Source organism: Cetorhinus maximus, chromosome 33, assembly GCF_964194155.1.
Source record: "Cetorhinus maximus chromosome 33, sCetMax3.hap1.1, whole genome shotgun sequence".
NCBI lineage: Eukaryota > Metazoa > Chordata > Chondrichthyes > Lamniformes > Cetorhinidae > Cetorhinus > Cetorhinus maximus.
In genome coordinates this window covers 8,846,529-8,917,893 of record NC_135911.1, presented here as the reverse complement: position 1 = coordinate 8,917,893, position 71,365 = coordinate 8,846,529, and the positions used below count along the sequence as shown (strand labels likewise).

General features: G+C 48.4%; 1 protein-coding gene and 1 pseudogene across 3 annotated transcripts; one reads left to right on the top strand and one right to left on the bottom strand.

Moving 5' to 3' along the window:
- The first annotated feature begins 31,170 nt into the window (after window positions 1–31,170).
- LOC144671532 (fish-egg lectin pseudogene) lies at window positions 31,171–33,504 on the top strand (annotated as a pseudogene).
- A 12,027-nt stretch (window positions 33,505–45,531) lies between these two features.
- On the bottom strand, window positions 45,532–66,773 carry LOC144671521 (cell adhesion molecule CEACAM3-like). 3 transcript variants are annotated; one of them, XM_078533477.1, is made up of 6 exons: window positions 66,627–66,773; window positions 61,505–61,852; window positions 57,545–57,814; window positions 49,417–49,458; window positions 48,026–48,067; window positions 45,532–45,933 (listed from the first exon to the last, which is right to left on the bottom strand). In XM_078533477.1, exons 1-4 carry the CDS (start codon window positions 66,727–66,729, stop codon window positions 49,454–49,456), a joined length of 726 nt encoding a protein of 241 aa, XP_078389603.1. In that variant the 5' UTR covers window positions 66,730–66,773; the 3' UTR covers window positions 45,532–45,933; window positions 48,026–48,067; window positions 49,417–49,453. The 3 variants fall into 3 exon arrangements, with proteins under 3 accessions (XP_078389603.1, XP_078389601.1, XP_078389602.1); XM_078533475.1 differs by lacking the exons at window positions 45,532–45,933; window positions 48,026–48,067; window positions 49,417–49,458 and adding an exon at window positions 56,475–56,660; XM_078533476.1 differs by lacking the exons at window positions 45,532–45,933; window positions 48,026–48,067; window positions 49,417–49,458 and having other exon boundaries at window positions 57,491–57,814.
- Window positions 66,774–71,365: the final 4,592 nt, after the last annotated feature.

The following is a 71,365-nucleotide window of genomic DNA, read 5'->3' as shown; positions in this document are numbered from 1 at the left end:
AACAGCCCTAACTTCTCCAATCTATCTTCACAACTGTAGCTCCTCACCCCTGGAACCATTCTCGTGAATCTTTTCTGCAACGTCTCTAATGCCTTCAAAGTCTTTCTAAAGTGCGGCGCCCAGAACTGGACGCGATACTCTAGCTTACAGAAGCACTAAGTTCCCCATTTCTTTCCTTCGATGCTCAAGGATGAAAGGGTTAAATGGAGAACAGTCTCACACAGTGCTCACTTTCAAGCCAATGTCCTTATGATGATCATTTTCCAGTTTCCAATCCATTGTTCAGCTTATCGCGCTGGCCTCAAGACCAGGTGATTATGCTGTTTTTTTGAAACAACATTAGAAAACAGAGAGCTAAGTGTTTGAATGACTGCTTCTGCCTCTGTCAATGCCTCAACTCATCTGCAGCTGAAATCCTCATCCAGGCCTTTGTTCCCTCTAGACTTGACTTTCCCCATGCTCCCCTGGGTCCCATCTTGCAGCCTGGACTGTGGTTTCTCCTCCTGCCCTGCAGTGGGTGCTGTATGCCCCCTCTGGGACCCTTTTACATTCGGTCCTTCAAATGCCACCTCTTGCCCTTGGCCCACTGCTCTTTGTCGAGCTACAGCCCTGCCCCTGGATTTCCCTTCCTGGTCAGGGGTTAAACCGGAAACCAGTGCCCCATGTGGGTCCCAGTGACTTCAGAGCCTATGCTCAATGGGAACAGCCAATCGCAGCTCGGTAACTACTCTGCCACCCCTTTTCTCAAAATATAGTCTAAAGGGCGGGGCTTAATCCAATTTCAGCTGCAGGTGGATTTACAGGGGTACATTACCCATTCTCCTTATTGCTTGTCTGTGCAGACCCAACAGTGGTGGGTGTGGGGAACCGCCCGAGCCTCCTCCTTCCTTCATTGGATATTCCTCCATGATGGGCATCACATATTGTTTATACCACAGAAACAGTCCATTCAGCCCAACCACTGCTGCTAGCATTTGAGCTAGAATTGGTCCTCCTCCCACCCTTCTTCATCGAATCTCATCAGCAAATCCTTCTGTTCCTTTCTCCCTCATGTGTTTATCCTGCTTCTCCTTAAATCTGTCCACACAATTCACCTCAACCACTCCCTGTGATAGTGAGCTCCACATTCTAACCAGTCTCTGAGGAAAGAAGATTCTCCTGAATTCCCAATTGGATTTATTAGTGACTATCTTAAATTTACGGCCCCTATTCCTAGTCTCCCACATCAGTGAAAACATGTTCCTTATTTGTACCCTGTAGAGCCCGCTCATAATCTGAAAGACCTCTATCAGGGCACCCCTCAGCCTTCTCTGTTTTAAAGAGCACCAGCCTGTTCAATCTTCCCTGATAGTTGCAACCTCTCGGTTATTGTATCATTCCAGAATCTCAACATTCAGTGAGTGCTTCATCCACTATCCTTTTCTTTATTTATATGTTCGGATGCCTTGATATGGGCAATGCAGGCAAGATTGGTATTTACTGCCCATCCCTAGTGGTCCTTGAGAAGGTGGTAGTGAACTGCCTTCTTGAGCCGCTGCAGCTCCTCTGGTGTGGGTACAGCCACAGTGCCGTTAGGGAGGGATTTCTGGGAAATTGACCCGGGGGGAGTGAAGGAACGGCGATATAGTTCCGTCTGGGTGGTGTGTGATGCGGAAGGGGAACGTTCAGGTGGTGGTATTTCCTGCATCTGCTGCCCTTGTCCTTCCACACGGTAGAGGTCATTGGCTTGGAAGGTGCTGTTGAAGAAGCCTTGGTGACTGTGTCTATGCACTCACACACACGGTAACAAAAACTCACATACAATACTCACACGGTCCACAGGAATACACTCAATCCTGCACAGAAATCACAGGAGGCCAGTCAGCCCCACAAGCCTGTTAAACAGGGAGAGGAGGAGTCCATTCAGCCCCTCACATCTGTTGAACAGTGTTACGATCCCCATGGAGACCAATAATGTGATAGGAACGATTCTCCATATGATGCCTATGGAAAGAAGCTGATGGACAAGGTTTCACTCTTTAGAATTTTACTGCAACAATCAATCCCAAAATCAACGTAAAATTAAGTGTACATTAACAAATAGTATTTAATAGAAACTAGAGTGTACACTTTAAATAGCTGATACAAGGATAGACCTAACAAATATCTCCACCAACTATGGCCTTAAATTGTTGCAAACGCAAATGTTACTCTTTCCCCAGTTAGAGTTTCCATTTCTTTATTCATGCAAGGTTAGGTCAGGAGTTCTATCCAACCAGAGCTTTATCTCCCCAAATTTTCATAGTACAATGTCCGACCAAAAGACATCCTTTTCCAAGATCTGGAGGAAGCTTGCTCCTGGAATCTGCTCTTTTGGTCGCACCCCACCCCTCCCCCTCCCCTCCCTCTCCCCCTCTCTCTACCTGTTCCATGATTCCCACCTCAGTTGCCTTTCATCCACAGTTTCACAGTTCCTGTCCTATTCACTCCAGGTTGAAAACTCACCACCCCTCTATTTCATAGCCTCTCTAAACTGTTCTTTCCTTACACAACTAGCTTTGCTTCTTCACCAGGAGATCTGTGTGTGTCTTGTAACTGTCCTGTTACCTGACGGCCATTAGCTGCCTGTTTGCTTTTTCCTCAGCTAGCTTTCATTTCCATAGCAACTTGAGTCAACTCGCATCCTGTCCCGTTCACCCATCATGTTTGCTCTTGTCGATCTACAGAGGTTCCCCATCAGGCAGCGCCTCAATTTTAAAATTCTCACCCCCATTTCCAAAGCCCTCCCCTCTCCCCGCCCCTTCCCTATCTCCGTGAATCTCTGCATTCCTACAAGCCTTTGAGACTTCTGCCCCCCCCTGAGCTCCACTGAGAGAGTTCTGCACCATCACAGCAGCCGCCCCCTGAACCAGGAGTTGAATCGAATTCCCATTCAGTCATATTACTCGAACTCTAGTGAGCTACCTTTACATATATCGATAAAGAATGTTTCTCAGAGCAGATTTTGTTATTTTTTTTAAAATTCCATTATAAAATATTGTTCACTGTGATATGCAAATGCACTTGAGTGAACATTTGGTGGGGGGGTGGGAGGGTTGGGGTGGGGGAGGTAGATCCTCTCCCTAGCTGGAAGAGTGCTGAGTGTCGTGTAAAGGGTTAAAGTTACATATGTAAATAGACAGTTTGCATCCTCAGTGATGTAAGATCACATGACAACAGAGCAGGGCGATAGTTCTATGTGAAGCCCCGTGCTGAAACTTGTCCTGTATATAGTTAGAAGGATATTTAAGGAAAGGTGAGGTTTACCTGCAGCCCTTGCCTCCAGCATTCCTTATTGATTCTAAACAAGGACAACCAAAGCTAAGACCCACAATGATGATAGCAGCCTGAGGGCAGTGTCTGTGCCTTTAGAGTCAACAATTCAGCACACCCAGGATACACTTTCTGGCCCTATGTTGATTGGTTTCAGTATGGAGAGGGCATTTACCTTCCCAACAATCAGAACAGCTCAGTGGCTCACACCAAGAGCAATCATAGAGTACAACGGCAAATGGCTTAATGCCGAGCGATGAAGCAAGAAGTGGACGCGAGGAGATATTGGCTCCGATCTTCAGATGATAACGGTGACGAATGTTGAGACGTTACTCAAACCTCCACACACCTCCCCCACCACCCCCTCCGCAACCCCAAAACCCTTCTCCTTCACCCTGACATTGCTCACTCCTTAAAGTGCTCACCCCTCGTCCCCTGCAGCCCCAGCAATGCCTGACCCCACCCCTCCACTTCACCCCAGTCAATGCTCACCCATCCCCGGACGAAGTTCACCCCCTCCTCGCCCCCACCCCCCGCCCCCGACATTGCTAACATGGCTCCCCCACAACCCTGGTAACGCCCACCCCCTCCCCTGTACCCCGACAGTGCCCACCCCATCCCCTGTACCCCGACAGTGCCCACACTGTCCCCTGTACCCCGATAGTGCCCACACTGTCCCCTGTACCCTAATAGTGCCCACCCTGTCCCCTGTACCCTGATAGTGCCCACACGGTCCCCTGTACCCTGACAGTGCCCACACTGTCCCCGTACCCTGATAGTGCCCGCACTGTCCCCTGTACCCTGATAGTGCCCACACTGTCCCCTGTACCCTGATAGTGCCCACACTATCCCCTGTACCCCAGCAGTGCCCACCCTGTCCCCTGTACCCTGATAGTGCCCACCCTGTCCCCTGTACCCTGATAGTGCCCACCCTGTCCCCTGTACCCTGATATTGCCCACCCTGTCCCCTGTACCCCGATAGTGCCCACACTGCCCCCTGTACCCTGATAGTGCCCACCCTGTCCCCTGTACCCGACAGTGCCCACACTGTCCCCTGTACCCCGATAGTGCCCACACTGTCCCCTGTACCCCGATAGTGCCCACCCTGTCCCCTGTACCCTGACAGTGCCCACACTGTCCCCTGTACCCCGATAGTGCCCACACTGTCCCCTGTACCCTGATAGTGCCCACACTGTCCCTTGTACCCTGATAGTGCCCACCCTGTCCCCTGTACACTGATAGTGCCCAAACTGTCCCCTGTACCCTGATAGTGCCCACCCTGTCCCCTGTACCCTGATAGTGCCCACCCTGTCCCCTGTACCCTGATAGTGCCCAACCTGTCCCCTGTACCCCGACAGTGCCCACACTTTTCCCTGTACCGATAGTGCCCACCCTGTCCCCTGTACCCTGATAGTGCCCACCCTGTCCCCTGTACCCTGATAGTGCCCACCCTGTCCCCTGTACCCTGATAGTGCACACCCTGTCCCCTGTACCCCGACAGTTCCAACCTCTTCCCCTGTACCTTGAGAGTGCCCACCCCCTCCCCATCCCCCCCGACAGTGCCCACCTCCTCTCCATACTCTGACATTGCCCGCCCCTCCCCTGTACCCTGACAGTGCCCAATCCGTCCCCTGTACCCCAACAGTGCCCAATCTGTCCCCTGTATTCCAACAATGCTCAACCCCTCTCTTGTACCCCAACAGTGCCTGCCCATCTCCCCTGCACTCCCCTAATGCCCACCATCATCCTCTTACCCTCTGACGATGCTTACCCCCTCACATACCACCCGGCAATCCTCACCCTTCCTACTGCAGCTACTGATAATGCTCATAAACCCCTCTGCACCCTCCCTTGCCCCAAATGATGCTCATCCCACTCCCCCACACCCTCCGCTTTTCCCAGTCCTCCCTGACTGGCAATCCCTGACTCCAGTTCGGTCGTTGTCAGAAGAGTCAGCTTTGTTGGTGAGGTGGGTGGTGAGGTGGTTGGTGGTTGTGATGGGAGAGGGCAATGAGCATTGTTGGGTGGCACAGAGGCTAGGGTGAGCCGTGAGGAAGCGTGAGCGTTGCTGTGTTGGGCATGGGGGTGAGCAGTTGGGGGCAGGGAGGCTGAGAAGTGTCCTGAAGTTAGGGGGAGATTGAGGAGTTGGGGCCAGGGAGGTGGTGAAGTGATGCCAGGGAGTGAGGGAGAGAAGACGATCTTTGCCGGAAGTGGGCTGTGTAGGGAGGACAGGTTGGCTGAGTTGTTTAGGGGGTGCGGAGGGGGGATGAGTGTGAGGCTGAGCAGTGCCGAGGAGTGAAGGAGGGAGGATGACCATTGTTGAGGTGACTGTGTTTGAGGTGCAGGTTTTCTGAGCTGTATCGGGCATGGGGTGACAGAGGAAGCTGAGCTGTGTTGGGGGTCTCGTCAGGGAGAGGATGAATTGTGTTGAAGAGTAAAGGAGGGAGGATGAGCATTGTTGAGTAGTAAGGGAGTATGAGCATTGTTGAGGAGTGAAGGAGGGAGGATGAGCATTGCTGAGGAGTGAGGGAGGGAGGATGAGCATTGTTGAGGAGTTAGGGATGGAGGATGAGCATTGTTGAGGAGTGAGGGGGGGAGGATGAGCGTTGTTGAGGAGCGAGGGAGGGAGGATGAGCATTGTTGAGGAGTGAGGGAGAGAGGATGAGCATTGTTGAGGAGTGAGGGAGGGAGGATGAGCATTGTTGGGGAGTGAGGGAGGGAGGATGAGCGTTGTTGAGGACCGAAGGAGGGAGGATGATCATTGCTGAGGAGTGAGGGAGGGAGAATGAGCATTGTTGAGGAGTGAGGGAGGGAGGATGAGCAATGTTCGGAGTGAGGGAGGGAGGATTATCATTGTTAAAGAGTGAGGGAGGGAGGATGAGCAATGTTCGGAGTGAGGGAGGGAGGATGAGCAATGTTCGGAGTGAGGGAGGGAGGATGAGCATTGTTGAAGAGTGAGGGAGGGAGTATGAGCAATGTTCGGAGTGAGGGAGGGAGGATGAGCAATGTTCGGAGTGAGGGAGGGAGGATGAGCAACGTTTGGAGTGAGGGAGGGAGGATGAGCAATGTTCGGAGTGAGGGAGGGACGATGAGCAATGTTCGGAGTGAGGGAGGGAGGATGAGCAATGTCCGGAGTGAGGGAGGGAGGATGAGCAATGTTCGGAGTGAGGGAGGGAGGATGAGCAATGTTTGGAGTGAGGGTGGAAGGATGAGCAATGTTCAGAGTGAGGGAGGGAGGATGAGCATTTTTGAGGAGTGAGGGAGGGAGGATGATTATTGTTGGGGGGTGAGGGAGGGAGGGTTAGCATTGTTGGTGAGTGAGTGAGGGAGGGAGGATTAGCATTGTTGGCGAGTGAGTGAGGGAGGGAGGATTAGCTTCGTTGAGGGGTGAGGGAGGGAGCATTAGCATTATTGGGGAGTGAGGGAGGGAGGATGAGCATTGTTGGCGAGTGAGAGAGAGAGGATGAGCATTGTTGAGGAGTGAGAGAAGGAGGATGAGCATTGTTGAGGATTGAGGGAGGGAGGATGAGCATTGTTAGAGAGTGAGTGAGAGAGGGGGGATGAGCATTGTTGGCGAGTGAGAGAGGGAGAATTAGCATTGTTGGGGAGTGAGGGATGGAGGATGAGCATTTTTGAAGAGTGAGGGAGGGAGGATTAGCATTGCTGGTGAGTGAGAGAGGGAGAATTAGCATTGTTGGGGATTGAGGGAGGGAGGATGAGCATTTTTGAGGGGTGAGGGATGGAGGATGAGCATTTTTGAGGAGTGAGGGTGGGAGGATGAGCATTTATGAGGAGTGAGGGAGGGAGGATTAGCATTGTTGGCGAGTGAGGGAGGGAGGGAGGGAGGATCAGCATGGTTGGGGAGTGAGTGAGGGAGGGAGGATCAGCATGGTTGGGGAGTGAGTGAGGCAGGGAGGGAGGATTAGCATGGATGGGGAGTGAGTGAGGGAGGAAGGGAGGATCAGCATGGTTGGGGAGTGAGTGAGGGAGGGACGGAGGATCAGCATGGTTGGGGGGTGAGTGAGGGAGGGAGGGAGGATTAGCATGGTTGGGGAGTGAGTGAGGGAGGGAGGGAGGATTAGCATCGTTGGGGATTAGGGGAGGGAGGATCAGCATGATTGGGGATTGAGTGAGGGAGGGAGGATCAGCATGGTTGGGGAGTGAGTGAGGGAGGGAGGGAGGATTAGCATGGTTGGGGAGTGAGTGAGGGAGGGAGGGAGGTTCAGCATGGTTGGGGTGTGAGTGAGGGAGGGAGGGAGGGTCAGCATGGTTGGGGAGTGAGTGAGGGAGGGAGGGAAGATTAGCATGATTGGGGAGTGAGTGAGGGAGGGAGAATTAGCATCGTTGGGGAGAGAGTGAGGGAGGGAGGGAGGATCAGCATGGTTGGGGAGTGAGGGAGGGAGGGAGGGAGGGCGGGAGGATCAGCATGGTTGGGGAGTGAGTGAGGGAGGGAGGGAGGATCAGTATGGTTGGTGAGTGAGTGAGGGAGGGAGGGAGGATCAGCATGGTTGGGGAGTGAGTGAGGGAGGGAGGGAGGATCAGCATGGTTGGGGAGTGAGTGAGGGAGGGGGGAGGATCAGCATGGTTGGGGAGTGAGTGAGGGAGGGAGGATCAACATGTTTGGGGAGTGAGGGAGGGAGGGATGATCAGTATGGTTGGGGAGTGAGTGAGGGAAGGAGGGAGGATCAGCATGGTTGGGGAGTGAGTGAGGGAGGGAGGGAGGATCAGTATGGTTGGGGAGTGCGTGAGGAAGGAAGGGAGGATCAGTATGGTTGGGGAGTGAGTGAGGGCGGGAGGGAGGATCAGTATGGTTGGGGAGTGAGTGAGGGAGGGAGGGAGGATCAGCATGTTTGGGGAGTGAGTGAGGGAGGGTGGGAGGATCATCATGGTTGGGGAGTGAGTGAGGGAGGGAGGGAGGATCAGCATGGTTGGAGAGTGAGTGAGGGAGGGAGGGAGGATCAGCATGTTTGGAGAGTGAGTGAGGGAGGATCAGCATGGTTGGGGAGTGAGTGAGGGAGGGAGGGAGGATCAGCATGTTTGGGGAGTGAGTGAAGGAGGGAGGGAGGATCAGCATGGTAGGGGAGTGAGTGAGGGAGGGAGGGAGGATCAGCATGTTTGGGGAGTGAGTGAAGGAGGGAGGGAGGATTGTCATGGTTGGGGAGTGAGTGAGGGAGGGGGGAGGATCAGCATGGTTGGGGAGTGAGTGAGGGAGGGAGGGAGGATCAACATGGTTGGGGAGTGAGGGAGGGAGGGAGGGAGGATCAGCATGGTTGGGGAGTGAGTGAGGGAGGGAGGGAGAATCAGTATGGTTGGGGAGTGAGTGAGGGAGGGAGGGAGGATCAGCATGGTTGGGGAGTGAGTGAGGGAGGGAGGGCGGATCAGTATGGTTGGGGAGTGAGTGAGGGAAGGAGGGAGGAATAGCATGGTTGGGGAGTGAGTGAGGGTGGATCAGTATGGTTGGGGAGTGAGTGAGGGAGGGAGTGAGGGTCAGTATGGTTGGGTAGTGAGGGAGGGAGGGCGGATCAGCATGGTTGTGAAGTGAGTGAGGGAGGGCGGGAGGATCATCATGGTTGGGGAGTGAGTGAGGGAGGGAGGGAGGATCAGCATGGTTGGGGAGTGAATGAGGGAGGGAGGGAGGATCAACATGGTTGGGGAGTGAGGGAGGGAGGGAGGATCAGCATGGTTGGGGAGTGAGTGAGGGAGGGAGGGAGGATCAGCTTGGTTGGGGAGTGAGTGAGGGAGGGAGGGAGGATCAGTATGGTTGGGGAGTGAGTGAGGGAGGGAGGGAGGATTAGCATGGTTGGGGAGTGAGTGAGGGACGGAGGGAGGATCAGCATGGTTGGGGAGTGAGTGAGGGAGGGAGGGAGGATCAGCATGGTTGGGGAGTGAGTGAGGGAGGGAGGATCAGTATGGTTGGGGAGTGAGTGAGGGAGGGAGGGAGGATTAGCATGGTTGGGGAGTGAGTGAGAGAGGGAGGGAGGATCAGCATTGTTGGGGAGTGAGTGAGGGAGGGAGGGAGGCTCAGCATGGTTGGGGAGTCAGTGAGTGAGGGAGGGAGGATCAGCATGGATGAGGAGTGAGTGAGGGAGGGAGGATCAGCATGGTTGGGGAGTGAGTGAGGGAGGGAGGATCAGCATGGTTGGGGAGTGAGTGAGGGAGGGGGGGAGGATCTGCATGGTTGGGGAGTGAGTGAGGGAGGGAGGGAGGATCAGCATGGTTGGGGAGTGATTGAGGGAGTGAGGGAGGATCAGCATGGTTGGGGAGTGAGTGAGGGAGGGAAGGAGGATCAGCATGGTTGTGGAGTGAGTGAGGGAGGGAAGGAGGATCAGCATGGTTGGGGAGTGAGTGAGGGAGGGAGGGAGGATCAGTATGGTTGGGGGGTGAGTGAGGGAGGGAGGGAGGATCAGCATGGTTGGGGAGTGAATGAGTGAGGGAAGGAGGATCAGCATGGTTGGGGAGTGAGCGAGGGAGGGAAGGAGGATCAGCATGGTTGGGGAGTGAGTGAGGGAGGGAGGGAGGATCAGCATGGTTGGGGAGTGAGTGAGGGGGGGACAGGAGGATCAGCATGGTTGGGGGTGCTGCTGAGCTGTGTCCACGATAACAGTGATATTTTAAAAATCTACAAGCCAATAAACTGAAGACAGACCTTGAGGGGCTGCAGTGTTTAAAATTAGGGAGGTAGTTTTAAATTGGGTGCGCACTCGCCCTCCCTCGCTGACCAGAAGATCTGGGACATTCTGACTCCCTGAAGCCACCTGTTTGATAGGTTGACAGAATGATCCGATCCAGCTGTTAAAACTAAAATAAACTGATGATGCACACGCACAATTCATTGGCTCCCTCCCTCCCAAATTTATTTGACGACTCACAGCGTTTGACTTTTTAGTCAGCGAGTTAACGCCAGGTTTGATCAAGGGTGGCTCTGAGGCGTGAGTTCATCTTTTTACCGACTGGGTGACTTTCCATTTGCAGCATCCTCTAACTTAGTTTCAGCTTTCCAGCATGTGCAGATACGATTGTGTAACTCGCATCTTCCGCTGCCGTGTCCCCTCTCCTGTCAAAAGACAATAGCCTCACACTGGTGCAAAAACAGAATACTGAGGACATTGCAAATCTGAAATCAAAAATGCAGGTCTACAACCTGAAACATTAACTGTGTTTTTTTCTCCACCGATGCTGCCGGGGATGGAGATTTTTCAGCGTTTTCTGGTTTTGTTCATTGTTGATAGTAAACTCACAGTAATTGTGTTTTTTTTGGATAATGATTATATGACTACACAATAACCACAAAAATCCTTGCAGTTTGTTGGGGGTGGGGACCACACTGTCAATATTGATGTGGAATCATAGCAACATAGTTTGCCAATAATGATCATGATTACTTGAATAAATATTTGACACCCACTTCCTTGTCGTGTTCAGCAGTGGGTGGTAATAAAAACACCAAATAGGGAATTGAATGCTTGGATCCTGTCCGCCTTTAACTTACCGCTCAGAACTGCTTGGAAACAAGTACGAGCACGCAGGAGAGTCGAGTTAAACTATTTCATTTTCAGTGATGCTTTTAATTACTGTCACAATGACGAAATTGTTCGACACTGAACTCGGCCATCGACCAACCCACAACTTTCTTCCTGGACCTGAAAGAGGTGGGAGGGCTCTTGTATCACTTAGTTCTGGGCTTGTGTCCAATGATTTGCACGAACGTTTTGATTCTGAAGGAATCTTGGAACAATCGTATTTGTCTTTGTTCTGAGCTTGGGTGCGGTGTTTGCATACAAAAACAAATGTGAAGCGGTGAGATCAAATTCCACTCCTTGTCAAAAACAAACGTAAAAATAGCTGGAAAAACTCAGCAGGTCTGACAGCATCTGCGGAGAGGAACGCAGTTAACGTTTCGAGTCCGTATGACTCTTCAGCAGAACTGCTCGTGTTGTGTTTACTGATTTCTCCGGGGCATTCTCACTGCATTCTAAGGTCCACTCTCAACCCCATGTGGGTTTGGGGAGGGAATTTGCAATTGGATCCAACTGCTCTACACTAACATCAGTAGCTCAGTCTCAATCAATGGGTGGGAATCAGATAGCTTTCCGATTAAATCTGGAGTCAGGCAGGGTTGCCCTCTCTCCCCTGTCCTCTTTGTATGTTGCATAGAACCCTTTGCTAAGTCCATCAGGAAGGATCCGGGCATAAGAGGAGTGACGATCCCAGGCAGCGGAGGCACTCAGGTCAAAGCTCCTTGTACATGGACGATGTCGCCGTCTTCTGCTCGGATCCGCTGTCGGTGCGCAGACTGATCCCCATCTGCGACCAGTTCGAACTGGCCTCGGGAGCCAAGGTAAAACGTGGCAAGAGCGAGGCCATGTTCTTTGGGAACTGGGCTGACCGATCCTTTGTCCCCTTCACCATCAGGGCTGACGGCCGGAAGGTGCTGGGGATATGGTTCGGAGGGACCGGGGCATGCGTTAGAAACTGGAAGGAGCAAGTGTCTATGGTGAAAAGGAAACTGGGCATGTGGGAGCGATGCTCCCTCTCCATTGCGGGTAAGAACCAGGTCATCAGGTGTGAGGCACTCTCACTGTTGCAGGTCTGGCCCATTCCACACTCCTGCACGATGGCGATCACTCGAGCCATCTTCCGCTTTATCTGGAGGTCAAAAATGGATCGTGTCCGCAGGGACGCGATGTACAAGCCTCTAGATAAAGGGGGAAAAAACGTGCCCAACATCACCCTCATACCAATGGCCACCTTTGTGTGTGGCTGCATCAAGCTGTGCATAGACCCTCGGTATGCAAACTCCAAGTGTCACTACATGCTGAGGTTCTACCTGTCCCCGGTGTTGCGAAGGATGGGTCTGGCCACGCTGCCGCGGAACGCTCCAAGTAGTTGGACCATGCCATACCACCTGTCCCTCGTGGAAAAATTTATGCAGAGCAACAGCTTTGACCACAAGTCCATCAGGCAGTTGTCGGCACGTAATGTCTTAGAGGCCCTGCGGGAAAAGGAGAGGGTGGATCCTGTGGGATGGTTCCCCGAGCAGACTGTCAAAGTCATTTGGCAGAATGCCTCATTGCCAGAACTTTCCAACAAGCACCAAGACATAGCTTGGCTGATGGTGAGAAAGGCCCTCCCCGTCAGATCCTTCCAACACGCCAGGAGTCTCACCCCCTCTGCACGTTGCCCTCGAGGTGGCTGTGGTGGGGACGAGACCGTTGTTCACCTCCTTGTGGAATGTGCCTTTGCAAAGAAAGTCTGGAGAGAGATGCAGTGGTTTCTGTCGAGGTTCATCCCGAGCAGTTCTGTGACACAGGACTCTGTGCTCTACGGGCTGTTCCCAGGGACACACACCAAGACAAACATCAACTGCAGCTGGAGGATCATCAACTCGGTGAAAGACGCTCTTTGGTCTGCCCGAAACTTGTTGGTCTTCCTGCGCAAAGAGTTGTCCCCGACCGAGTGTTGCAGACTGGCACGTTCCAAAGTCCAGGACTACGTGCTGAGGGATACACTAAAGCTTGGGGCAGCCGCTGCAAAGGCGCAATGGGGAAAGGTCGCTGTCTAAGACCTTTCTGCCACAGTGCACCGAGGGACTGGGAACTGTTTAGAGCCCCTCGGGCTGTACTGCTCAAAATGAATGTCTGCAAATGATTGTAATATTCATTGTTTGTATTGATGCACCTCGTGACACATGTTGTAAAAGTTGAACCTGATTGTACCTTTGTGATGGTGATTTTGAAATGGTTTGGTATGTTCTTCCAGATAATTTATGAATAAAGTATTTTTTCCAAAAAAAAATACTTGGAGATGGTGGGATAGTAATCCATCATTGGGCTAATAGTCCAGAGACCCCAGCCAGCTGGTGATCTGGGCACAGGGGTTCAAATCCCACCAGTGTAGATAGTGAAATTTAAATTCAGTTTAAAAAAAACCTGGAATTGAAAAGCCAGTCTCAGCCATGGTGACTATGAAACTATCGTCGATTGTTGTAAAAACCCATCTGGTTCACTAAAGTTCTGTGGGGAAGGAAATTTGCCATCTTTACCTTGTCTGGCCTACATGTAACTCCAGGCCCACAGTAATGTCTTTGACTCTTACCTGCCCTCCGAGATGGCCTAGCAAGCTTCCCAGTTCAAGGGCAATTAGGGATGGGCAACATCTCTGGCCTTACCAGAGAGGCCTAAGTCCCATGAAAGAGTAAAGAAAAAAATGCTCTCAACCTCCCTCTTAAGCAACACTGACTCACCCTGTCTCAAACTCTCTGGATCCACAGTTACAGTCTCATTTGCTATGCAAATGAAAAAACTATTTATCGTCCATTTAGGGGTGGTGGATCACAATCTTCAGCCGCTCATAGGTACCAACAACTCTCTGGATCCTTCCTCTCCTTTGCTTTCCCCCAACCTTGTCTTTTTCTCCACTCTCACCCCGTGCCGGATATTCATGATGCCCCCTGACCTCTCCCTCTCTGACTCTGAACACTCTGCCCTCAGCAACCACCTCAGCTTCAACCCCTTATAACCCAACCTCAATGAACATTGAGCTCAACATAAGGCCATAAGACATAGGAGCAGAAGTAGGCCATTCAGCCCATCGAGGTCTGCTCCTCCATTCAGTGAGATCATGGCTGATCTGATAATCCTCAACTCCACTTTCCTGCCTTTCCCCATAACCCTTGATTCCTTTACTGATTAAAAGTCTGTCTATCTCTGCCTTGAATATACTAAACGACCCAGCCTCTACAGCCCTCTGCATTAAAGAATTCCATAGATTGACTACCGTCTGAGAGAAGACATTCCTTCTCATCTCTGTTTTAAATGGGTGACTCCTTACTCTGAGATTATGTCCTCTGGTCCTAGACTCTCCCACAAGGGGAAACAACCTCTCAGCATCTACCCTGTCAAACCCCCTAAGAATCTTATATGTTTCAATAAGGTTGATTCTCATTTTTCTAAATTCCAATGAGTACAGGCCCAACCTAAACCTCTCCTCATAAGAAAACCCCTTCATACCCGGAATCAACCTAGTGAACCTTCTCTGGACTGCCTCCAATGCCAGTATATCTTTGCTTAGATTAGGGAGCCAAAACTAGGTGTGGATCGAATTAGTGCCTTGCATAGTTTTAGCAAGACTTCCCTATTTTTATACTCCATTTTCTTTGAAATAAAGGCCAACATTCCATTTGCTTACCTGTTAAATTTATATGTTAGCTTTTTGGGATTCATGCACAAGGACTCCCAAATCCCTCTGTGCTGCAGCCTTCTGTCGTCTTTCTCCATTTAAATAGTATTCAGCTCTGTATTACCTGCTGAACTTTTATGTTAGCTTTTAATGATTCATGCAAGGACTCCCAAACCCTCTGTGCTGCACCCTTATGCAGCCTTTCTCCATTTAAATAATATTTAGCTCCTCTAATCCTCTAACATAGTGCTGAGCTCTTCTCCTGTCACCTCTATTTGTGCCCCTTTCTTTGGTCAAGTTCCCTACCCCATCTTGGCGGACCCTTTCACACATCTCAAATATGCTCCCTCCAACTGGCCTCCTCCCTCCAGCCTCTTAACCTGTCCACATCTTTTCTTTGATATCTGGTTGGCCTTGGCCTTGCTTTAATTCCTCTCACTCCATTTTATCTCCTTCTGAACTAGCTATACTCTGTTCTATTGGGTCCAACCCTGCATCTGTGATAAAAGTGGCACTGCTGTTGTCTAGTGTCCAGACCTCTACCTAGCATAGACTGATCGCCAACTCCCTGACACTTCCTCCTACCTCCCCCGATCCATGGCCAATGTCAAGACATTGCATCCAGGATTGTCACTGACCTCATCTCCTGTGGAAACATTCTCTCTACAACTTTCAACTTCAAAGAGCCCCGCATTCACAACAAACCCACTTCTACCTCTTTCCCAAAATGCATAAACAAGGCTCCCCTGGTTGGTACATTGTTTTATCCTGTTTCTGCCCCAATGAACTTATTTCTTCCCATGTCAACTCTTTCTTCCCCTTGCCCAGCCTCTTCCTACCTACATCTGTGATTCATCCAATGCCCAACTTCACTTAAGCGTTTTCCAATCTTCTGGTCCTAACCATTTCCTCTTCACCATAGACATCCACCTCCATTCCCCGACAGGATGGTCTCCGGGCTCTCTGTGTCTTCCATGAATAGAGGCCTATCCTGTCCCCATCCATCGTCAGCCCCCTTAATCTGGCAGGCTTTTTCTCAGGTTAAACAACTTTCCCTTTGACTTCACTCTCTCAGGTTTATTTGTAAATCATTTATGGGATGTGGGTGTCGCTGGCTAGGCCAACATTTGCTACCCATCCCTAATTGCCCCTCGAGAAGGTGGTGGTGAGTCGCCTTCTAGAACCGCTGCAGTCCCTGTGGTGTAGGTACACCCACAGTGCTGTTAGGGAGGGATTTCCAGGATTTTGACCCAGCGACAGTGAAGGAACGGTCGATATATTTCCAAGCCAGGATGGTGAGTGGCTTGGAGGGGAACTTCCAGGTGGTGGTGTTCCCCATGTGTCTGCTGCCCTTGTCCTTCTAGATGGTGGTGGTCATGGGTTTGGAAGGTGCTGCCTAAGGAGCCTTGGTGACTTTCTGCGGTGCATCTTGTAGATGGTACACATTGCTGCTACTGTCAGTGGTGGAGGGAGTAAATGTTTGTGGATGGGGTGCCAATCAAGTGGGCTGCTTTATCCTGAATGATGTCAATCTTCTCGGCTGTTGTGGGAGCTGCACTCATCCAGGCAAGTGGAGGCTATTCTATCACACTCCTGACTTGTGCCTTGTAGATGGTGGACAGGCTTTGGGGAGGCAGGAGGTGAGTTACTCGCCACAGGATTCCTAGCCTCTGACCTGCTCTTGTAGCCACAGTATTTATATGGCTAGTCCAGTTCAGTTTCTGGTCAATGGCAACCCCCAGGATGTTGATAGTGGGGGATTCAGTGATGGTAATGCCACTGAATGTCAAGGGATGATGGTTAGGTTCTCTCCTGTTGGACATGGTCATTGCCTGGCACTTGTGTGGCACAAAAGTTACCTGCCACTTGTCAGCCCAAGACTGGATATTGTCCAGGCCTTGCTGTATTTGGACATGGATTGCCTCAGTATCTGAGGAGTCATGAATGGTGCTGAGCACTGAGCAATCATCAGTGAACATACCCACTTCTGACCTTATGATGGAAGGAAGGTCATTGATGAAGCAACTGAAGGTGGTTGGGGTGAGGACACTAACCTGAGGAACTCCTGTAGTGATGCCCTGGAGCTGAGATGATTAATCTCCAACAACCACAACCATCTTCCTTTGGGCTCAGTATGACTCCAACCAGTGGAGAGTTTTCCCCCTGATTCCCATTGACTCCAGTTTTGCCAGGGCTCCTTGATGCCACACTCAGTCAAAATCTGCCTTGTTGTCAAGGGCTGTCACTCTCAAGGGCATAGTTGGAGCGTCATGGAGTAGTTGGGGCGGGGGGTGGGCGGGGGGTGTTGGTGGAGAGGGTAGCGGGGGGTGGTGGGAGCAACAGTTATGTGGAGGTTTTGGCATAGAGGTATTGTCACTGGACTAGTATTCCAAAGACCCTGGTTAATGCTCTGGGGACCTGGGTTCAAATCCCACCATAGCAGATGGTGAAATCTGAATTCAATAAAAATCTGGTCTGATAATGAGCACAAATCCATCTGGTTCACTAATCTCTTTTAGGGAAGGAAATCTGCCATCCTTATCTGGTCTTTCCTCCATGAGCCTCCAGACCCACAGCAATGTGGTTGACTCTTAAATGCCCTCTGAGCTAGGGCAATTAGGGATGGTGCCCACTTCCTATGAACAAATTTTTTAAAATACTCTAGAGTTCATTTCTTTTGTCCATGTTTGAACCAAGGCTGTAATGAGGTCAGGAGCTGAGTAGCCCTGGCAGAACCCAAACTGGGCATCAATGAGCAGGTTATTGCTAAGCAAGTGTCACTTGGTAGCACTGTTGATGACCCTTTCCATCACTTTACTGAATATCGAGAGTAGACAGATGGGGCGGTAATTGGCTGGGTTGGATTTGTCCTGCTTTTTGTGTACAGGACATACCTGGGCAATTTTCCACATAGCTGGGTAGATGCCAGTGTTGTAGCTGTACTGGAACAGCTTGGCTAGGGGTGCAGCTAGTTCTGGAGCACAAGTCTTCAGTACTATTGCCGGGATATTGTCGGCCCATAGCCTTTGCAGTATCCAGTGCCTTCAGCCGTTTCTTGATATCACGTGGACTGAATCAAATTGGCTGAAGACTGGCATCTGTGATGCTTGGGACCTCCGGAGGAGGCCAAGATGGACCATCCACTTGTCACTTCTGGCTGAAGATTGTTGCAAACGCTTCAGCCTTATCTTTTGCACTGATGTGCTGTCCTCCCACATCATTAAGGAATGATATTTGTGGAGCCTCATTCTCCAATTCCAATGTACTTACCTGTATAGTTACACAGGAAATGTTAGACAGATTAAAACCTACTCTACCTCCTGGACAACCGACGCTCTTATCACTTGCACTGACCCCCTCCTGACTCTCCCCTGACTACCACCACAACCCCCTGTAACTACTTCATAACCCCACAGCTATGCCCTTGACCCCCTGACTACCTCCTGACCATCTGCTCACTGATGCCCAGTTTGGGTTCCGCCAGGGCCACTCAGCTCCTGACCTCATTATAGCCTTGGTTCAAACATGGACAAAAGAGCTGAACTCTAGAGTTTTTTTTTTAATTTGTTCATAGGATGTGGGCATCACTGACTTGGCCAGCATTTATTGCCCATCCCTAATTGCCCTAGCTCAGAAGGCATTTTAGAGTCAACCACATTGCTGTGGGTCTGGAGACCCATGGGGGCCAGACCAGGTAAGGATGGCAGATTTCCTTTCCTAAAGGAGATTAGTGAACCAGATGGGTTTGTGGTCATTATCAGACCTTTTAGCTCCAGATTTTTATTAAATTCAAATTTCACCATCTGCCATGGTGGGATTTGAACCCAGGTCCCCAGAGCATTAATTAGGGTCTTTGGAATACTAATCCAGTGACGATACCACAATGCCAATGCCTCCATCAAACTGCTGCCACCCCACCCCCCCCACCCCCCCCACCCCCCCAACTTCTGCTCCTCAGACCCAACTACCACTGCCACCCTGTACAGTTACCACCTCACCCACCTGCCACCTCAACCATTGTTTCAATCACCTGGATCTCACCCAGCTACTACCCTACCCACCTGTCACCTCACCCACCTCTCAGCTCCCAACACACCAACTCACCCAATTGCCACCTTACGCATATGCCACCTCACCCACCTTACATGCTACCAACCTGCCACTTCACACATCTGCCATCTCATTCACTTTCCACCCGACCCATCTTCAACATCACCCACTTGCAACCTCACCCACCCACCTGATTGAGTATCTTCAAAAGGGTCTGACTGTTTTACAGGGTGGTCAGCACTCAGGGGGCGAGTGATGGTCAAGCTGGTCAGGGAAATCTGCAGGGCAGTCTATTATAAAGGGTGTAATAGCAGAGCATTTAGAATTATATAATCTAATCAAGCAGAGTCAACATGGCTTCATGAAGGGGAAATCATGCCTGATAGATTTATTAGAATTCTTTAAGGAGGTAACTAGCAGGATAGATACAGGGGAACCAATAGATGTAATATATTTGGGTTTCCAAACGGCGTTATATAAAGTACCGCACGTAAGGCTACTTAATAAGATAAGAGCCCATAGTGTTGAGGGTAGTATATTAGCAAGGATAGGGGATTGGCTAACTAATAAAAGACAAAGAGTTAGGGTGAGGGGGGCATGATCAGGATGGCAACCCATAACTAGTGGAGTGCCACAAGGATCAGTGCCGGGGCTTCAGTTTTTTACAATACATATTAATGACTACCACCAAATTTGCGGATGATACAAAAATAGGTGGGAAGACAAGTGGTGAGGATAACACAAGGAGTCTACAGAGGGATACAGACAGATTAAGTGAGTGGGCAAAAAAGTGGCAGATGGAATATACTGTGGGAAAATGTGAGGTTATGCACTTTTACAGGAAGAATAGCGGAGCTGAATATTAATTAAATGGAGAAAGACAACAGAAGGCTGCAACACAGAGGGATTTGGGAGTCCCTGTGCATGAATCCCAAAAAGCTAACATACAAATTTAACAGGTAAGCAAATGGAATGTTGGCCTTTATTTTAAAGAAAATGGAGTATAAGAATAGGGAAGTCTTGCTGAAATTTTACAAGGCACTAGTTAGACTACACCTAGAACAATATGAACAGTTTTTGTCCCCTTATCTAAGAAAAGATATACTGGCATTGGAGGCAGTCCAGGAAAGGTTCACTAGGTTGATTTCGGGTATGGAGGGATTTTCTTATGAGGAGAGGTTGAGTAGGTTGGCCCTGTACTCATTGGAGTTTGGAAGAGTGAGAGGCGACCTTATGGAAACATAAAAGATTCTTAGGGGGCTTTACAGGGTAGATGCTGAGAGGTTGTTTCCCCTTGTGGGAGAGTCTAGGACCAGAGGACATAATCTCAGAGTAAGGGGTCGCCCATTTAAGACAGAGGTGAGGAGGAATTTCTTCTCTCAGAGGGTAGTGAATCTGTGGAATTCTTTACCGCAGATGGCTGTAGAGACTGGGTCGTTAAGTATATTCAAGGCGGAGGTAGATAGATTTTTAATCAGTAAAGGAATCAAGGGGAAAAGGAAGGAAAGTGGATTTGAGGATTATCAGATCAGCCATGGTCTTATTGAATGGCGGAGCAGGCTCGATGGGTTGAATGGCCTACTTCTGCTCCTACATCTTATGGTCTTATGGGAGCGCTGGACATGTCACTCTGTGGGTGCCAGGCACTGGGGTCAGAGGGCTGAGCTGCTCTTGTCCAGCCCAGCTCCTGCTTGTCCGCTTTGATAACCTGTGCGCTCAGGTGCTCGGACCCAGAGCCTGGGGCTTCGGTTGTGGGTCAGGAGAGTGGGGTGCTTGTGACCATGACCTCTTTAGGGGATTCCGGTTCAGAGCCCGGGTCGGGCGCAAGCACAACTGGAGTGCTCCAGCTTCCAATGCTAGGTGCTTTTGGTTGGCACAGCAGCAGGCAGGCAGTTGCCTCCTGAACTTGGGCCAGCCTTTCTGGGCCGCATTGATGGGAAGATGGACTGGTCCAGTGCAATATCCGGACAGCAACACCCAAAAGACTGGAACCTCAAAAGCACCTCAAACAACCATCCCATGCACAAATGAGGCTACCTTGAAATAACAGCAGCGAACTCTATTGGTGCAGGTCACCCACCAATTCCTCCTGCAATAATGTATTGTTTCTGTGCACACATGTGGACTTTGTTAATATAAAAATTGCATTTCACATTAGGTGACAAATTGAAGTTAACCACACTTACAGATGCCCAGCGTGGGGCATGTAATAGGACAGCAAAGTACTGCGGATACTGGAAATCTGAAATATAAACAGAAAATGCTCAGCAGGCCAGGCAGCGTCTGTGGAGAGAGAAATAGAGTCAACGCTTCAGGTCCACGATCTTCACCACTTCTGAGGAAGGGTCACTGACCTCTGTTTCTCTCTGCACAGATGCCGCCAGATTTGCTGGGCATTTCCAACACTCACTTTTAGCTGGAGCGAAAATGACCCCTTTTGCCAGCCCTCCAAAAATGCAGTCAGCCCCTTGTGCGCCTCTCCTGCCCCTTAGGCAAGAGGCACAGCAGCAGCTGCCTGAGACCTGGTTCGGCGCAACATTAAATATAACATTTACAAAACAAGTTAAAGCATGAGGGAAACATAAATGTCTTGCTGAACAACAAGTCAATGTCAAAGCAATACAGTGATCATTTAAATATGAGTAATTAATATGAATGGCCATTAAAAAGTGCCAAGCAGCAGAGCTAACTAATAAAACCTTTTTTTGCTTCTTTGTTTAAGAAGCAGAGCTGGAGAGAGACATGCCCGGCCCCAAGACCTAGTCACCAGGGAAGGGGGAGGGGGCTGTCACCGAGCTAAGGTGTTGGGTTTAACTAACACAGGCCTTACATTCGCCTCTGTTGAAGCAGATACTGCACTGGCCTCAGCGGAGCTCATGCGACAGTGGGCGTTGGAAGTGGTTGCCCTTCAGCCCGAGTTTTGCTCCCATCCTGGCCCAGTGTATGGGTAAGTGCTTTTGGAGGGAGGGAGGGAGGAAGGGGACGGGGTGTGTATGTCTGTGTGTGTCCAGCTCAATCCTAATCTCAGGGTTCCCTCCCTCACATACTCTTATTCACTCTAACACACACAGTCACTCACTCTCACACCTGCACATGCTCACTTACTCTCACACTTGCACACACAGTCATTCGCTCACACACGCACTCACTCACTCGTACACATGCGCACTCACTCACGCGCACACACGCACAGTCTCGCACTTACACGCGCACTCTCACTTTCACACATGTGCACTCACATGCGCACACACGCGCACTTTCTTACACGTGCACTCACTCACTCGCACACATGCGCACTCTCTCATTTGCACACACGTGCACTCAGTCACTCGCATACACAGGCACTCTCACTCACACACACACGCACTCTCACATGCACACACATAGACTCACTCACTCGCACATACATACATTCACACACACGCACACTCGCACCCACTCGTGCACTCGCACACACACACACTTGCACTCACTCACACACACATGCACACTCACACTTATTCGCACACACGCACACTCGCACCCACTCGTGCACTCACTCACTCGCACACACGCACACTTGCACTCACTCACACACATGCACACTCACGTTCATTCGCACACACGTGCACTCGCACCCACTCGTGCACTCGCACTCACTCGCACACATGTGCATTCGTACCCACTCTTGCACTCGCACTCTGTCACACACACAAACTCGCTCTCGCAACATTGGAGATTAGGAGTCAGAAATAGCTCTACCTTTGTCCAACACTGGCTGGTGCAGACTCATCTTCTACGAGTCCTTTATGTTGGCTTAGCTGGCATGTTTATACAACACAAATCGGGATGATGGGGGAACCTTTGTCCATTGGAACAGCTTCGAATCCTCCAGAAAGCAGTATGTGATCAGCTGCAGCCATTCTCCATTTTGAAAGAAGGGCAAAGGTTTACAGGCATTCTCTCAATCCCTTCTGAAAAAAAAACAAACACACAGCCAGCAAGGGGAATGGAAGCTCCCTCCTGCATGGGGAAATCTATCCGGTGTTAGAGTTTGGACTTCCCTCTGTTGAGGGGGGGGAGGGTGTTGAGGGTGCAGTCAGATACTCCAACCTCCTAATTGACTATCTTCAAAAGGGTGTAGGGGGTTTAACAGGATGATCAATGCTCATGGGATGTGTGATGGTCAAGCTGGTCTGGGCAATCTGTAGAGGAGCGCTGGACATGTCACTCTGTGAGTACCAGGCACTGGGGTCAGAGGGCTGAGCTGCTCTTGTCCAGCCCAGCTCCTGCTTGTCCGCTTTGATAACCTGTGGGCTCAGGTGCTCGGACCCAGAGACTGGGACTTCGGCTGTGGGTCGGGAGAGTGGGGTGTAGTTTTGCAGGGGCCTTGGCTTCTTTAGGGGATTCCGGCTCGGGGTCCAGGTTGGGCGCTTCTGGAGAGTTCTAGCTTCCCGCTGCTGGGTTGGCACAGCAGCAGGCAGGCTGTTGGCCCCTGAACTTGGGCCAGCCTATCCAGGCAAGATTGATGGGAAGGTCACCTTCTGGCAGGGGCCTCTCCCGCAGCCATATCGCATGTGGCTACCAGGGCTGTAGCCTGGTGGTGGTTATATGTCAGTTTAAAGGGAGTGGTTAACTCTGTCCTGCTCTGTTGCAACTCTGCCATGCTGGTGGGTGAGCAGAGGGGGGGTCCCAACTGGCTGGGGCCCCTCTGCTGGTTCATTGTGCGATAGGTTCAGCGTCCTTTGGGACACTACTGCCCTCTCGGTGGGGTAGGCCAGATCTTGCTGTACGTCTGGGTGGCTTATCAGCTGGGTGAGGCATCACCCTCCCTCTTGCTGGGCCAATTTGGGGACGTTTCGGCTCCACTTTTAAATTCGCCGTGAAGTGGTCAGCAGAATCAACCACTGGCTTCCTGGCCGGGACCTTTGGTTTTATTGGGGTGGGAGGGGAGGGGCTCCCCTAACTTGTTCCATGTCCTCTGGAACACCACTGCCCTCAAGTGGAGGTGCAGCTCCAGCTACCACAACCCCAGCCCCCGGCCAAACATCCCCAGTGTCTTTTCAACTGGGGTGGAGGTGGGGGGGGGCATCACACTCCCTATCTGTTCATGGGTTTGGGGACTCCCTTTTCTCCCCCCTATTTAATTTCACAAAGAGAGTTTTTGCTGGCCACATTTCAGGCAAGCCCTTAGCCTTATCCTTTCCAGGCTTAATAACCCGTCTTCTTTTGGCTCTTCGGCTACCTGGGGCATCTCCCTCACTATTTCTTTCCCCGCTCTAGGGCTCCTCTGGCCCATATTTAAGTCTGGGTCGCTTGGGGAATCTCTCGGGTCTGCCTCCAAATTGGGAAAGACGGGTTTGGGTAGCCAGGCCTGCTCCTCGTCCTGCGCGGGGCAGGTGCCCTTTTCGGGGCCCAGTGCGCTTCCCTCTCCCGACATCTCCTCCAGGTCCCGAAGGCCTCCCCAAGCCCTCCGGCCTGGGCGAGGTAATGAAGTTGTTCAACGTGGGGACAAGTTCAGTCATTTGGAGGAGGGTGGCTGCCAAATTCAGCCGGGCAGAGGAGGGCGCTGGTGGGTGGTGCCTGCCTGGGCCTACACTCAACGAAGAAGCAGGGAGCCCTCAGACAACCTTGGCAGGGAATATGGAGCTGGAGGGTGGAGCGGCATCCATGGTGAAGATGAGAATGCTAAGGCCAGGGAGTGAGGAAACCCTGAAGTGGCATAGGGGATTGGAAGAGTCATGGATGTAGGTAGGAAGAGAGTGGACGAGGGAGGAAAAAAGTGAGGAGAAGGAAGTTCAGTGGGGCAAGAACAGGCTATAACTGGCTAAAACTGGCTAAAACAATGTGTCAACCTGGGAAGTCTTGTTTATGGAATTTGGGAAGGAGGTAGAAGTGGGCTGGACAGGATTGAGGAGGGTCTATGAGGTAGGAGGCCATGGAGGGAAGATCTCCAGAAGCGATGAGGTCATTGACGTTCCTAGACGCAATGCTGTTCGGTAGTTGGTTCATGGCTCAGGGGGAGGTAGGAGGAAGTGTCAGAGATTTGGCATTCGGCCTCTGCTAGGCAGAGGTCAGAATCCCAGGCAACAATAGCATCGCTCTTGTCATGCACTTGATGGCGGGGTTAAGGCTGGACCTAAGAGAACGGAGTGCTACAAGTTCAGAAGGAGACATGCTAGACTGAGAGACAGGAAGCGAGGAATTGTGACGTCCAATGTCATGCTGGAAGTCCTCAGTGAAGAGATCTAGAGAGAGTCAGAGGCCAGAGAGAGGGGTCCAGCTGGAGGGGGATCATTGGAAATGGATGCAAGGGTCCACTAAGAGGGGGTCGGAGCTCTGACCAAAGAAATGGATGGGAAGTCAGGGGCGACAGAAGAGCTCAGCATTGTGCTGAGCTCGAAATTCATTGAGTGGGGGGTGTAAGGCGTTAAAGGTGAGGCCTTTGCTGAGGACAAAGCGCTTATAGTCAAAGAAGAGGGGGTGGCATAGTGGTATTGTCACTGGACTGGTAATCCAGGGTAATCCTCTGAGGACTTGGGTTCGAATCCTACCATGGCAGATGATGGAACTTAAATTCAATATGTATCTGAAATGGAATGTCTACTGAAGACCATCCCTACTTGCCCCTTGAGAAGGTGGTGGTGAGCCGCCTTCTCTTGTTGAGGCTATTGCCCTTTGACAGGAGGAGTGAGGAGACGGCTGCAGAAGGAGCAAGTTATCCATTCAAAGCGACAATTTTTGTTTTGCAAAAATACACCTTATTCATAAAATACCTGAAAGAACAGTACAAAATATTTCAAAATGGCCATCACAAAAAGTGCAATCAGATTCCAATTTTCCACATAGATCATGTTGCACCCTGAGATGTTTCAATTCAATCAGAGGAACATTACAAATATTTTAAGATGGTCATTACAGACAGTCAGACAGTGCAATGGTATTTAAGTTATTGACATAGATTATGTTGCACTCTGAGGTGCTTCAATACAACTGTGATAAATGTAGTATTTACATGCACACATACATGCAATGTGAGTCGTACAGCCCGAAGGGGTCTATACAATTCCCAGTCCCTCGGTGCGCTATGGCAGAAAGGTCTTAGACAGCGACCTTTCCCCATTGCGTCTTTGCGGCGGCTGCCCCAAGCTTTAGTGCGTCCATCAGCACATAGTCCTGGACCTTGGAATGTGCCAGTCTGCAACACTCGGTCGGGGACAACTCTCCAAAGAGCGTCTTTCACCGAGTTGATGATCCTCCAGCTGCAGTTGATGTTTGTCTCGGTGTGTGTCCCTGGGAACAGCCCGTAGAGCACAGAGTCCTGTGTCACTGAACTGCTTGGGATGAACCTCGACAGAAACCACTGCATCTCTCTCCAGACCTTCTTAGCAAAGGCACATTCCACAAGGAGGTGAACAATGCTCTCTCCCCCACCACAGCCACCTCGAGGGCAGCGGGCAGTGGGGGTGAGACTCCTGGTGTGTTGGAAGGATCTGACGGGGAGGGCCTTTCTCACCACCAGCCAAGCTACATCTTGGTGCTTTTTGGAAAGTTCTGGCGATGAGGCATTCTGCAAAGTGACTTTGACAGTCTGCTCAGGGAAACCAAAGAGCCGATCCCACTCTCCTTTCTCAATCAACATGCCCCCGCCTGACCTGCAGCGCACTTAAGTGTCCCTGTGGCCAATTTCCACGTTCCCAGGCTCCTTTGAAATCCTGATTGGTTGAGCTTTCAATGCCCTGATTGGGCCATTCGGTCAGAATGCCCCCATTGGCTGATCGGGGATCCCAGGGAGGTGCTCAGTTGGAAGGCGCTGTTGTGGCCCTGGCGGATTGGAGTTTCCTGTTTAGAATTCATTTAATGAACAGGAAATCTCCCCCTCTTATCTAACTGCAAGGGAATAGCTCTTAAAATATATTAAAAAATCAACAACTTTGATTTGAATGTGTAATGTTTGCGAAAGAATCTGGGTTAATGGTGCTGATTGTGGAATTTTTTTGGAGGTCACACGGGTTAATGTTTTTGGGGCAGGCTGGGATAATTTATTGGAGATAAAGGGTGTAGAGAGAGACAGAGAGGGAAAGGGGTAGAGAGAGACAGAGTGGGAAAGGGGTAGAGACAGAGTGGGAAAGGGGTAGAGAGAAACAGAGTGGGAAAGGGAGGAGAGAGAGAGCGAGACAGAGTGGGAAAGGGTGGAGAGCGAGACAGAGTGGGAAAGGGGTAGAGAGAGATAGAGTGGGAAAGGGGAGAGCGAGACAGAGTGGGAAAGGGAGGAGAGAAAGAGAGCGAGACAGAGTGGGAAAGGGGAGAGAGAGACAGAGTGAGAAAGGGGAGAGAGAGACAGAGTGGGAAAGGGAGGAGAGAGAGAGTGAGACAGAGTGGAAAAGGGGTTGAAAGAGACAGAGTGGGAAAGGGAGGAGAGAGAGAGAGCGAGACAGAGTGGGAAAGGGAGGAGAGAAAGAGAGCGAGACAGAGTGGGAAAGAGGAGAAAGAGACAGATTGGGAAAGGGAGGAGAGAAAGAGAGCGAGACAGAGTGGGAAAGGGGAGAAAGAGACAGAGTGGGAAAGGGAGGAGAGAGAGACAGAGTGGGAAAGGGGAGAAAGAGACAGAGTGGGAAAGGGAGGAGAGAGAGACAGAGTGGGAAAGGGGTAGTGAGAGACAGAGTGGGAAAGGGAGGAGAGAGAGACAGAGTGGGAAAGGGGTGAAAGGGACAGAGTGGGAAAGGAAGAAGAGAGAGACAGAGTGCGAAAGGGGTAGAGTGAGACACAGTGGGAAAGGGAGGAGAGAGAGAGAGCGAGACAGAGTGGGAAAGGAAGGAGAGAGAGAGAGAGAGAGAGACAGAGTGGGGAAGGGAGGAGAGAGAGAGAGCGAGACAGAGTGGGAAAGGGGTAGAGAGAGACAGTGGGAAAGGGGTAGAGAGAGACAGAGAGGAGAGGGGGGTGAGAGAGAGAGCGAGACAGAGTGGGAAAGGGAGGAGAGAGAGACAGAGTGGGAAAGGGGAGAAAGAGACAGAGTGGCAAAGGGAGGAGAGAGAGACAGAGTGCGAAAGGGGTAGAGAGAGACAGAGTGGGAAAGGGAGGAGAGAGAGACAGAGTGTGAAAGGGGTAGAGCGAGACAGAGAGGAAAGGGAGGAGAGAGAGAGACAGAGTGCGAAAGGGGTAGAGAGAGACAGAGTGGGAAAGGGAGGAGAGAGAGAGAGCGAGACAGAGTGGGAAAGGGGTAGAAAGAGACAGAATGGGAAAGGGAGGAGAGAGAGACAGAGTGGAAAAGGGGTAGAAAGAGACAGAATGGGAAAGGGAGGAGAGAGAGAGCGAGACAGAGTGGGAAAGGGGTAGAGAGAGACAGAGTGGGAAAGGGAGGAGAGAGAGAGAGCGAGACAGAGTGGGAAAGGAAGGAGAGAGAGAGAGAGACAGAGTGGGAAAGGAGTAGAGAGAGACAGAGTGGGAAAGGGAGGAGAGAAAGATAGCGAGACAGAGTGGGAAAGGAAGGAGAGAGTGAGAGCGAGACAGAGTGGGAAAGGGGGAGAGTGAAAGAGAGAGAGACAGAGTGGGAAAAGCGGGATAGTGAGAGAGAGAGACAGAGTGGGAAAGGGGGAGAGGGAGACAAAATAAGAAAGCGCGAGAGAGAGAGAGAGAGACAGAGTGGGAAAAGGTGGATAGTGAGAGAGAGAGACAGAGTGGGAAAAGGGGGATATTGAGAGAGAGAGACAGTGGGAAAGGGGGAGAGTGTGAGAGAGAGACAGAGTGGTAAAGGGGGAGAGAGAGACAGAGTGGGAAAGGGGGGATAGTGAGAGAGAGACAGTGTGAAACGGGGGATAGTGAGAGAGACAGAGGGAAAGGGGGAGAGTGTGAGAGAGAGAGAGAGACAGAGTGGGAAAGGGGGAGAGTGTGAGAGAGAGATAGATTGAGTGGGAAAGGGGGAGAGTGTGAGAGAGAGACAGCGTGGGAAAGGGGGAGAGTGTGAGAGAGAGATAGATAGAGTGGGAAAGGGGGAGAGTGTGAGAGAGAGACCGAGTGGGAAAGGGGGAGAGTGTGAGAGAGAGACAGAGTGGGAAAGGGGGAGAGTGTGAGAGAGAGACAGAGTGGGAAAGGGGGAGAGTGTGAGAGAGAGACAGAGTGGGAAAGGGGGAGAGTGTGAGAGAGAGAGTGGGAAAGGGGGAGAGTGTGAGAGAGAGACAGAGTGGGAAAGGGGGAGAGTGTGAGAGAGAGAGACAGAGTGGGAAAGGGGGAGAGTGTGAAAGAGAGACAGAGTGGGAAAGGGGGCGGAGTCACCTGGCAGCCTCTTCATTCATCCTGGAAGCAGATTAAAGGAACACACTAAACGGAACTATTTTATTTTATTTGTCAGTTATTGAAAGAAATGCCTGAAAATCCAAACACTAATTCTTGGAAATTAGTCCAGCCAATGAGTGATTTACACCAGGTCTGAATATGCGTAGCCCAGATCTGCTAAAGATATAAAACCCATAAATTTAGCAGGATACTTTGCTAGACGGGTCACTTGAGACCCTGAGGCAACAGCCTCTCCCTCCCAGTCCCCCTCTTTCCCTCTGTCTGCCTCACTCCACCCCATTTCACATTCTGTCTCTCTCACTGTACAGCCTTTCTACTCTGTCTTTCTCACTGTACCCACTTTCCCACTCTCTCTCTCTCTGCCCTTTCCCACTCTGTCTCTCCTCTCTCTCTCTCTCTCTCGCTCTCCGCCTTTCCCAACCTGTCCCTCACTCTCCTCGCTTTCGCACTCTGTCTCACTCTCACACTCTCCCCCCTTTCCCACTCAGTCCCTCAGTCTCCCGGCTCTCCAATTCTGTCTCTCTCTCTCACACTCTTCCCTCTTTCCCACTCTGTCTGTCTCACTCTCTTCCTTTTCCCACTCCATCCCTCACTTTATTCCCTTTCCCACCCTGTCCCTCACTCCCTTCCCTTTTCCACGCTGTCCCTCACTCTCTCCCCTTCCTCACTCCTTCCCTCACTCTCTCCCCTTTCCCACTGTCATGAAACTGTAAATGCTTTGCAACCCTAAACTGGACATGTTAGCTGCCCTTTTCTCTTTCAGAACTGCTCTGCCATCAGATAGGCGGAAGCCTGAAGCAGATCAATGCCGGGAATGGACAAGTGTTCGGAGTGAATGAAATCGGAACGATTTATACCAGAAATGAAGGACAGTGGAATCTCGCACATGTGACTGTGGGCCCAGCTGGGGTTTGTGGAGTTAATAACAATCATGCTATTTATAGAATGCTAGGTGGATCCTGGGCATTGATGGCTGGTAAGGGAGTCTGAAATCCACTGTTTTATAATTGTGTTTCCATTTAGAGATTTTATTTTAACAGAGGCACTGTTAATTTTGCGTACACATTGCTTGGGGTAAGGCACATTGAAATCAGTAGGTTCCTTGGCTTGGGACCAATGTGAGTTGAAGAGCTGTTCATTTCATGTTGGTGTCCGAGTTCAGTTGGATGGAGGTGGGCGGGTCTGACTCCATCTCAGAGAGTTTCATGATTGAGAGCTCCCTCTCATCGCCTGGCCTTTCTTGATCTCGGCAACCTCCCCCAGCCCTCCCTATATCTGTAACCTCATTCAGCCTCTATAACCTTCCCTATCTCTGTAACCTTATCCAGCCACATAACCTTCCCTATCTCTGTAACCTCATCCAGCCCCTTAACCCTCCCTATCTTTGTAACCTCCTCCATCCCCTACAACCCTCCCTATCTCTGTAACCTCCTCCAGCCCCTACAACCCTCCCTATCTCTGTAACATTCTCCAGCCCCTACAACCCTCCCTATCACTGTAACCTCCTCCAGCCCCTACAACCCTCCCTATCTCTGTAACCTCCTCCAGCCCCTACAACCCTCCCTATCACTGTAACCTCCTCCATCCCCTACAACCCACCCTATCCTTATAAACTCCTCCAGCCCCTACAACACTCCAAATCCCTGTCACCTCATCCAACCACTACAAACCTCCGAGATCTCTGCTGCTTTTAAATAGTGCTCTCTGGCACATCCCTGACTTCCACTGCTTCCTCTTCCACTGGCTGCCTGGGCCCGAAACTCTGGAACTGCCTCTGTAAACCTCTCTGCCTCTCACCCATCTTTAAAACACTCTTTAAAACCTCTCTCTTTGATCAAGTGTTTGGTCACCTGTCCTAATATCATATGTGACTGGGTGTCAATCTTCTTTGATAAAGTTCCAATGAAGCAACAAGAGATGTTTTGCTGTTTAAAGGTGCTATATAAATCTAAGCTTTTACTACTATTGTGGGTGATCCTGATGAGTCTCCTCCCCTTGGTAAATAGAATTGGTGGCTATGTTTGCCCACTGTCCGTCCGAGCGCTCCAAAATGGGAAACAGTCATCAGGAGCAGAGTTTCTACTACGAAGTTGGCTGGCTGCAGGTGCAGCCATGCAAGGAGGCCATTCGGCCCATCATGCCTGAGCTGACTCTTGGAAAGAGCTGTCTAATTAGTCCCACCCATGGCCCCAGCCCCCATTCCTCCCCCATAGGCCTGCAAATGTTTACTTTTCAAGTATTAATACGCTTAGCTTTTGATGGTTCCTACTGAATCTGTTTCCACCGCTCTTTCAGGCAGCGCCTTCCAGATCACAACTCGCTGCGTAAAAAAAATGCTTCCTCACCACCCCACCTCCCCCATTTCTGACTCTTTTGCCGATGATTTTCGATCTGGGTCTTCTGGCTATTGACCCTCCTGCCACTGGAAACGGTTTGCCCCTACTCCACCCAAAAACACCTCCGGACTTTTGAATGTATCGATTAAATCCCCCCTTAACCTTCAAATCTCCAAAGAGAGCAGCTCTGGTCTCTGACGTCCAATCTCTTCTCTTTTTTCAACAGGCCTGCTCAAGCAGATCGATGCTGGCGGAGATCGCTTTGTGAGTGGAGTTAACATGGATGATGATATCTTCTGTGTCCAACGTGATAAAACGACAGCTGCTGCCACTTAGGACAGCCCATCGTACAACCATTTGGACGGCAAACTGAAATACTACTCCTGTGGGCTGCATGGTTGCTGGGGTATCAATTCAGGAGATTACATCTATTTCCGAACTGCTGTGACCCCAAGTGGATGTGTTGGGATAAAATGGCAGAATGTCGGTGGTAGACTCTCAATGATTGAGGTCGGGACAGATGGCAGTGTGTATGGTGTAAGTGCGGATGGCAACCTCTATCGCAGGTACAATTCCAGGCTGTCCAAAAGAAAAATTCACATTTATGTAGCATCTTTAATTTAGATGAAGATCCCGGAAGTCTTAAAAGGGGAGTTATGAAACAAAATATGACCCTGAACAATCAAGAAAATATATAGGTGAACAAAAGCTTGGCTAAAGTGATGAGTCCGGAGAAATGTGTTAAATGAGGAGAGGTGGAGGGGTTTAAGGTAGGAGTTCCAGTGCTTATGTCCCAGGCAGCTGAAGGCAAGGCCCACCAATGGCAGAGTGATGGAGACTGGGAATGCTGAACAGGCCGGAATTGGAGGAGCGCAGAGGTCTTGGTGGGTTGTCGGGCTGGAGGCCATTACGGAGGTGGGGGAATGGGAGAGTGCAAGGGCTTAGAGGATTTGAAACCAAGTAGGAGAATTCTAAACCGTGAAACACTGCCGGACAGGCAGTCCAGAGAGGTTAGTGAGCACGGAGATAGGGGGAGGTGATGGGCGAATGGGGCTTTGTGTGAGTTTGGATAGGGGGCAGCAGAGCTTTGCATGAGCTGAAGTTACAGGGGTTAGAAGATGGAAGGATGGCCAGGAGAGCATTGGAACAGCACGGTTCAACCTGGGTCTTCTCATTTTGCAGAGATGGGATCACCTCCCAATCACCAACTGGGACAGTGTGGACCCATATCAACATCTCGGGAGAAAGATTCAAGCACGTGACAACAGATCTGGGATATCTGTGGCTGGTTACCAAGGACAACAACATCATTCAGTGCCAATAGCTTCAAGGATCAGAAAGTGTGATCGATAATCACTTGCAAAGAAACAAATCACTTGTATCAATGATAGGGATAAAGGTTTCACAGTGAATAAACACTTGCTTTCTTTATATATCTTTATAGCATTAATCTGTTCTGACATCTCACTGGGGAATCACTCTGGCAGAGAGCGGCCCAAACTCCTGGCAAAGAGAAAGTTTCAGAGAAGCAGAGCTTTCTGTTCCTGTTTAGCAGGCTCCAGGGGCTGAATGGTTCCCTCCTGTTCTGGTGCAATAGGCTTGTGGGGCTGAATGGTCCCCCTGCTGTTCCTGTTGCGATAACCATTGCACTTCACAAAAAGCCTGGAGTCTCATTTTGTGAAGAATCCCTTAAACCCAAAGAGAAACTAAGTTCCTGGAAAGGGTTTGCTAATCGGATTTCCTGGCTGTGACCTCAATTCTGAGGCGGGAACGGGTGACTCAGGTTGCTATGGAAATGAAAGTTGGATGAAGGAGAAGCAAACAGGCAATTAATGGGTGTCAGATTGCAGTCTTTTCTGCTGCAGCAGGACAGTTGCTTGACTTAATCAAATCTGGTAAACAAGCAAGGCTAGTTGTATAAGCAAAGAATGGTTTAGACAGGTTATGAAATGGAGCTATGAGTGATGCTGTGTTTTCCATCCAAAGAGAATAGAACAGGGACTGTGAAGCTGGGTGAAATGTAACTGAGGTTAGTGAGCCATGGCACAGCTAGCGATGGAGACCAAAGGAGGCAATTCTGGGGGCAAGCTTTGTCTCGATCTGGAAAGGGATACCGCTTGGGTGAACATTGCCCCGTGAAAACTTGGGGCGATAAATCAGTGGTTGGATAGAACTCCGGACCTAACTTTGCATGAATAAAGGAATGGAAACTCTAACTGGGGAAAGAGTGGCATTGCGTTTGCAGCAATTTAATGCCAGAGATGGTGGAGTATTGATGTTGTCTATCCTTGTATCAGCTATTTAAAGTGTACACTCTAGTTTCTACTAAATACTATTTGTTAATGTACACTTAATTTTACTTTGATTTTGGGTTTGATTGTTGGAATAAAATTTCTAAAGCATGAAACCTTGTCCATCAGTTTCTTTCCATAGGCATATGGGAAATCCTTCCTTTCACATTATTGATCTCCATGGGGATCGTAATGCTGTTCAACAGATGTGAGGGGCTGAATGGACTCCTCCTGTCCTTGTTTAACAGGCTTGTGCGGCTGACTGGCCTCCTGTTATTTCCATGCGGGATTGAGTGTATTCTTGTGTACCTGTGTGTGTGTGAGAATTGTATGTGTCGCACACCATGCTGACTTGAACTATTTTCCCTCTCCTTCACTCCCTCTGGTTTCCTGTACGTTCCTCCCTAACAGCACTGCAGAAATTCAAGAAGGCATCTTATTAACACCTTCTCAAGGGCAACTAGCGATGGACAGTAAATGCCAACCTTGCCAGCAATGGCCACATCAAGACTTATGAACATCTAAAGAAAGAAAAGGATGGTGAGTAAACCCCTCACTGAATGAGAACATAAGAAATAGGAGCAGGGGTAGACCATATGGCCCATTGAACCTGCCCCACCATTCAATACGATCATGGCTGATCCCGGGCTTCAACTCGATTTTCCTGCTGGCTCCCCATCTCTGTAAATCCCGGAGAGACCAAAACGTTGTTTTAAGCATATTCAACGATGGAGCATCTACAACCGTCTGTGGTCGAGAATTCCAACGATTCCCTATGAGTGAAGAAATTTCTCCTCACCTCAGCCCACATGATTGGCCCCTTATCCTTAGACTGTTTGAGGTTCCCCAACCAGCATAAACAGTCTCTCTGCGTCTATCCTGTCAAGCCCCTTCAGAATCTTTTATGCTTCAATGAGATCGCCTCTCATTCTTCTAAACGCCGGAGAATGGCCTTTATTGCAAGGGGATTGGAGTACAAGGGTAAGGAAGTCTTGCTACAGTTGGACAGGGTTTTGGTGAGGTCGCATCTGCCCTTGAGAAGGAGCTAGTGAGCCACCTCCTTGAATTTCTGCAGTTCATCTGGTGTCTATATAGCTATGGTGCTGTTAGGGAGGAATGTATAGGAAATTGATCCAGAGGGAGTGAAGGAGCGGCTAAATAGTTCAAGTCAGCATGGTGTGCGACACATACAATCCTCACACACACAGGCACACAAGAATACACTCAATCCCGCATGGAAATAACAGGGGGCCAGTCAGCTGCGCGAGCCTGTTAAACAAGGACAGGAGGAGTCCATTCAGCCCCATCACACCTGATGAACAGTGTTACTGTACTCAGGGAGACCAATAATGTGATAGGGAGGTCTCCTCTACATTGGGGAGACTAATCCAGACTGGGTGACCGCTTTTCCCACCTTCACTCAGTCCGCAAGCATAGCCCAGACTTTCCTGTTGCTTGCCATTTTAACACTCCACCCTGCTCTCATGCCGACATGTCCGTCCTTGGCCTGCTGCAATGTTCCAGTGAAGCCCAACACAAACTACAGGAACAGCACCTCATCTTCCGATTAGGCACTTTACAGCCTTCCGGACTGAACACTGAGTTGAAAACTTCAGACCATGAACTCAATGCTCCATCTTTACCCCACTTTAAATCTATTTTTTAATTTAATTTTTATTTTTATTTATTTTTTTAACTTCATTTTTTATCCTTTTTCCTCCCACCCACAGGGCCATCAGTCACTTGCTCCTGTGTTGAGCACTGACCCTTGTTCTGCTATTAAAACATTCTGCTTTCTTACCTTAATGCCACTATCAGCACCTTCTTTAATCTTTACCACTACCCTTTTTCTCATTTCTGCTCAATTCACCCTCCTCTAACATCCCTTCATCACCTCTCACTCCTCCCCTTTTCCACTCTGTCTCTCTCACTCTCTCCTCTTTCCCACTCTCTCTTTCTCTCCCTTTCCCTTCTTTCCCACTTTCTGTCACTCCTCCCCTTATCCACTCTGTGTCTCTCACTTCCCCCCTTTCCCACTTTGTCTCTCACCCTCCCCCTTTCCCACTCTGTCTCTCTCACTTTCCCCCCTTTCCTACCCTCTCTCTCTCTCACTCTTCCCCCTTTATCCCTTCACTGTCGTTGGGTTGAAATCCTGGAACTCCCTCCTTAACAGCACTGTGGGTGTACCTACATCACAGGGACTGCAACGGTTCAAGAAGGCAGCTCACCACCAGCTTCTCAATGGGGCAATTAGGGATGGGCAGTAAATACTGGTCCAGACAGGCGAAGCCCACAACATGTGAATGAATAAAAAAAATTATCCCAGCCCACACCAAAATATTACCCCATGTGACCTCCAAAAAATTCCCACCATCAGCACCTTTAACCCAGGTTCTTTCGCAATCATTACACGTTCAAATCAAAGTTGCCGATTCTTTTTCAGAGCTATTCCCATGCAGTTCAGTAAAAGGCAATTTCTTTTTAATGAATAATAAGAATTCCTCAATTTGCTGTTCTCACTGAATCCTAGTATCTACACGTTGTGCCATTGGCTGCCAGGAGCGTATCCTTGACCAACACTGACTCACTCTACCTCAAACTCTATGGCTCCACAGTTTCATTTCATCATTTATCTCATTTGACACTTTGCCAAAATACTTTTTTTCTTTCTTTCCAGTGCGATGGATTACAAGCTTCACCAACTCATGGGTACCAACAACCCTCTAGACCCTTTCTCCCTTTCGCTTCTTTCTGGCCCTCAAACTTCCTCCACTCTCACTCCTTGTCGGGTATTCACAATACCCTCTGACCTCCCCCTCTCTGACTCTGAACACTGTCCTCAGCAAAGGCCCCACCTTCATCCCCTGACCACCCCCACCTCAATGAATTTCGAGCTCTTCCGTCACCTCCAACTTTGTGCCCATTGTTCTGACCAGGGTTCCTAATGTCTCTAAGTAGACCCTCTTACCCGTCTCTGATATTCCACCTCCAACTCGGCCCCTCTCTGTGGCTTCTTAACCTCTCCAGATCTTCTCACTGAGAACTTCTGGTGTGCCATTGGCTGTCTTAATTTCTCTGCTCCTTGCACTCACTCTAACCCTGTCTCCTCTGTACGTGTAGCACTCTGTTCTTGTGAAGCGTAACACCACCATCAATTCCGCTGGCAAGCATGGTGCTGCTGTTGTTTGGCATACTGAACTCTACTTAGCAGAGGCCAAACGCCAACACTATGGCACTCCCGCCCCCTTCTCCCTTCGAACTATGACCCCACTACTGAACATCAAGTCATTGTGTCAAGGACTGTCACTGACCTCATCTCCTCCAGAGATCTTCCCTCCACAGCCTCTAACCTCATATTGCCCTAACCCTGTACAGCCCATTTCTAACTCCTTCCCAAAATCCATAAACAAAACATCCCTGGTCGACACATTGTTTCAGCCTGCCCCACTGAACTTATTTCTTCCTATCTCAACTGAATTTCTTTATCCCCTTGACCAGTCTCTTCCCATCTACAGCTGTGACTCTTCCAATTCTCTATGTCTCTTCAGCAGTTCCCAATTTCCTGGTCTTAATAGTATTTTTACCATGGACGTCCATTGATCGGAATATTGTTCCTCTTGGTCTTTGTCTCCACAATTACATTGATGCAAACAAACAAACAGAGTTTTGTTGCAGGAAGTATTGCAGTAATCCATGTTTTTACATCATATGATAAACTGTAATTTTGAGCGGAAACTTGAGAACAAAATTAATTCCTTAAAAGGAGCGCAGATCGGGCCTAGATCACTGATTGAGTGGAAGTCCAATTGGAAACTCTAGGCTATGGTTTCCGGTTCTCCATCAGAAAGGGCCAATAAGACCATAAGACGTAGGAGCAGAAGTAGGCCATTTGGCCCATCGAGTCTGCTCCGCCATTCAATGAGATCATGGCTGACCTGATAATCCTCAACTCCACTTTCCTGCCTTTCCCCCATAACCCTTGATTCCCTTACTGATTAAAAATCTGTCTATCTCAGCCTTGAATATACTTAACGACCCAACATCTACAGCCCTCTGCGGTAAAGAATTCCACAGACTGACTACCCTCTGAGAGAAGAAATTCCTCCTCATCTCTGTTTTAAATGGGCGACCCCTTACTCTGAGATTATGCCCTCTGGTCCTAGACTTTCCCACAAGGGGAAACAACCTCTCAGCATCTACCCTGTCAAGCCACCTAAGAATCTTATATGTTTCAATAAGGTCGCCTCTCATTCTTCTAAACTCCAATGAGTACAGTCCCAACCTACTCAACCTCTCCTCATAAGAAAATCCCTCCATACCCGAAATCAACCTAGTGAACCTTCTCTGGACTGCCTCCAATGCCAGTATATCTTTCTTTATATAAGGGGACCAAAACTGCTCATGGTATTCTAGGTGTGGTCTAACTAGTGCCTTGTATAGTGTTAGCAAGACATCCCTGCTTTTGTATAAATACAAGTTCTTGCTTTCTAATGAAAATAAAGTTAACAATTTGAAAAAGGAAATAATTCTATGATGCTGATTTAATTTGAGAAATAACTATTGCCAGTCTGAGGTAACTAGCTCAATAGACTATGGTGGATCTCATCTGCCTCCCTCAGTTACACCGTCCAATGCTGATTACTGATTGGTCAGCAGGGATGAAAGTTAACCTAAACTGTTCAGTATCTGAGGATGCAACCCATAACCACTGGTTAGCAGAGATAGCCGAAGAGCAACATTTTCCCAAGGTAGGGCCAGCAACAGCAAGATGTGAGTTTGCATTGTCTCCCGGTAGGAGTTGCTTTGTGAGGAAACTGCATCTGATTTTATATAATCAAAGCCCCGGAGTCTCGCCTGTTCCACTCGATGCCGCAGTTTTAACATTCTCATCCTGGCTTTTAAATCCCTCCCTGGCCTCCACCCAACCTCCCCCACACCACCCCCTCCTTATTTCTGTAACCTCCTTCAGCCCTATAACCCTCAGAGGTCTGTGCACTCCTTCAGTTCCAGCCTCTTAGCGCTTCCTTTCCTCTCCAGCCTCCGCTCCTCTTTGCCTCCTATCTCCCTGCCCTTTCTCTTACCTCCTCCCCTTCCATCCCCATCACCCTCCCTACCCCTGCCCCCATCTCCTTCACACAGTACAGTTACCTGCACTTATATTATAGCACACCTGATTATAGAGCTGAGTCCAGGTTGGAACATATTGCCACAATAACTAGGGTAGTGTGGAAATCCATTTTAAAATCAAGCTTTGCCCTTTATTTGTACTGACATATAAAAATAGTTTGTCTTGAATCCAACATTTATCACTTAGAGTTAATGAGATCTAACAAAATAAAACATCATTATATAGATTACAGCTGCAACATTATCTGGAACCATGTATCAATTTATTACAATGATAAAAGCAAAATACTGCAGATGCTGTATGTTCTGATGAAGAGTCATACGGACTCGAAACATTAACTATGTTCCTCTCCGCAGTTGCTGTCAGACCTGCTCAGTTTTTCCAGCTATTTTTATTTTTGTATCAATTTATGTCGTTCAATTTCCAGTTTAACTTTAAGCACTTTGTATTATTTCAGCTGGGTTTTGTAACTATTTAAAACGAGACAATAACGAGATGTGTTGCGTTCAGAAAGATCTGTCCTTGCACATGAACCAGAGAACGTTAACATGCAGGTAAACCAGGCAATTCATAAGGCAAATGGTATGTTGGTCTCTACTAAGTAGGCACTGGAGTCTGAGAGTGAAGAAATCTTACTCCATTACGCAGGGCACTGACGGGCTCACACCTGGAGTACTGGGTATAGTTTGGTCTCCTCACCAATGGAAGGATATACATGCCTTAGAGAGATTGCAATGTAGGTTCCCCAGGCTGGTATGATGGGATTGTCCTCTGAGGATAGATTGAGCAGGCTAGGCCTGTATTTCACGGGGATCGGTAAAACGAGAGGTGAACTGCTTATTAACACTCTTAAGGAACTCGACAGGGCAGATGCTGAGAAAATGTCTCCCCCCCACCCCCCGCCCCCGCAACCAGGGGCCGGGGCAACCCAGGGCAAAGGGTCACAGTCTCAGAAAAAGGGGTCGGCCATTTTTGGGCTGAGATGAGGAGAAATTTCTTCACTCAGAGGGTTGTGAATTCTCTGCTCCAGGGGACTGTGGATGCTCAGTCATCGAGTATATTCCAGGCTGAGATCAATAGGTTTTTGGTCAATGATGCTACAGGGATGTAGGGGTATGGGGATAATGTGGGAAGGTGGAATTGAGGTAGAAAATCAACCATGATCTTGTTGAATGGCAGAGCAGGCTCGAAGGGCTGAATGGCCTACTCCTGCTCCTATTTCTTATGTTTTCACTGGCAAAACATTTGCCTTGAACAGTGGCATGAAACAGGCGCTATTGCATGGCTGCCCATTAATTGTCCTGTTTGAAGCTGTTCCAATCACTTTGAGTACTGGCGTCAAAAATATGGCAACCATCTCTGCTAAAATCATAATTCCCTTCACTCAGGTTTTGCTAAGAGGAATGAGCAAAGAGAATTTGCCACCCTGGTAAAGTAATATCCAGCAATAATTCTAGCCAGTTTGAAGTTTAGAAGTTGAGAGGTTGTAGGAAAAGTTTGAGGATCGTGACGAGTTCCAGCGGGGGTAAGAGCAAAAGCACGGTTCATCATTGGCCCTCTCTTAATGCCTCCCCTCCTATCCTAATTCTAGATGCCTTGGCGTCAATGGGGTTGAATATTGGAGGGGCCCACACAGATAGAAATCACAAGACAAGAGCAGGTCAGAGGCTAGGAATCGTGCGACGAGGAACTCGCCTTCAGCCCTTCGAGCCTGCTCTGCCTTTCAACAAGATCATGGTTGATTTTCTACCTCAATTCCACCTTCCCGCATTATCCCCATATCCCTAAATCCCTGTAGCATCATTGACCAAAAGCCTATTGATCTCAGCCTGGAATTCAAAGTATTACAGCATATTACAAAACATTTTTAGCCCAGAAACGAACGATTCAATCCAACAGGTCTAGGCCGGGATTTATACATGACTCAAGCATCCCCTCTCCCCCACCCCACCCCCCCGCCACTCCCATCACCCTTCTCCAGTTAAACTGCACACCCCACCCCCCCCCACCCCACCCCATCCGCTTCTCCAGCCAACCCCATCAACATACTCTTCTATCCCTTTCCCCTTCACTGATTTAAGTGTCTTCGCCTTAAATGCGGCCATGCATTGATCTGTGCGATTCTGAATGTATCCAGTCACACTGCTGCAGCAGTCACATTGCCTTCATGTTGTGTTATTCCTTGGGACCCTCGCCAGACCCTGGATTTCACTATCTAAGGAAAAGAGGGCAAGAAAAGTAAGAATGAATGAGAGATAGAAATCACAAAACAAGAGCAGGTCAGAGGCTGGGAATCGTGCGACGAGGCTTCTCAAAGCCTGTCCGCCATCTACAAGGCACAAGTCAGGAGTGTGATGGAATACTCCCCACTTGCCTGGATGAGTGCAGCTCCCACAACACTCAAGAAGCTGGACACCACCCAGGACAAAGCAGCCCCGCTTGATTGGCACCCCATCCACAAACATTCACTCCCTCCACCACCGACGCACAGTAGCAGCAGTGTGTGTACCATCTACAAGATGCCCTGCAGGAACTCACCAAGGCTCCTTCAACGGCACCTTCTAAACCCACAACCACTAATACCTAGAAGGACAAGGGCAGCAGATAGATGGGAGCACCACCACCTGGAAGTTCCCCTCCAAGCCACTCACCATCCTGACTTGGAAATATATCACCGTTCCTTGACTGTCACTGGGTCAAAGTCCTGGAACTCCCTCCCTAACAGCACTGTGGGTGTACCTACACCACAGGGACTGCAGTGGTTCAAGAAGGCAGCTCACCACCACCTTCTCAAGGGGCAACTAGGGATGGGCAACAAACGCTGGGACCCAGCCGGCGACGCCCGCCTCCCGTTAAATGAATTTTTTTTAAAATCACAAAACATTAGTCATGAGGAATGTTTAGCAGCAGAGTACAAGGAGTTTACCTTTTGCTTCTCGCTCATACTCATCTTCAATATTCTGTTAATAAAATGTGTGAAATGAGTCTACACTTCAAACAAGACCTACACTTTTGTTTAACTTCACAACTCTCATGTGACTGCTTCTGCTGTTGAAGATGAGGAATTTGCATTTGCTGGATTTGCTCCTGCTTGATTGGTCCACCATATTGAAAGGGTACTAAGCTGCAGGATTTCGGACGTTTCAGTACTATTTTTAAAAAAGCAAAAAGGAGGGACTGGACACTTTGGACTAATTTCTTGCTAAAGGAGATGAGGGGGCTTGAAAGTATTAATCCCACCGAGGAACTGACTGTTGAGCGTGGCATGTTAGGAACGTGGGCCACGTTGGCAAAGTGTGCGTCTGTGTGGAAAGCTTCGAATAAAGAGGCCTCGAGAAACTGGGCAGCCACGGTGAGCACCAGCGGCTCTTCCTGTAGCATCAGCCTGCGCAGCCACGGCAAAGCAAGAGGGACACATAGAGCTTATTTTTGGCACCGAGAATGGACTAACAGAAGCTATTGTCGAGGGAAAGAGAAGGGGCGCTGCCCAGAAGAACATTAGGAATGACGTCAACAAATAGTTAACCTTTCAGGCCCCAAAAGCAGAAGGGTTTGGCCATTGAGTTTCAAGTTCCACCACTGACTTAAAAGTTGGCTGAATCACGAGCTATTAAACTATTGTGTTCTAACGCAAAACGAAAAGAAATATTAGAAAAGTTTGAAACCTCAGTCAGTCGTATCTCTAATTGCCCTAACGTGTTAAGTGAGTGTTAACTGAACACGCATCTTGCACTAAGTAACCAATAACGTAGTGCGTTGCTGCAGACATGGCTGATGTTACTTGCTGGATATTGTACTGGACAAACTACGGAGAGATCATGAGCTCAGGTTAAACAATGACAAATTATGAAAGACATTCTATAAGACTTAGCCTCTTATGGCTGACGCTGGAGTCATGATGATGGAACCCAGGTTTGCCCCTAATGTGGAGTTGGAAATGGAACCCGACAGTGCTCCTGGCACTGCCTACACCTGTCCCATGTCCTAAATTGCTGGCAGTGCCCTCAGAGGTGCTCTTGTGAGCAACTCAGCTGAGAAGCCACGTCTGTTAAGAAGTAGTTTCGCTAACCACTCCTCAGGGAGAGTTGGGATGGAGGGTAAAGGAATCCTTGTCAGCGTCTCACACACACACACACATCCTGAAACCACATGCAAGAACAAACACGGACATGTCGGAAGTTGATGAATATGCAAATTGTCAATCAAGGTAAAGCCTTCTGATGGTCCAGGATGGGTCCATTTGGGGTAAATGTGCCAGGCTATCAAGTGGGTAGGTGGTTCTCTAAGAACTAGGCAGCACTCATGTAAGACAGCCAATAGCATCAACCAGAATGACCCTTATTCTTGGCACATGTACCTTGGGCAAGAATAGAAGCCCAAATGTTGCTGGTCCGAGGACAATTCTAATCAGTTCCCATCATCAGGTGGTCACTTATGTCTTTCAGTTTCTTTTCTAACCTTTTTGGGACTTTAAAAATTCTTTCATGGGATGTGGGCATCGCTGGCAAGGCCAACATTTGTTGCCCATCCCTAATTGGCCCTTAAAAAGGTGGCGGTGGTGATGGTGGTGGTGGTGGTGGGCCGCCTTCTTGAACCTCCGCAGTCCATGTGAGTCACTGTTGAAACCCCGTTAATCTGCTGCGATTGTACAGTGCCTTTTTAGAAAAGCAAGATGCTTACCGGCTTCCCGTCCCTCATCAAGGTTTGTCTCCGATTCACCGTCGCCCTCGCTGACCTCGTCATTCGCCCTAGATTAAAACAACATTTTCATAGAGTGAGAGGACTGGAGACGGCCAAACACTTGGGGCGGTAGAATGGGTTCATGGGCGAGCCTAGAAAGATGTTGAGTACAGCCTTCTCCAACAAGCTGCGCTGTTCCACTTTGGAACTCCCTTAATCATTTTAAACGGGACAGGTCATTTCTCAGGTCTCTCTACTACCAGCTATCGTACACAGAACACACAGAAATCAATGAACCCGCGTGAGGCTGTTACGTGAGAATATCCATTAAATGTCTGAAGGCCACAGACTCATTGTAAAATCAGACTTTGCCTGTGGTAGCGGAGCAATGTGGTCAAGAGGCATGAATTCGGAAAACACCAGAAAGTAGCAGCGCAGGTGGACATAGCCATGGCGGGACAAACCACGCACTGGGATGCATTTGTCAAGCAATAAAATTCAAAAGAAGGGACACTGTTACTCTCATACAGAACCCTAGAGCACACTTGACCGCGGAATGCTCAGTTGTGGTTTCCAAGTATAAAAAGGGCAATCGCGGCACTGGCAAGGGTGGAAAGATGGTTGGGTCTGGTGGTAATGTCACAGGGTGACTAATCCTGACACCCAGGCTAATGCCTTGGGAGCACGGATTCATGTCCCTCCGCACCAGCTGGTGGAATTTAAGTTCCATTAACGTAGAGAAAGCTGCCTTCAGTAATGGCGCCATGAAACGGTCATCGATTTTTTTTGTAAGAACCCACCTGGTTCACTGATGGCTTTTAGGGAAGGAAATCTGCCCTCCTTACCTGGTCTGGCCTACTTGTGACTCCAGACCCACAGCAATGTGGTTGACTCTTAACTGCCCTTTGAAATGGCCTGGCGAGCCATTCAGTTCAAGGGCAATTAGGGATGGGAAAGGCGAACGACACCCGTGCCCCAATAAAGATGAACAAAAAAACAAAACCACAGACTTCCAAGGATGATCGAAGAACTAGGAATTTATTACCTATCAGGGAAAGACTGAACAGGCTGGGACACTTTTCTCCAGAAAAGCGAAGGATCAGGGATAACCTTATGTGCCCAGAAGGGAAAAACTGGGGAACAAGAGTATTGGCCTGAACTGGTCTTGTATACCTTAAAGATGTTGTAACTCTTCCGAGTTATCAACAGTCACAGATTGTAACTCTTTCGAGTACATTCACAGTTCTTGGTTTCCAGGAGTGGGACATGAACCCACAATCTTCTAATTCAAAGGCAAGGGTGCTATGAACTGAGCCACAGCTGACAGGTGGAACACCAGTTAAAAACCCGGGTAATAAGAGTACTGGTCTGAACTGGTCTTCTATAACTTAAAAAAAAATTCTTTCGAGTTATCAACAGTCACAGATTGCAACTTTTCTTTTTGAGTACAATCGCAGTTCTTGGTTTCCGGGAGTGGGACATGAACCCACAACCTTCTGATTCAAAGGCGAGGGTGGTGGAACACCAGTTAAAAACGCTGGTAATAAGAGTACTGGTCCGAATTGGTCTTCTATACCTTAAAGTGGAACACAAGTAAAAACCCGGGTAATAAGAGTCCTGGTCCGAACTGGTCTTGTATACCTTAAAATGGAACACCAGCAAAAACTGGGTAATAAGAGTACTAGTCCAAACTGGTCTTGTATACCTTAAAATGGAACACCAGTAAAAACCCGGGTAATAAGAGTACGGGTCCAAACTGTTTTTTCCTTCTGGGTGGGTCTTTAAGATCCTAAAGGGGTTTGATAAGGAATGCAGCTATGATTATCTCAGTTATGGGGGGCTCAATATTAGCAGCCATCAATTTAATATTGTCATCAATAAATCTAGAAATTCAGGGAATACTTTTTTACTCAGGGAGTGGTTAGAATATGGAACATGCTATTGACATGGATTCGTTAATATGAATAGGAGAGATGAATCTGAGGGGAAGCTAGGTATGACATGAATGGGATAGGGATAGGATAGGTGCTGTAAGATGAATCCTGGTGATGGGAGATCATGTGGAGAATTAACCAGTCATGGACCAGTTGGTAGAATAGTTTGTTATTCTATTAATTTACAACATTTATTTATTTTTTATATTCATTCACGGGGATGTGGGCTTTGCAGGCTGGGCCAGCATTTATTGCCCGTCCCTAATTGCCCCTTAAGAAGGTGGCGGTGAGCTGCCTTCTTGAGCCGCTGCAGTCCATGCGGTGTAGGTACACCCACAGTGCTGTTAGGGAGGGAGTTCCAGGATTTTGACCCAGCCACAGTGAAGGAACGGCCGATAGATTTCCAAGTCAGGATGGTGAGTGGCTTGGAGGGGAACTTCCAGGCGGTGGTGTTCCCATCAGTCTGCTGCCCTTGTCCTAGATGGTAGAGGTCATGGGTTTGGAAGGTGCTGCCTAAGGACCCTGGTGTCAGGAAATAACCCCGAACGCTGCCAGAAGTCATCAAAAATGGATCAACTGACTCATTTGCCTCAGAAGATGGAACATGGAATTGCCACCTAGTCTGACCCACATCTTACTGCAGTTCAGTTTGCTATATTACCCTGTGTGGGGCACCTAGCAATGCACTTAACTGGGAATTAGATCGGCGATGAAGACACTTGCCCATCAAGATGATTCATTTCTATCAAGGGCTGATCATTGCCACTGTCTCTCTGTGGGAAAATTTAAACAACAATTGTTAGTGTTTATGAACATGCAAATTATCAATGTACATCTTTGGAATGGCACGGAATAGTTTCACATGCAGGAAACCTATGCTCTCAAGTGGTTCTATATGAGCTGGCGCAAATTCTTGGCAGGACAGCCACAGATACAGCGACCGCAATCGGTCCAGCTCCTCGCTCTGTCCCCTTAAACTTTCCCATTGAGAGTGGAAGCCGAAACAATCCACTCTCTGGGAGATCTCAAAGCTATTGATCGCCCGCCTACAACAGTAAGTGTCTCTCTCTCTCCCTCTCACCCGCCTTCAGGGGTTTTACTGCAGGGAAACCCCCTGTATCTGCTGTCATTGCCCAAAACACTGTGAAGGCTCCTAAAATACTTACAGGGTCCAGAGACACATTTTCATCCTGTCCCCTATCGTTATCCGACTGATTGAAATATTACATCCAGAAAGGGAAGGCCAAACAGGGAGCAAAGAAGAGGAAGGTGCATTTTTTAAAAATTCATTCACGGGATGTGGGCTTCGCTGGCTGGGCCAGCATTTATTGCCCATCTCTAGTTGCCCCTTGAGAAGGGTGGTGATGAGCCGCCTTCTTACACTGCTGCAGTCCATGTGGTGTAGGTACGCCCACAGTGCTGTTAGGGAGGGAGTTCCAGGATTTTGACCCATCGACAGTGAAGGAACGGCCAATATATTTCCAAGTCAGGATGGTGTGTGGGTTGCAGGGGAACTTCCAGGTGGTGGAGTTCCCATGTGTCTGCTGCCCTTGTCCTTCTGGGTGGTAGTGGTTGTATGCTTGGCAGGTGCTGTCTAAGGAGCCTTGGTGAGTCCCTGCAGTGCATCTTGTAGATGGTAGACACACTGCTGCTACTGTGTGTCACTGGTTGCATAGGCAAGTTCAGGATTAAATTTAAAAAGTTGCTGAGTGTAGATTTCCCAACAGAGGGCAGCAGACTACAAGGAAGCAACAATTTTCAACTGGTTAGATCAGTTAGGAGGAATGTAAATCCTAGTTATTATACACAAGGCTAACAAGGTAAGGGAATGCACAATGAATGATCGGATACTGAGAAGTGTTGAGGAACAGGGGGACTTTGGAGTGTATGTTTCTAGATCCCCGATGGTGGCTGGACAGGTAGATAAAGTGGTCAAGGGGGGCGCATGGGATACTTGCCTTTATTAACTGAGGCATTGAATATAAGAGCTGGGGGGGTTACGCTAGACCTGTATAAAACACTGTTTTGGCAGCAGCTGGAGTACTGCACGCAGTTCTGGTGACTGTGCTTTTCAAACCATGTGATTGCACGAGAGAGGTTACGGGGGGGTGGAGGGGGTGGGGGGGGATTTATGACGGTTGTTGCCCGGGCTGGAGAATTTCAGTTTGGAGGGAAGTTTAGGTACCATAGGGTTCTTGGGAACAGAGGAAGCTGAGGGCAGATCTAATTGAAGTGTTTAAATTTATGTGCGGGGTTTCCCGGCCCCGACTGGCGTGGGGGTCGTCCGGTCCCACTAAAGGTCAATGGGCTTTTGGCCGCACTGCTGCATCCCCTGCCGCGGGTCCCACCATGACGGGGCTGGAAAATTCAGGACGATGAGTGGTCTAGGTAGAGTGGCTCAGAAGGACCTACTCCCCTTGGCTGAGGGTGCATAACGAGGAGGCATAGAATTAAGGTGAGAGGTGTGAGGGGATTTGAGGGGAAAGAACTTACAAACATACAAATTAGGAGCAGGAGTAGGCCATTTGGCCCCTTAGGTTTGCTCCACCATTCAGTACGAACATGGCTTACCTGATTATGACCTCAATGCCACTATACTGCCTCTGCCAGCCTTTGCTTTCTGTTCATCAAGGATCTATCTACGTCTGCCACTATAGTCCTCGCCCGCGCTCGGTATTTCTAAACTTCCTCATTGAGAAATGAAGCTAAGAGGATCCACTCTCTGGGAAATCTCTAAGATGCTTATCATCATGTCGCCACACTAAATGTCTCTCCCTCTTCCTCCTACCTCCATGGGTTACTGCAGCAACACCCCTTTATCTGCTGTTATTGTCTATTGCAGTGAAAATTCTCCAAAATACTTACAGCGCTTTGCGGCTCGTTTCCACCCTGTTGCCCGTTGTTATCCTGTTGATTAAAATATCACATTGAGAAAGGAAGAAGCAAATAGTGGGAGCATGGATAAGTGAGCTCAGGGCCAACGTTAAAATGTTACTGAGTGCAGATATCCCCAACAGAGGGAGTCCCAATTTCCAGCTGGTTATATCACTTATGATAATTAAAAATTCCAACTATTATAAAAAGGCTAACAAGGCAAGTGAATACACAAACATTGGGAGGATACCGATAATTGTAGAGGAGCAGAGGGAAATTGGAGTGCATGTCCACAGATCCCTGAAGGTGGCTGGACAAGTAGATAAGGCAGTCAAGAAGGCACATAGGATGCCTGCCTTTATTAACTGAGGTATAGGATATAAGAGCCAAGTTGTTACGCTGGAGTTGATTCAGATTTCTGATTGACAAGGGGGGGTCAAGGGTCACTCCAGACAGTCTGGACACTTGAGTTAAGGTCACGTCAGATCAGCCGTGATATTATTGATTGGCAGGGCAGGTTTGAGGGGCTGAATGGCCTAACCCTGCTCCTGTTTCTTATGTCATGTCCGTATAACTGTATGAAACGCTGGTTAGGCCACAGTTGGAGTTCTGCACGCTGTTCTGGTCAGTGCCCTATAGGAAGGATGTGGTTGCACTCGGGAGGGGACAGAGGAGATTTACAATGATGCTGTCAGGAACTGAAGGATTTTCATTATGAGGAAAGAGAGGAGGAGCTAGGGTTGTTTTCATTGGTATAGGGGAGGATGTGGAGAATTTAATTGTCGTGCTGGGTCCATAACCAGGGGTTACATTTAGACAAAGTGCTTGAGATTTATAGCAGTTTTCAAGGCAATTATATTCACCCAGAGGCTGCTGGAGATCTAAAACTGACTGACTAAAATTTGGTAGAAGCAAAAAAACCATGTAATATTTTAAAAGAATATTGATATGCACTTGAAATGTTGTAATCTACAAGTATACAAATGTGGAGCTGGAAAGTGCAATAAGGCCGGATGTCCAATTGCTGTCGTGTACAGAGAAGATGGGCTGAATGGCCTCTTTCTTTGCTGTAAATTTCCATGGCTCTTTATTTAATCCAGTCGACATATTCCTGCAAATTCGCAATGCATAAATGTATGTTAAAACCAGTGATATAGATACCTACGCCTCAATCAAGTAAGTGCACTTGAATATATTGTCGGCAGGCCAGCCAGACACAGGGAGAGAGGAAGGCAATGGGATCCGCTCTCTGAGAAATCTCTAAGTTATGTATCGTCACCTCACGTGTCTCTCCCTCCCTCCCACCTCCATGGGTTTCTGTAGGGAAATCCCTTTATCCGCTGCCATTGTCCGTTGCAATGTGAAAGCTCCAGAATACTTACAGCTCCCTGAGTCACGTTGTTGTTCCCTCTGCACTTCCTAACCTGTGGATCAAAATATCACGTTCAGGAAAGGGGAGGACAAGAGCGGGCAAGTCGCAGGAGGGCGAATGAGTTCAGGAGGCGTTGATCATAAGAGCCGGGAGCATACGCTAGAGCTTTAAAAAAAACAATGGGTTGGCCGCAGCTGGAGTAGTGCATGGAGTTCTTGTGACTGCACTTTTCAAAGCATGTGGTTGCACTAGAGAGGGAACAGAGGAGATTTCTGAGGGTTCTGCCTGGGCTGAAGAATTTTCATTCCGAAGAAAAGTTGGATGAGGGGGTGGGGGTGTGGGGTTGTTTACTTTAGAACAGTGGAGGCTGAGGGGGCACCTAATTGGAGTGCACAAAATTATGAGGGGGTCTAGATTGAATTTTTCATAATGAGGAGGCATAGACTTATGCCAAGAGGTAGGTGGTTTCGAGGGGATTTGAGGGGATTTGAGAGGATTGCGTGCTGTGTGGGGTCTGGATGCCACTGTCTGTAAGTGGCAGAAACACACATAACGTTCAAAAGGTGTTTGGATATTCACCTGAAGTGCTGTAACCCACAATGAAAGTGCGAAAGTGCTGGGTGTCTACCTGTCGGCCGGTGAAGACAGGATGGGCTGAATGGCCTCCTGATAAGCTGTAAAGTTCTATGGTTCAACATTTAAAGAAAACGATGCATTCCTGCAAATTTGGCATGTGAAAATTTCTGTTTAAACCATGGACTGGGAAACATGCAACTCAACGGATGAATAAGCTGCAGGCAGGTCAGCAGATGCAGAGTCTACAATGGTCCTCATCCTCACTCTGTCTTCTTAAACTTCCTCATTGAGAAAGGAAGCCAATGGGATCCACTCTCTGTGAACTCTTAAGTCATTCATCCTCACCTCGCGACAATAAATGTCTCTCCCTCCCTCCCACCTCCATGGGTTACTGTAGGGAAACCCCTTTACCTGCTGCCATTGTCGAGTGCAATGGGAAAGCTACAAAATACTTACTGCTCTCAATTTATAACCTCTCAGATTATGTAGAGATGCCTACTTTATAGGTTTAGCATAAAAGGTAGGCGGGTTAGAGGAGGTTCAAGGGGGTTTTTCACCACCCCCATTTTCATCCCGTTCCCCGTTGATATCCTGCTGGTGAAAATACCACATTCAGAAAGTGGGGGACAAGAGAGAACAAATGAGGGACGGTTCAGGATTAAAATTAAGAAGCCGCTGAGTGTGGTCATCCATAACAGAGGGCGGTAGGTGCCAAAGGAAGTCAATTTCTAACTGGTTTGATCATTTATGAGAGGTGTAAATTCTAACTGTTGTACACAAGGCTAACAAGGTAAGGAAATACACAATAAATGGTCCAATACGGAGAAGTGCAGAGGAACAGGGGGACATTGGGGTGCATGTCCATAGATACCTGAAGATATTTGGACAGAAAAACAAAGTGATTAAGAATGCAATTGGCATACTCGTCTTTATTACCTGAAGCATAGAATACAAGAGCTGCGAGGTTGTGCTGGAACTGTATAAAACCATCACTGAATAAATTTAAGGAGGAGATAGACAGGTTTTTAATTTGTAACGGGTTGAAAGGTTATGGGGAGAGGGCGGGAAATTGGAGTTGAGGCCGAAATGAGATGAGCCATGATCGTATTGATTGTTGGGGCAGGCTCGAGGGGCTGAATTGCCTACTCCTGCTCCTAGCTCTCCTGTACTTATGTACTTATCAGCCGGAGCACTGCAGACAGCTCCGGTCACTGCATGATACGAAGGACACGAGTGCACTCGAAAGGTGACGGAGGAGATTTACGAGGATGTTGCCTTATGCTGGGGAATTTTTGTTATGAGGACAGTTTGGATAGGGTTTGTTTTCTTTGGAACAGAGGAGACTGAGATATATAACCAAAATTCTTAGATGTGCACTTGCAGTAACGTAACCTACAAGGCTACAGGCCAAGAGCTGGAGTGTGGGATTAGGCGCCACCGGTGCAGATTTGATGGACTCAATGGCCTTCTGCTATGCTGCAAATTTCTGTGGTTCAATATTTAAAGCAATCAGGATATTCCTGTGAATTTGGCATGCGAACATTTCTGTTTGAATCATGGGTTTTGAAACATATAATTCAACAGATGGGTCAGCCAGGCCAGCCAGACCCAGTGACCACAATGGGCCATGTTCACACTCTGTCTTCCTAAACTTTCTCACTGAGAGCAGGAGCCTAAAGTACCCACTTTCTGGGAAGCCTCTAACCCCTTTATCGTCACCTCGCGACAGCCAATGTCTCTCCCTTCCTCCCACCTCCATGGGTTACTGCAAGGTCATCCCTTAATTTTCTGGCATTGTCAATTGCGATGTGCAAGCTCCAAAACGCTTACAGCTCTCAGGGGCACGTTTCCAACCTGTTCTGCTGATTCAAATGTCACATACGCAAAGTGAAGTACAAGAGAGAGCAAATAGTGGCAGGGTGAGCGAGCGAGTTCAGGACTAAATTTAGTCTTGGATGTGCTGAATTCGCCAACAGGAGGCTCTGTCCCACCAATGAAGTCATAGTTAGACTAGGGTCCTTTAGGAGGCCTGTAATCCTAACTATTACACACCTATTTTAATCAATCAATGAATTAGAGAATTTCCACAAAATACTTACCAGCCTCTGCAGCATATGTCCCTTTGTTTCCTGTTGATTAGCACATCACTTTCGGAAAACAGGAACCTGATTCAGTGCCCTGATAAACTTTAATCAGTTCATTTATCAACATAAAGTTTACACCTCTGGCTTTGGAGCTGGAAAAGGCTGGGTACCCCTGGAATGTTACTCAAATTCAAGTTACAGGGCAGGGGAATGTCGCATAAACATATTCCAGTTTCATATTCATTCTTGGGATGTAAACATTACAAGACTGGCATTTATTGCCCGCCCTTTAACTGAGTGTTGTGGATCTGGAGTCACATGTAGACCAGACCAGGTGAGGGCAGCAGAATTCCTTCCCTGAAGGGCATTAGCGAACCAGATGGTTTTTCTGTACAAGAATCCAATAAGTTTCACAATCAGCATTACTGAGGCTGGCTTTTAATTCCAGATTTATTAATTCATTGAACTTAAATTCCCCAACTGCTGTGGTGGGATTTGAACTCATGTCTGACTTGCTCACTAATTCAGCCCCTTAGACACGAGCCTCACAACACTATAACTATGTTACCATGTTAAACATTTATAAGCAAATAGCAGAGGTTGAGGCTGTTGGCTGTTGTTTTTTTTTTCTTAAGATTAAAATATTTTATTTTTCTCCTCGTTGAATTTTAGTCCTTCAAATTCCTACTAAAGTAAACACAGAAAATGTAAACCGCATGAAAATGAATTTAAGTGCAGCTGTATCCAGTTAAATTATGTTTCGCATTATATGTTATGGATACTTACCAAGAAAAAAAACCCCAAAGCAGCAGCAATCGTCGTAATTAACCCCAGAACAACAACCTTATAAATAATCACATCATTGCTCTCTTTCCGACACCATTGGTAATTGTCACCTATGGAGGAAATGGGAAGTTACTAATTGCTTTTAAATGATCAGGGTAACTAAGCAAATGCAAACCAAGCCACGTTTTCAATAATGTTGTCATTTATTGTCAAAGTCATTTGACAGAATGCGTGATCCTCAGAACTTCCAAGCCAGCACCAAGGCCTAGTTTGGCTGGTGGTGAGAAAGGCCTGCCTGGTCAGACTCTTCCTACATGCCAGGAGTCTCACCCCCTCCGCACGCTGCCCTCGAGGCGGCTGTGGTGGGCAAGAGAAAGTTGTCCACCTCCTTGTGGAATGTGCCTTTGCAAAGCAGATCTGGAGAGAGATGCAGGGGTTTTTTTGTTGAGGTTCATCCCGAGCAGCTCCGTGGACACAAGACTCTCTGCTCCACGGGCTGTTCCCAGGGACGCACACCAACTGCGGCTGGAGGATGATTAGCTTGGTGAAACTCTTTGCCCTGCCTGAAACTTGCAGATCTTCCAGAGCAAAAGAACTGTTAACAACGGCATGTTGCAGGCTGACACATCCAAAGGCCCAGGACTACTTGCATGAGCACTAAAGCTCGGAGCCACTGTGGGAAAAGCTCACTCTTTAAGGCCCACCCACTATAACATATCAAGGGGGTGGAAACTGAGTAAAACCCCATGGGCTGTTTGTTTGGCATGAAATGAATACAGTAAATATAACCTGTCATTGTTTTGAGGCAATTCAGAGTGCCACATATTGTATTGAAGCAAACTGATCTGCTTTGCACTTTAGGCAGTCTTTTTTAAAAAAAATATTCATGGGGTTTGGGCTTCACTGGCTAGGCCAGCATTTATTGCCCATCCCTAGTTGCCCTTGATTCAGAGGGCATTTAAGAGTCAACCACATTGCTGCGGGTCTGGAGTCACATATAGGCCAGACCAGGTAAGGACAGCAGATTTCCTGCTCTGGAGGACATTGGTGAACCAGATGGGTTTTTACAACAATCAGCAATGGTTTCATGGTCATCATCAGCCCTTTAATTCCAGATTTTTATTGAATTCATCTGCCATGGTGGGATTCAAACCCGGGTCCCCAGAGCACTACCCTGGTCTTTGGAATACTAGTCCAGTGACAATACAACTAGGCCACTACCTCTCAAAACAATTGCATAATGTACTTTTACAAATTTTACGAATAAAGCATATTTTCAGGGGAAAAAAAAAGCTGTCAATTATTATCAGGGAGGGAGACACCAAGAGAAATGAGAAGGGATCTCATTGAAGCACACGCATTCCAAAGGACCTTGACAGGATAGAGACTGAGAGATGGTTTCCCCTGGCTGGGGAGTCTAGAAGGCCAGGGCTCAGCCTCAGGGTAAGTGGACAATCATTTAGGCCTGAGAATCTCTTCACTCAAAGGTTTGTGAATCTCTAGAATGATCGATCCCAGAGGGTTATGTATGCTCTCTCATTGAATATGTTTGAGGCCTGAGGCGGGCAGGTTTTGGTCTCTCAGGGGATCACGAGATATGGGGAGCAGATTAAGGCCACAATAAGGTCAGCCATGATGTTTTTTTTTAATTCTTTCTTGGGGTGTGGGCATCACTATTAACACATTCTCCTCTCTTACCTTTACGCCACTATCAGCACCTTCTCTAGTCTTTAACACCACCATTAAGACTCCCTTTGTCCTCTTTGACACCTTTGTCAATCTCTCCTGAGCCCCCCACCTCTCCCTGACCTTCTATTTTGCCCCTCCTGCTCCGGCCCATCTTAAACTGTGTAAAACCCATAACGTTGCTACTTCCCTTTAGCTCTGAAGAAGGGTGATACGGACTCGAAACGTTCACTCTCTTTCTCTCTCCACATTTGCTGTCAGACCTGCTGAGTTTTCCCAGCAATTTCTGTACAGCATCTGCAGAGCACTTGGCTTTTATCTCATGATTTTTTTTCTCTTAGAATTTGTTCAAAGATGTTGTATCTTCCCACATGATGTCAAGGATCGTGGCCAGACGCATCCTTTGCAACCTCAGCACATGATTATACTTGGGCCAGGACTTTACACTCCCCCCACCACCACCCTCCCCCCCACCCCACCATGCCCCCACCTCCGGTGGGTTCTGAGGCAGGGGCGAGTGTGAAATTGCATGAAGGGGATTCCCCCTGGGATCCTGCCTGCCCAGACCTGGGAACAATTTTACACTGGGGGTGACCAGAGCCTCGGAGGGAAAGCCCGCCCTTGCTCCAGTTTTTAGATTGGCGGGTGGATGACAGCTAAGGCAGCGAAACCCCATAAATGAATAAAGTAAGACCTCAGGCGGCAAGGAGGAGTGGGGAGCCTCCATTGGAAGCCCTCTTCTGACTGGTGGCACCCTTCCCTTAAGGCCCGGTGACCCTCTGGACCTCCCTCCCGCCCCAGCCTATCCCCCAAGACCCTGATCACACCCCCACCCCTCCCACCTCACGATCCCTCAGGCCTTCTCTACACCCCATCCCCACCCTCACCAACCCTGGGACCCTTGCCACTTACCTGCCCTCCGGTCCCCAGAACCTCGTGCCAGTCAGCTCCCTGCATTGCCTCTTCTGGCCACTACAGCGCTGTGCCTGGAGGAACTGAAGAGCTGCCGGCCAATCAGGTTGGCCAGCCGCTCTCCGTGGCGGGAGTTCCTCCTGAGTGAGGGCAGAAGCCCTTCCATAGGCCAATCAATGCTCGTCAGAGTGTGGACTGGCATCGGGGCTGCTGGAGTCGGTGGGGATATGTTCGCCATCCTCAAAATGGAGTTTGCATACAAAAGGTCTACGCACAATTCAATGTAGCCTCACACGAAGGTGGCTATCAGAATGAGGGCGGCATTGGGTATGTTCCTTCCCCTTTTGTCTAGGGATTGTGTCCCTGCGAGCATGTTCCATTTTCAAACTCCAGGCATAAGAAAATGGGCTCAGGTGATCGACACTGGGACATAACTCTGGCACGCACATCAACTGCTGCCGGAGGGCCATCATCTCATTGAAAGAGTCTCTTTGGTCTGCCCGAAACTTGTTGGTCTTCCAGCGCAAAGAGTTGTCCCCGACCGAGTGTTGCAGATTAGGCACATTCCAAGGTCCAGGACTACGTGCTGAGGGACGCACTAAAGCTTGGGGCAGCTACCTCAGAGGGTCAATGGGGAAAGGCCGTTGGGTCCCCTGCCACAGTACGCCGAGGGGCTGGAAACTGTGTAAAACCCACCCATGTATGTTTGACATGTAATAAATATTGGAAATGTGAATCGTAATTGTAAATACGGTGGGTAACATACAGCATTACCAGAAATTTATTTGGCTTGCACCTTATGAAATGTCGACCTTGAATGGTCATGTAATGTAATTTTATAAATTTTATGAATAAAGTATACTTTTGGAACTAAAGTCATCTTTAACGAAGGAAAACAATGATTTCCACTCTGTTCCTGATCCATTACCCTGTCATTCTTTGCTGCTTTGAACTGTCTATGTTCAACCTTATTATTTGAGTCTCCCCCAGATGATGTATTCCAAGCCAAAAACAAGTCTTTTCTTTGTTCCTTATTCTTTCATGGGATGTGGGTGTCGCTGGCAAGGCCAGCATTTGTTGCCCATCCCTAATTGCCCTTGAGCTGAGTGGTTATGAAGCCATTTCAGAGAGGCAGTTAAGAGTCAGCCAAGTTGCTGTGGGCTTGGAATCTCGTGTCGGCCAGACCGGGTAAGGTTGGCAGATTTCCTTCCTGAAAGGACATTAGTGAACCAGGTGGGTTTTTTGAAAACTTCATGGTCACCATTACTGAGAATAGCTTTCACTTCCAGATTTATTGACTGAATTCAAATTCCACCAGTTGCCATGATGGAGTTTGGACCCATATCCCCACAGCATTAGCCTGGGTCTCTGAATTATCAGTCCATCAATATTACCACTATGCTACCATATCCATTTATGAAGTACCTTTAACCTAACACAGCATCCCAAGGTGTAGAAAGCAAAATTTGATGCAGAGCCAAATCAGGAGATATTAGAACTGGCGACCGAAAGGTTGGTCACGGAGATAAGCTTTAAGGAGTGTCTTAAAGGAGGGGAGAGAGATGGAGAGGCTTAGGGAGAGATTCCAGGGCTTAGGGCCCAGGTAGCTGAATGGCAGACTGTCAATGGTGGAGCGATGGAAATCAGGAATGAGCGTGAAGCCAAAGTGGGAGGGATGCAGAACTCTCAGAGGAACAGTACAGTTAGGGGGCAGGGTGTAACTCAACCAGACAGTGCCCATCTGTAACTATACAAAAGCAAAGCAGTGCAGATGTCAGAAAAATGTGGAAAAGAATGTTCCTCTGCAGCCTGAAGGGTACTGGAGGTAAGAAATTGGCATGCAGGCAGATAGCTGAGGCACTATAGCACCCCCACTCCTCCCCATCCCCTTACTAGAAGAAGAACATCATTGCCCTGTGACAAGTTGACATAGGTAGTTCCCATAATAAACAATGCATCTGCAGAAACATAGAATGGAAGTGCTTGCAGGCTGAACATTTTTAGTACTTAGTCAATAAAGATTTTCTTCAAACAGCAGCATTATATTCAAATATCCTTCATCTGCAGGTTTTATTTTATTCATCTAATACTTACTGGACAGATTAAAGTGCTTCTCCTGCTGACTTATCTCATTCTTGACGAGACACTTGTAAGACCCACAGTCAGAAGGAGTTATTGCAGTTATGCTCAGAATCGTGCCATTTTCTGATACTGAATGTCTCGTATTGTTGGCCAATGGTCTGCTGTCCATTTGCCAGTTAAATTGTGGATCTGTTCCCTTTTCAATCTTACATATTAATGTAAGATTAGTGCCTACATTGATTTCGCCCGTGTTCAAGTCGATACTGGGTGTTGAAACAGGTTCTGTAAATAACAAGAAGCCTTAATTAATTACCAACGCATCAAAAAATATTGATCCATAATTCTCAGTGAACATACTGAGAAATAAGGGTCATCGGGGTTCCAAACCAGACACAACATAGATGGCCATGCCTTCAACTGCCTGGGCCCAAAGCTCTGGAATTTAATCCCTAAACTTCTCTGCCTATCTCTGCTTAACAAGCAGAACTTAAAGAACCCATATTGCTTGGAAAATACAAACTGAAATGGGTTCGAGGAGAAAAGGAATGCAGGAACAGAGATCACGAGAAATAGTGAGACAGGTTCACAAAGTAAGGTGGGAGTCCATCCCTAGAAAGCTAAAATTGAAAAGTGAAGTTATGTTAAGCGTCCCTCAGCACGTAGCCCTGGACCTTGGAATGTGCCAGTCTGCAACACTCGGTCAGGGACAACTCTTTGCACTGGAAGACCAGCAAGTCTCGGGCAGACCAAAGAGCGTCTTTCACCAAGTTGATGATCCTCCAGCTGCAGCTGATGTTTGTCTCGGTGTGTGTCCCTGGGAACAGCCCATAGAGCACAGAGTCCTGTGTCATGACCTGCTCGGGATGAACCTCAACAAAAACCACTGCATCTCTCTCCAGGCCTTCTTTGCAAAGACACATTCCACAAGGAGGTGAACAACGGTCTCTTCCCCACCACAGCCACCTCGAGGGCAGGGTGTGGAAGGGTGGAGACTCCTGCGTGTAGGAAGGAGTTGACTGGGAGGGCTTTTCTCACCACCAGCCAAGCTACATCTTGGTTCTTGTCTGGCGATGAGGCATTCTGTCAAATGGCTTTGACAGGGAGCTCGGGGAAGCACCTGACAGGATCTGCCAACTCCTTTTCCCGCAGGGCCTCGAGTTTACATGCTAACCACTGCCTAATGGACTTGTGATCAAAGGTATTTCTTCTGCGTAAATGTTTCCATGAGGCTTAGGAGGTGCGGCACAGTCCAAATAAATGGAGTGATTGTTGGCAACGCAGCCACAACCCATTCTGAGGTGGAACGTAGTGACATTTGGTGTTTGTGTAATGAGGGCCCACACACAGCTTGCTGCAGACACATGCAAAGGTGGCCATCGGGGTGAGGGTGATGCTGGATATGTTTTCCCCACTTGAGGCAGACACCATCTGTCTTCAATCGCCATGTAAAGTGGACGATTGCTTGGGTGATGGTCACAGCGCAGGAGCGAGGATTGGCCCAGACCTGCCACTCGTACAAGAAAACACCTTGGGTTGTTCATTGCATGAAAAGGTGCAATATAAATGCAGGTTGATGTTTTAAATTGGCAAGCAGATGCCCAGTGTCAAGTGATACTTCAACATTGCAGGAGCTGGAGTGTAACTCCTGATTTTGCCTGAATGCACAAGTTAAAAACACTAGAAATCCTGTTCCTTCCCCACCATTCCTCTGCCCCACTTTGCACCTCTCCCCATAAATATAGCAATCCCAAAGGGCTTCTTGGTGTGAATAGTACACATGCTATATAAATTAACATCCACTATCAAAATCCTGGGGGTTACCATTGACCAGGAACTGAACTGGACTAGCCATATAAATACTGTGACTAAAAGAGCAGGTCAGAGGCTGGGAATCCTGTGGTGAGTAACTCACCTCCTGACTCCCTAAAGCCTGTTCACCATCTACAAGGCACAAGTCAGGAGTGTGATAGAATACTACCCACTTGCCTGGATGAGTGCAGCTCTCATAACACTCAAGACGTTTGACACCGCCCAGGACCCCACATCCACAAATATTCACTCCCTCCACCACCGACGCACAGTAGCAGCAGTGTGTGTACCATCCACAAGATGCACTGCAGGAATTCACCAAGGCTCTTTAGACAGCACCTTCCAAACCCATGACCACTACCATCTAGAAGGACAAGGGCAGCAGACACGTGGGGAACACCCACCACCTGGAAGTTCCCCTCCAAGCCACTCACCACCCTGACTTGGAAATATATCGGCCGTTCCTTCACTGTCGCTGGGTCAAAATCCTGGAACTCCCTCCCTAACAGCACTGTGGGTGTACCTACACCACATGGACTGCAGCGGTTCAAGAAGGCAGCTCACCACCACCTTCTCAAGGGCAACTAGGGATGGGCAATAAATGCTGGCCCAGCCAGCGAAGCCCACATCCTGTGAATAAATGAATAAATAAATAAATAATATATTTACAGGGAGGTGTTGGTGCAGTCACATTGTCACTGGACCAGCAATCCAGAGGCTGGGGACATGGATTCAAATCCCACCACGGCAGGTGAAACTTGAATCCAATAAAAAAATCTTGAATTAAAAGCCTAATGATGATCACAAAACCATTGTCAATTGTTGTACAAACCCATCTGGTTCACCAATGCTCTTCACGGAAGGAAACCTGCCCACCTTACCTAGTCCAGACCCACAGTAAGGTGATTGACTCTTAAATTCCCTCTGAAATGGCCTCGCCAGGGCAAATAGGGATGGGCAACAAATGCTGGCCTTGCCAGCAATGTCTGCATCCCATGGACAAATAAGAAACATGTAGAGAGACAAAGTGCGAGGTGGCGTTGAACCAGAATGTAGCAAAACAGCAGCTCTAGATTGGAGATAGGTGGTGTTCAAATTCTGTCAGTCCTGAACCACAGACAACACATTCCACAGATTCTTTCTGTGTGAGAAAAGAATAGTCCAGCACAGGCTGAATCTTACAGGCGGTAAGAGGCAAGATGAAACCAATGCACAGGCAGAGGGAATGGGGAGAATATGGAGAGGCTGCAGAGGGAATGGGGCACAGTGGGATCTGGGTGTCCTCGTGCATGAATCACAAAATGCAGGTGCAGAAAGTGATTAGGGAGGCCAGTGAAATGTTGGCCTTTATCGCTCGTGGGATGGCGAGGCCGCACCTTGAGTACCGTGTGCAGTTTTGGTCATCCTATTTACATTGGAAGCAGTTCAGGGAAGGTTCACTCAGCTGATTTTCCTGGGGCAAAGGGGTTTGTCTTATGAGGAAAGGTTGAGCAGGTTGGGCCTGTACCCATTGGAGTTGAGAAGAATGAGGGGTGATCTTATTGAAACATATAAGGTTCTGAGGGGGACTTGACAGGGTGGATGCTGAGAGGGTGTTTCCCCCTCATGTGGGAGCCTCAAACTAGGGGGCGCAGTTTCAGAGTAAGGGGTCTCCCATTTAAGATGGCGATGAAGAGGAATTTCTTCCCTCAGAAGGTTGCTACTCTTCTCCAGGGAGTAGTGGAGGTTGGGCCATTGAGTATATTCAAGGCTGAGTTGGACAGGTTTTTGGTTGACAAGGGAGTCAGGAGTTATGGGAGAGGGGCAGGAAAGTGGAGTTGGGGCCACAATCAGGTCAGCAATGATCTTATTGAATGGCGGAGTAGGCTCGAAGAGTCAAATGACCTACTCGTGCTCCTATCTCTTATGCAACTGGGGGAAAAGACAAACAGACACAACAAGCCTCCACACACCTGCACCTTCATAAGTATTTATCTACTTGGAGCCCTCAGTGCCGGTCACTGTGATGGGATGCGCTTTCATAATCCTGAACCCTCACATTGGAATACATGTGGCTGGACGCACTGAACTCCGAATTGTCACACCTTTGCGTGACAAATCCACAAAAGCAAGCTGGCTCACGCGTGGAAAAGCTGAAGCTTCGTGTGCTCATCAATCACTTACCATAGAGCTTTGCCGTAAAGAGCGCAGATTCCATTTCGCCTGCTTCTGAGACCAGTTCGAGATGGTAATCTCCTGCGTTAGCGGGAATCAGGTTTCTCAGGGTGAATGAGATGCTAGAGTCTTGCAGTCTGCAAGTTCCTTGCTGCTCTTGAGTTGAACCTTTCTGACTGTCCTTGGGTTTGAGGTAGCACTCCGCAATCTCCGTTTCCGTGTTCATTTTTCTCCAAGTGCCGCTATAGATGGTGTCCGGTGGGTCCAGCGTAAAGTTGACCGTCAGCGTGAAGTCGCGGTCGGGGATGAAATGAAATTCGGCCTGTTCCACCTCGATCCTGATCGGCGCCTCCACGCCTGCAGAGGGAAGGGCTCATGTGACTCGTTTGAAACACTGGGTATCTGAAATCCTTCCGGCTCCAATTTTATACAGGTGGATGGAGAAATAAGCGGGAAACGTTGGGGGGGTGTCAAGAAGATATAATAACGTCTGTAATGTTGTTGGAAATTATTTTGAAATAGAGGATAGTGGTGCCTGTGTCTATCTGTATGTATGTCTGTGTGTTTAGTTGGATTAAAGCCAGCTGGTCTAGAGGTTTTGATGTATAGAAGAGAAGTAGGTTTGAAATGGTAATTAGGTAAACATAGGGAAATAGAAGGTGGGGTGTAAAGGGGGCAATTTGCATTTTTAAATAGACTATTCAAAAGAGCAGGTGAAATATTACACCTAACCAGGTGAAGTTCAGAAATAATGTGTTTATTTTTTAAAAAGCTTACTAGTTAAGTGGATATTATGAAAAGGTTTTATTGTTGGTAGATTTAGGGTGAAACTTTACGGCAGCGAGACTTTACGTTCCCGCCAAAGCCAATGAGGTCTAGAATGCCTCATCACATTTTACGGCTGAAACGGGGCCGTAAAATTCTGCCCTTAAAGTTTAAAAAAAAACCTAGTGACAATGAGAATTTGCATTCAACTAGGAAAATGTGCATAAAGGAAGAGAAGGCTGCTGGTAAAAGGAGGATGGATTCTAAGATCTAAAGCCTCCAGCCAGTGTGCCTCAAGTCTGTCTGCAAGGACCCAGAGCTGAAAGAAACTCATTTTGAATGCACCTGTCCAGGGTGTGCTTTGCCAGCTGTCTGCTTAAATCTATGTGTGTTTACCATTGCCTTACCGGTGGCCTAATGGAGAGTCAAATTAATTAGGGGATTTTTGTAGGTTTATAGTAGTAATTTTGTAGGCATATGTATGTACTTACAATCTTTCTTGTGTTAATAAATATTTAATTTAGTTTTATTTTTAAAAAGACCCTTGAGACTCAGTGGTCTTATTACTGCTGAATTCAAAGCCTGCAACTCGAAACATACAAATTGCAATAATGGGTTATGACAGTTGTTTCAAGTTTCCCTCTGGGATTTGAACAGCTCAGCGTTTACCATCGGCTGTGTCATAATAAGGGGTAAGGAGGGGTTTGAGGAATTCGCCCACTGTCCAACCTGGGACAAGACTTTGCTTTCTTGAAACCAGATTTTTAATTGAGGAATAAAGAAATCTTCAGCCAGACCTCCATCCCCACCACTCTATTTACCACTCAAGAATCTGGACACTGTAACTGAGGATGTCCCCTGACCCATCAAACTCAATAAGGCGGTCAAACCTCACTGTTTAAAATGAAGCTGAGCTTAGAAAAAAGGCAACCACCAGTGCTCTTAGGGTCACACAGAACAAGAGGAGGCTATTCAGCCCATCGTGTCTGTGCTGGCTCTTTGAAAGATCTATCCGATTAATCCCACTCTCCCCTCTGCTCTTTCCCCCAACGTCTTCCAAATTGTTCCCCTTCAAGTATTTATCCAATTCCCCCTTTTGGAAGTTCCTATTGAATCTGCTTCCACCGCCCTTTCAGGCAGCGCACAACAACTTGCTGTGTAAAAAAAAAAAATTCTCCTCATCTCCCCACTCCAAAACTCGGGTACTGCTTGCAGACAGGCTTCTCCGGGCTGCAAAGCAAGCGAAGGGTTATCTCAAGCTCCTCCTCACAAAGTCCGCAATTTAAGGAAATAATGACCCTGTGAATGCTAACATTAACAGTGTAGAAGAGCTGATATATGGGCTCTCTGTCTCTCTCGCTCTCTCTCTCTCCAGTTCATTCATCTCAAGACCTCTGAAGCCTGAGTTAATGGTTACACCACTAGGGGCAGAATTTTTCGCCCGACGCACTCGAGCGTGAAATAGCGCGTGATGACGTCGGGCGAGTGTCCCAGCGCTGTGGTGCACCTGTGCGGTATTTCGGTCGGCGCGCACGCGCGAGAGTCGGCAGCCCGCCCGATGACGATTAAGGGGCCCATTCAGGCTGATGACGTAATAATCAACCGCGGTTCCTCACTGCCCGTCCCAACGTTACGGGTCGGCGGGCGGGAGCAGTGGCCAGGCGGCTCTTGCCCTTGTGGGGAAAACCTCATCCGAGGGCGGGGGGCGAGCTTTCCAATATTAATTTAAAAATAAACTTGTGCACAGAGTTTTCATCTTGTGTATGTGTCAGGTGCATGGGCATCTTTGACGCATTTTGTTGGAGTTGGGCTCTTCGGCTTCAGGAGGCATCTCTCAGCCTTCCGGGAGCTTCCTGTGAGTGACCGACCCCTCCCCTCCCCCGCAACCGTGCCATGCACTGACCTCAGGGCTCGCCATCCTCCTGCCCGGCCCAACCCAGGAAGCACTGAGCATCTCAGAGCCTATCTTGCAGGCTGGCCGTTCATTGGCCGTGAAATCGCGGTCGAGGGCTGATCGCGGGGCGATGGCCCGTTTCCCGTCCGCTCCTGTGGCCCGCCAACCTCGCCCACACGCCAGCCTCAAAATCCTGCCCTATGAGAGACAGGCTATAGAGAGAGAGAGAGAGAGGTGGAGACTCCCGAATTTTTCAATCCATGACTAATTCTATTACTAATTGCTTGCTTGGTGAAGTATTGGTTAGAGCAAATTTTTCTCTTACTCATTTCTGAATGGCAGCTCACTGATGTCATGGAAAGTTTACAGTCATCTCTCATTCAACTTCAAGATGGTATTTAAATGAAAAATGAGGAGCAACCGGTTCGGTCTACATTCCTCTCGTGGACCGAGCTTTGTTTCGAGAGCATGTCCTGCATTCGTTGCCTAGTTGGCAGCAAACCCTTCCAGCGCAAAGAGTTGTCCCCGACCGAGTGTTGCAGACTAGGCACATTCCAAGGTCCAGGACTACGTGCTGAGAGACGGACTAAAGCTTGGGGCAGCCGCCTCAGAGGGTCAATGGGGGAGATGTTCCTGTCTAAGGCCCACCCACCATAGTACACTGAGGGGCTGGAAACCACTTGAAACCCTATCAGCTGTATATTCGACACCAATATCTAACATGACTACAACCTGTAATTGTAATAGAGTGCAGTATTGAAAGAAACTGATTTGCTTCACATGTTATGCAATGTCAACTTTGAACTGTCATGTAATGCACTTTTGTAAATTGAATAAACTATATATTTTTTTGAAATCAGCACAGCTGATGGAGGCAGTTAAAGAGAACTGGGAGTGGCAGTGACAGACCATGGTTCTCATGATAGATCAATGTCCCTTGTGATGTGATACTGGACCACACTGACCTTTCAATGCCAATTAGAGCTACCTGACAAGCCTGTCATCTCAACTAGAACGAGAGAGAGACTGAGAGAGACAGAGAGAGAAGGGAGCGAAAGGGTGAAGAGAGTCGGAGGTAGAGAGTGAGGATGGGGCAGTGAGAGTGGGAAAGGCAGGGGGAATAGAGGAAAGTGGGGAGTAAGTGGAGAATGGAGAGTGGGGGGGGCAAGAGAGGAGAGTGAAGGGGTGGAAAAGAGAGGAGAGCAAGGGGAACAAGAAGGAATGGGGAGAGGAAGACAGAGGTCAGTGAGGGGAAGGCTGGAAGAAAGGAGAGTGAGGGGTTGAAGGAGAGTAGAGGGAGGGGAGGGAGTGGGGAGAGGGAGAGAGAGAGGAGAGTGAGTGAGGGAGAGGTAGGAAGAGAGGAGAGTCAGGGGGTGAGACAGAAGTGGGGAGGAGGATGGAGGAGACTGAGATGGAGGGAGGGAAAGAGGAGGGTGAAGGAGTGAAGAGTGTAGGTGAAGAGGAGAGTGAGTGAGGGGTGAAAGGAGAGAAGAGGAGAGAATGGAGGAAGGAAGCAGTGAGAGGGAGAAGAGATTGAGGGTGAGAAAGGCGAGTGAGGATGGAGGGAAAGAGAAGAGTGAGGGAGAGAGTGGAGGAGAGACAGGGGCATGAGGAGGGAGAGGATGGGGGAAGGAGAAGGGGGGACAGAGAAGGAGCTGAGAGAGGGAAAGGGAGTAGAGTGGGGGATAGAGAGAGCAAGGTGGGGGAGAATAGAGAGGGAGGGGATGGTGGGGAAGACAGAGAGGAAAGCAAGTGGAGACAGTGAGAGAGGATAGTGAGGAGGGAGAGAGTGGGGGTGGAGAAGATAGGAGAGTGGAGGGGTTGAGAGAGTGAAAGAGAGAGGAGAATGGGAGAGAAGGGAGAGGGAGGGGAGTATAGGGAGAAAGAAAGAGGAGAGTAGGGAAGAGGGTGAAGGAGAGGGCGAGAGGGAAGAGAGTGAGTGTAGAGGGAAGAGTGTTCAGGGAGTGGTGGAGAGAATGGGGAGATAATTCCTACATTCCACTACCTTCCGGAAATAAAATAAGTTCCTGATTTCGCTCTGAAACAGTCTAGTTCTATTTTGATTTAAGGTTAATCTGGATTCCAGACCCATCAAAACCAATTAAAATAGTTTCTCTATCGAATCTCTACATCATTTTAAACACCTTGATTCTAGCAACCCTTAACTTGCCACCTTTAAATCAATAGAAGGCAACTTATAGCCAGGGTCCGGTCAGGAAGATCGGGTTCCATATCCAAATTGGTGGGATTTAAATCCATAATTGTTCAGTTTTTCAATCAGTAAAACAAATGTGGAGACCACATCCCCATCGACCTCACTCCTCCAGCCATCTCTCTTTATAAAAAGTTCATCGTCACCAACCCTCACACAACCCACAAAATGAAGAGGCCTCCAATCGGAGCCGAGATTCACCACCGGCTCCTGCGCCAATTTGGTTCCCACACCACACGGCAAATAACAGGGAGACTCACTTTTGGAAAACGCAAATACCAGTAGAAACCAGCTGGGCCAGTGTCGATTCGCCATTTCCCACCCTGTGTCAAAAACCCTTTGCCCCACACGGAGAGAGACCATGGCAGCGATGAAAGGACGAGAGTGACAATGGTATCAGTTTAACATTCAGGACGTTTTACAATCGACGGGGTGTGTGGCTGATTTATATGTTGCTTTAAAACTCAATCGAAACAATACTGACCTCACCTCAATACTATGAGGAAGCAGAGCTTACAGAGAGATAGATGAAATTCCAGAAATATTTACCTCTCTAAAAAAAATCTCCAGAGGCCTCGGCCTCCTCTTGTTTGTTTCATTTACTCCCTGAAAAGAATTATCTTTAAAAATGAATAAATAACAGACAGTGGGGTCTGTGTATTTACAGATTAAAATTAGAAAGTGCTGGAAGTACTCAGCAGGTCAGGCTCTCTCTGTGGAGAGAGACACGGAGTTAACCTTTCAGGCCGGAGGCCTATCAGCAGAATCAGATTTCCACTTTCCAGCAGTATTTGGCCTTTCTAGCAAGGGCCTGAAATTAAACCAGTCTCTTCGCAATCTCGGTCTCCCGTTTGTTTAAGAGATGAGTTTTCAAGCTCAGATTTGTGTCACCTGTAATGCCCCCCACTTTTCACATCTGTAACACCGCCCGGCTTCACCCCTGTCTCAGCTCGTCTGCCACTAAAACCTTCATCCACACCGTCGTTACCTCTAGACTCGCCTATTCCAATGCACCCCTGGCTGGTCTCACACATCCTAACCTCGGTAATCCTGAGTTCACCCTAAACTCTCTGAACTCAGTGACATTTCATCAGAATCAGGTTTCTACTTCCTGCTTTATTGTGCCTTTGGGCACTTAAATGGCATGACAAATATTCCAAAAAGAACGCAGGCACTGTAGAGAGCTCTCCTCTGAATCAAAACTTTAATATCTGAACCTATTTCATCCCTGCTTTGCTCACTGGGACTGTGATATTGCTGTCTTAGTGGAGCTGCTTTGGAAGGTTGACAGAGTTTCAAGGTCTTGTGAAATGAACAGTAAACTGGGTGGCAAAATATCCCAAGGATGCCAAGGCATGTGTTAGAAACTGGAAGGAGCGAGTAGCTATGGTGGAAAGAAAACTGGGTATGTGGGAGTGATGGTCCCACTCACCCCCCCAATCATGGGTAAGAACCTGGTCATCAGGTGTGAGGGACTCTCACTGTTGCTGTACGTGGCGCAGGTCTGGCCCATTCCTCATTCCTGCATGATGTTGATCACCCGAGCCATCTTCTGCTTTATCTGGAAGTCGAAAATAGATCATGTTCACAGGGACGTGAGGTACAAGCCTCTAGATTAAGGGGGAAAATATGTGCCGAACATCGTCCTCATCCTGATGGCCAACTTTGTGTGCGGCTGCATCAAGCTGTGCGTAGACCCTCGGTACGCAAACACCAAGTGTCACTACGTGCTGAGGTTCTACCTGTCCCCGGTGTTGCGAAGGATGGGTCTGGCCACGCTGCCGCGGAATGCCCCAAATAGTTGGACCACCTGTCGTTCATGGAAAAATTTATGCAGAGAAACACCTTTGACCACAATTCCATCTGGCAGTGGTCGGCACGTAACGTCTTAGAGGTCCTGTGGGAAACGGAGATGGTGGATCCTGTGGGATGGTTCCCCGAGCAGACTGTCAAAGTCATTTGGCAGAATGCCTCATCGCCAGAACTTTCCAACAAGCACCAAGACGTAGCTTGGCTGGTGGTGAGAAAGGCCCTCCCTGTCAGATCCTTCCTACACGCCAGGAGTCTCACCCCCTCCACACGTTGCCCTCGAGGTGGCTGTGGTGGGGAAGAGACCGTTGTTCACCTCCTTGTGGAATGTGCCTTTGCAAAGAAGGTCTGGAGAGAGATGCAGGGGTTTATGTTGAGATTCACCCTGAGCAGCTCCACCACGCAAGACTCTGTGCTCTATGGGCTGGTCCCAGGGACTCACACCGAGATAACATCAGGTAGGGTTGGAGGACCATCAACTGGGTGAAAGATGACCCTTGGTCCGCCTGTGATTTGTTGGTTTTCGAGTGCAAAGAGCTATCCATGAGTGAGTGTTGGAGACTGGCACATTCCAGGACAAAGTGCTGATCGATTTGGGGCAGCCACCACACAGGTGCAATGGGAATAGGGCACTGTCTAAGATGGTTCAGCCACAGTATACCAGTGGGCATTTAAAAAATTTGTTCGGGGGATGTGGGCGTCGCTGGCATTTGTTGTCCATCCCTAGTTGCCCTTGAGAAGGTGGTGGTGAGCTGCTTCTTGAACCGCTGCTCACCTGTGTTGTAGGTACACCCACAGTGCTATTAAGAAGAGAGTTCCAGGATTTTGACCCAATGACAGTGGAGGAACCGCGATATATTTCCAAGTCAGGATGGTGTGTGGCTTGGAGGGGAACTTGCACGCGGTGGTGTTCCCATGTGTCGGCTGCCCTTGCCCTTATAGGTGGTAGAGGCCATGGGTTTGGAAGGTGCTGTCAAAGGAGCCTTGGTGAGTTGCTGCAGTGCTTCTAGTAGATGGTACACACTGCTGTCTCTGTGTGTTGGCAGTGGAGAGAGTGAATGATTAAGGTGGTGGGTGGGGTGCCAATCAAGCGGGCTGTTTTGTCCTGGATGGTGTCAAGCTTCTTGAGTGTTGTGGAAGCTGCACTCACCCAGGCAAGTGGGGAGTATTCCATCACACTCTTGACTTGTGCCTTGTAGGTGGTGGACAGGCTCTGGGGAGTCAGGAGGTGAGTTACTCGCCGCAGGTTGCCTAGCCTCTGACCAGTTCTTTTAGCCACAGTATTTATATGACTGGCCCAGTTCAGTTTCTGGCCAAGGGTAACCCCCAGGATGTTGATAGTTTGACATGTAATGAATATTGTAAATATTAACTGTATTGGTGAATGTAGAGTAAATGCTGCATTTGCAGAAACTGTCTTGGGTGTGCACTTTATGCAATGTCAACTTTGAACAGTCATGTAATACTCTTTTATAACTTTTACGAATGAAGTATATTGTTTGAAAAAAGTAAAATATCTCTGAAGTTTTACGCGTTATCTTTAAGCTGGAGAGAAAGGTAGCGAGGCAGAGAGATTCAGTGAGACATCTCTAAAGAAAACTATCCCACATCACAAAGGAGTTATTAATGACAGGTTAATTTCTTTCAGAGATTCAAAAAGTATAAATTTACCAGAGATCGATGCTACTTATTCCAGTGGTCGGAGGGAGGCGAAGTGAGAGATTTGTGAAATACTGATGACCATTCAGTACATCAGTGGACTCTTAGAAATACCAGATAATTGGACATATGCCAAAGGCGGCCAGGACGAAACCAAGTGACACAGCAAAGGAATCCATCGATCTGAAAAACGAAGATAGAGAGGCACCTGAAGATCATTTCTTAAAGGATAAAATTCATTTCTAGATCCTTAGAATTAAAAGCAGCATAGTCAAGTGAAATTTGTGCCAAACCTTGGTTTGGCCACACTTGGAGCACTGTGCATAAGATGATACAAGAGCTGAGAAGATATATATATATATAAATAAATTATGTCACGATTCACTGGGGATAGTGTGCTGTAAGATCAAGCCCCACTGCTCCTTGAGCCTCGACAAATGTGAAAAGTTTGACCAAGCCACCAGATTGCCCCAATTCTACCTAATTATTTAATTTAGATTAACAGAATACAAGCACCAGGTTTGTAAACTTTGTAAGTAAAATAACTGTTTATTGAACAAATTGTCTTTAACCAGTGGCAAAATAAAGAAATATGAATTGCTAATTTTTAACTCTATAACTTAAACTCTACCCCTTTTTAAATCCCTCTACACGCACATACCAGACACATAAGGCACACATAAACATGGATTTTAAGGGTGGGATAAAACAGTTCAATAGCACCAATCCCAGAGTACAGGACTTGATGGGTTGATTCCAAATTCCTCTCAGTTCTTTGTTGATGACACGAGGTGGTCATCCAGCACTTTCAGTCTTTAGCTCACTAGTTGAGCACTTGCTTTTCAATGTCTCTAATGGTGATTTCCCCCTTTTCCTCTTGACAGGGGTATTTTAGAGAGAGAGCAGGTTATAGAGATATGAGGGGGAAAACAGCTAGCTATTATTGCACAATTGCTAGAATCTTACACACACAGGAGAAAGAGATTTTAGGTATTTTCCCTTTTCAGGCTAAGAGGTTTTTTGCTGCACTACTCTCACACAAACCGTGGTCACCTGGTCAGGAGCCAGTTAAAATGTTGTTGACAGGCACTTCCTCATTAGACCAAACTCCTCCTTGGCACCATCCTGTCTGTCATGGCACACTCTGTTCCAGGACAGCAATATTGTATATATCCCTCACACTGTTCCAGTAGACATGTCCTTCAAACTCAGCCATTGTAATTTTAATCCACAGTCCAACAGAAATAAAACAACATGTTATTTACAATTATATATATATATGACAGGGGGGATCTGATATAGAATTTTCTTAGGGCAGAGACAGGCAGAGTGTAACACCAAGTATTATTATTATCCTAGAGGGGAAGATTGCTGAAGGCATCTGTGTTTGTGGGGGAAACCAAGTTTTTATTCTTTTTTTACTCTTTCATGGGTGTCACTGGCAAGCCCAGCATTTGTTGCCTATCCCTAATTTCCCTTCAATGGTGTGGCTTGGTAGGCCATTGCAGAGGGCAGTTAAGATTCAACCACA

Coding starts and splice junctions, on each gene's coding strand:
- LOC144671521 (XM_078533475.1), bottom strand. CDS start 66,729: ATGGTCTCTCTCCGTGTGGGGCAAAGGGTTTTTGACACAGGGTGGGAA. Junction 57,815..61,504: donor CTTTACGGCAAAGCTCTATG/GTAAGTGATTGA, acceptor TGTTATTTACAG/AACCTGTTTCAACACCCAGT. Junction 56,661..57,544: donor GAAGCACTTTAATCTGTCCA/GTAAGTATTAGA, acceptor ATGTCCTTTCAG/GAAGGAAATCTGCCAACCTT.